Here is a 72089-nt window from a genome sequence, read left to right as displayed (position 1 = left end):
TCGCTTCGATCTTTACCTTTTACTTTGTGAACTAGCTTATTTACCCTCGTCCGTTCACGAAAATGCGAGAATCCTTGCTCATTTAACACTACATCTGGGCACCGATGCAGCGGCTCTTGCTTTGACATCGTACTCGAGCCATACGGCGCGTTGCTTCCGGGCAACGACCTAGCTTTAGCGCAATAATGTCTTTGATTCATGTCATGGGGGTTCGGCTAAATTGTTATGTTGATTGCCGAAGACCTAACACAACCTTCCTCTTTTATCCGGACTTGGGACCGGCTATGTACTGCAAGTGTAACATAGGCGGAGTTTCTGACAAATCTAAACAATAAATTAAATTTAAATATAATTAGATAAATTTAAATTTGTGCTTTCCAATAAATTTAAAAGGAATTCTTGAGTTTTTTTGTTATTCTCACTTAACCCAATAAATCTTATAAGTGCATGCCATAATTTTAGCACCATTATTTTTTAGACGAATTCTTAGTCTTTTTCATATTCAATATCAATATAGTATAATTCTTTTCGTATTCAGATGTTTAAACATGATACGATTATCATTTTATATCTTCGTTTTTAAAATAATGAAAATACTCTCTTAAACATGTATCAGTGAAATATATGAATTTGGATTAAAATGAGAAGTAGTAAATTTAATCTTTTAATCTATTAACAAATTATATATAACCAAGAATAAATGAGTAAAATAAAAATATATTAAATATATTTTAAATTATTCAAGTATTTTTTCTTTTTCATTTTACTTTGGGAAATTCATTTGTATATTATACTAGCATTGCTAACACAAAAATTTTATTTTGCTTAAGCTATTTATTATTTTTAAATATTGTATAAAAATTAAAATAACTTTTTATACTTTTTGAGTTAGTTCATTTTTGCATTGAAATTGAATTTATTTTACTTATTTATTTATTTAGTAACTAGTAGAAGCGCAAATATTTAGGAATGTATTCAGTTTCTTAGTTTAGAATGCTATATGCATTTGAACTGGATTTATTTATGTAATAACCGTTCTTACAAATCTGTATTATTTATTGGTTGACTTGATAGCGGCAACTTGATCATATCAGTTGTTAAGTCAGCCATGAGTCTATAACTTTTCGAGAAGCAGAGTTAAAATTTATTCAACTACTCTATTGTCATTCCATGTGTAGATCAAGCATTCTTGTAAAAGAAATATCATTCTTTCTCTTGTAATTTTTTTTAAAAAAATATGAATTGGATAATGATATGAACAAGTAAAAGTCGGTTACGAGTTATAACTCGGCAACGTACGGTCCACAATCGTAACTACATATTCCAGATAAGTCAGCATTTATGTTTTTTCTATAACGTCGGATACACAGTTAATGCTCGGGAGTTACATAAAAACGATCAGCTTCGACCAGCCAAATATAAGGAGAAGAGCAGAAGCCAAAAAGGTATTCCATGTTTTTCCAAAAAGCATATACACTTATATTATCTTACTAACTTGAGCGTCGGAGAACCTTTGCAGGTACCCACCACCTCGGTTTCAACCACCACCGTGTTTCGTGTCTACTTCAAGAGTTTGCCGACCTTTTCCGAGGGACGAGCTATATCTCGGTGTCAACATGTCAGAACATTTGGCGCTAGAAGGAGGGCCGATTTGAGATATCATTCGTTGTAAGCCCCAAATCCCTTATGGCCGATGTTCCTCCCCCTACCCCATCCGAGCTCCTGAGGATGGTGACCGAGCTTCAACAAGCAAACCAACGGATGGCGGAGGACAATCAGCGAATGCAAAATCAAATCACGCAACTGGTGAATGCTCGTTTGGAGCATAATAATAATGATCATGAACAACATGGGAATGATGAACGACAATCACTACCAACCCATGTCTCTGATACACCACAGAATAGGAATGACGAGGAACAGCAGAATGAAGAGGCCCAACCTGATGATGAGGGAGAAAACCTCGACAACTCTGTGGGACCGTTTACAGCTGACATAATGAACTTCCAGCTTCCTAGACAGTTCACTCTACCGACCACATTAACCCCATATGACGGACTGGGAGACCCAAAGCAATATGTTAAAAAATTCCGATCAATCATGATTGTTAACGGTGCCTCTGATCCTATTTTATGCCAATGCTTTCCTTCTTTTTTAGATGGTCTTGCACTTGACTGGTTTTGCTCTTTGCCTGCAGATTCTATATCCCGTTTTCAGGAGCTAGCAGTTCGAGGACCATTTTGCAGCCTCGGCGATATATCTCCATGACTCTGACTACTTAACGACCATCAAACAGGGTCCACAAGAGAGTCTAAAAGATTACATAACTCGGTTCACTAAGGTCACAATGAGTATTCCGGATCTCCATCCTGAGGTTCACCTTCATGCCATTAAAAGTGGTCTTCGTCCAGGAAAATTCCAGGAGACCATCACGGTGGCTAAGCCGAAAACTTTGGCTGAATTCCGCGAAAAAGCTAAGGGGCAGATAGATATTGAAGAACTTCGCCAAGCGCAGAAGTCAGATAAGCAGGCGACTAAAGACGACGAAAGAGCTCGAGATACCAAGAAGGGTTTCAAACCAGTCCCTCGTTACGAATCATACACCCAGTTCAATACCAAAAGGGATGATAACATTAAGGAAATTTTGAATTCAAAGCTGATTAGACCTCCCCGCAAGGCAAGCAGTTACCCTGAGCCCAAAAACGTCGACAAATCAAAGTACTGCACCTTTCACCAAAAGCATGGTCACACAACTGATGAGTGTGTAATTGCTAAAGATCTCCTGGAACGGTTAGCACGACAAGGCCATCTCGATAAATTCATTGCAGGTCATATGCAGAAGAGAACGGCATCCAGCTCCGAGCAACCCTCTACAGGTCAATCGTCAAAAGAAAAAGATAAAGCCCCGGCTCAACCACGGGGAGTAATCAATTGTATTTCAGGAGGCTATGCCGGGGGAGGAAGTACAAGCTCGGCCAGAAAATGAACTTACCGAGCTATGTTAGCGGTCGGAGACACTGACAATAATTCCGCACCAATCCCGGACATTCCCGAGCTGACTTTTCGTCCCACTGACTTCAATTGCAGACACACAAATTACGACGACACCGTGGTCGTCTCTATCCAACTAGGAGACCTTATTGTTCGGAAAGTGTTGCTTGATCTAGGGAGTAGTGCTGATGTACTTTTTTTTTGCTACATTTCAAAAAATGAAATTGAGCACTAACATTTTGCAGCCATATTCAGGAGACTTGGTCGGATTCTCAGGAGAGCGAGTGCCCGTCCTGGGGTCCGTATGGTTGCAAACTACACTAGGCGAACAACCGTTATCCAGAACACAGGACATTCAATATCTCATCGTAGACTGTTTTAGCCCTTATAATGTCATCTTAGGGAGACTTTTTTTAAACAGATTTGCTGCTATTGTTTCTACATATCACCTCTGTGTCAAGTTCCCTGTGCAGGATAATATCGTTGCAACCATACACGGCGATTTGCAACAAGCTCGGCAATGCTACAACGTAAGTTTGAAGCCCATCAGAAGAAACACTGAGGCTCGGGTCAACTCAATACAATCCGAACAACCAATCTTGGCAGAATTAGACCCAAGAACCGACTTTCAAGAACGTCCCATGCCTAACGAAGATCTTCACAAGGTCGCCTTAACCGAAGATCCAGTAAAATTCACATTCATCGGAACATCAATGGACGACGAAGTCAGAGTAAAGCTAATTAATTTGTTGTGTGCGAACGCCGACCTTTTTGCATGGACTTCTGGAGACATGCCTGGGATTAGTCCGTTGGTAATCACACACAAATTAGCTGTCAGTCTGGCAGCCCGACCAGTTTCCCAGAAAAAGAGAAACCTTGGTGCCAAGAAGCGATCAGCCTCCATGACAGAAGTTAACAAACTCCTCGAAGCAAAATTCATCCGCGAAATTAGATTTACCACGTGGTTGGCCAACGTCGTTATGGTAAAAAAGAATAACGGTAAATGGCGCATGTGCGTCGACTTTACTGATTTAAATAAAGCATGTCCAAAAGATGCTTATCCTCTACCTTGCATAGACACTTTAGTAGATAACTCCTGTGGTTATGACACTTTGAGTTTCATGGATGCATACTCTGGTTATAATCAGATCCTTATGCATCCATCAGACCAAGAAAAAACGGCTTTCATAACTGAATATGGTAATTACTACTATAATGTTATGCCTTTCGGTTTAAAGAATGCAGGGGCAACGTACCAAAGACTGATGAACAGGATTTTTGAGCAGCAAATAGGCAGAAATATAGAGGTATACGTCGACGACATGGTCGCCAAGACAAAGATCGGCCAATCCCACATACAGGACCTTGAAGAAATATTTGCTCAAATCAGAAAATATAATATGAGGCTGAACCTCGAGAAGTGTGCCTTTGGTGTAAAAGGCAGAAAGTTTCTTGGATTTATTCTGACAAGTCGGGGTATCGAGGCAAATCCAGAGAAATGTCAAGCAATACTTGATATACGTAGTCCAAAGACAACAAAAGATGTTCAAAGGTTAACAGGAAGATTAGCGGCATTGTCAAGGTTCTTGCCACGCTTGGCCTTCAAATCTTTCAACTTTTTCCAATGTTTAAAGAAAAGTGCGAAGAGCTTTTTCTGGGATGAGAAATGTGAAGAAGCATTTTTGAGCTTAAAACAGTTCCTCTCCAGACCACCTGTTCTGCAGAAACCTCAGCTCGGCGACCCATTATACCTATATTTGTCTGTCACTGAGATGACCATTAGTTCTGCTCTCGTTACAGAAAACAACAAGGACCAGCAACCAGTCTATTTCGTGAGCAAGACACTGCAAAATGCGGAACTTAGATATCCAAAGCTTGAAAAGCTCGTCCTGGCACTTATATTCTCTGCAAGACGACTCCGACCTTATTTTCAGAGTCATACAGTCATCGTCCGAACAGCACATCCACTTCGACAGATACTTTCTAAACCTGAATTAGTAGGACGACTGACTAAATGGTCTATAGAACTCTCCAAGTTCGACATACAATTCCAACCTAGAGGATCTGTTAAATCGCAATGCCTGGCTGATTTTGTGGCCGAGTTTACCAGCACTCCATCCGATGAAAGAAGCCGGCTCTGGACATTGTTTGTAGATGGAGCTTCAAACCCTCAAGTGACAGGAGCAGGCGTACTGCTAGAAAGCTCGGACGGTATAGTCCTCGAACACTCCCTCAAATTTTCATTCAAAGCCAGCAATAACCAGGCAGAATACGAAACCCTCATAGCTGGGCTCAGGTTAGCTACTGATTTACATATTGATAATTTAAAGGTTTACTGCGATTCATTATTGGTCGTCCAACAAGTAAATCAAAGTTTCCAAACAAAAGATCCAACTCTTTCAAAGTATTTGAATATTGTTCAGAGCTTGTTAAATAAGTTTACTAAGGTGGAAATTGTCCATATCCCTAGAGAACAGAACCATAGAGCCGATGTTTTATCTAAACTAGCAACAACGCAAGCACACACTACTACACTCTTACAGTCCACTTTAGACCAACCGAGCATCGAATCGGCCAAAATTTTAAACACCTTGTGTAAAGATAGTTGGCAAGAACCTTATATTCAATACCTCCGCAATGGTTCCATTCCGGAAGAAATTGAAGACAAGGGTAAATTCAGAAGACAAGCTTCTTTTTCACATTGTTAAATAACACTCTGTATAGGCGAGGTTATTCTCGACCATTGTTGAAATGCCTGGATAGGTCAGAAGCCGATCTTCTCTTAGCCGAGGCCCACGAAGGAATCTATGGCATACACTGTGGAGCTCGGAGCTTGGCACAGAAGGCTCTCCGAGCAGGTTTTTATTGGCCGACAATATGGGAGGACAGTAGGCGTAAAGTTAGAACCTGCGACAACTGTCAAAAACACTCGCCGATCGTTAATATGCCTGCTGAACATCTCCATCAATCAGTGGTAAGCTGGCCGTTTAACCGGTGGGGGATAGATATACTCGGTCCTTTCCCCACTACTCCGAGACAGGTAAAATTTTTAGTAGTTGCAGTAGATTACTTTTCTAAATGGATTGAGGCGCAGCTGCTCGCAAAAATCACATCATCACAAATGATAAGTTTTGTGTGGAAACATATAATTTGTAGATTTGGTATACCAGGCCATATCGTAACCGATAATGGTCAACAGTTCACTGATAGTACTTTCAAGGAATTTTTGCAGAACTTAAAAATAAAGCAACACTTCTCTTCTGTGGAACATCCGCAGTCCAACGGCCTGGCAGAAGCAGCAAATAAAGTCATCCTGCAAGCATTAAAGAAAAAGCTCGGCAACGCAAAAGGCTTATGGGCCGAACTTATTCCTGAAGTTTTATGGGCATACAACACTACAGTACACTCAGCAACCAAGGAAACTCCGTTCAGGTTGGTCTACGGATCTGAAGCAATGATCCCAATGGAGGTGTCTCAAAACTCTATGCGGACGTTAGCTGAAGATCATGAGCAAGCTCGACAAGCAGAACTTGACCTAATTGAAGAAATTAGGGAAACGACAGCTATTCGGCACAGAGCCTTGCAACAACAAGTGGGCCGACGACATTCTTGGAAGGTAGTTCCAAGATCGTTCAGCAACGGAGACTTGGTACTTCGAAAAACTGAGCAAGCTCGCCGACCTCCTTCTCATGGGAAGCTCGCCGCAGCCTGGGACGGCCCGTACCGAGTATCTGAGGTACTAGGCCGAGGAGCATATAAGTTGGAGCAGCTAGATGGCACGCAAATTCTCAATACATGGAACATCAACTCTTTGAAGCAATATTACAGTTAGCAATAAGCAGCATACCAGTACTCTTTTTCCTACCTTGAGAATTTTTTCCGAAAAGGGGTTTTTTGCTCATAGGAGGTTTTAATGAGGCTGGTTCACCTGAAATAAACTTGTACAGGTACTGCTATAAATAATATTCATTTTCTTTTGCATATTTTATGGCATATCTCCCACCAAAAAGGAGAACCACTCTAAATTTTCAGATATCACGTTTCTTCAAAAAGGAGCCACCGATAAAACGATAAGTCGCATTATCATAACACGGATGCGCAAAAATTACAGTTATCAAGCCTCAAAATGGCTACATCAAAAAACTGATTAGGAAACAGCAGAACCTAATCTATCAGATTATAAAAGTACTTAAGTACACAAATCAAAACATGGAAATATATCCAGCAAAATACACAGAAACGTTTTCCTTAACAGAACTAAAACGGTAAACATATGAAGAACTAGTCGGCAAGGTTATCATCTCCCTCTTCAGCAGCCTCCTCATCATCTATAAGCTTACCACCTCGGATTACTTTACCAGGATCCATGGCGCTGAATTCTCCATCAGGAACAAGGAACTTTGCCTGATTAACAGCTCGCTCGAAGCCTTCTGCAAAGGCATCTAGAATATCACCTTCCTTGTTACTCTCAAATTCCTTCATCTTCGCAGATAACTCGATCACTCGATCATTTAGGGTCGACAAGGCATTTTCCTTCTCTTTCAATAATGCAGAAATTCTCTCATGAGACTCCTTTTCATCCTTAAGCTCGGTCTCAGCCTCAGATAGCTTCTTCTTTAATTCCTTCATACTCGCCTCACTCAACACCAATTGCTCCTTTAACTCAGCAATCTGGGAAGCCTCACACAATTCCTTCTTGTGTTTTTTCTCTTGACTACGGCCAATACTGGCCAATCGAAATCTTAATACCTAAAATCATCAACGCAACATCATATTAGAAGAGACAGCAAAGAAAAAGCACACAAACCATCATATACTTCAGAAACGCATTACCTGTAGGTATTGATCAACGCCTACATCCCCGACTCCTTCTACCCGACTTCTATCTACCTTAGACTGCACAACTTCATCCGCCACAACACTAAAAGGGAATTTCTTGTTCCATACCGAAGAATTCTCCTCCTCTTCCTCAAATAAGTGTAATTTCTCTTGCCTTAATGTAAAGTTCGGCAATTCGTCGAGTTGCAACTTCTCATCTTCAACTCGTACCTCATCTTCGGTGACTGCATCCGTTTTTCTTTTTTTGAATACAATACTCTTCTTCTTCGGTGGGGGCTGATTCACCTCAGCCCCACCATCCGCTTTCTCGGCATTTGATGACGATCCCTCAAATTTTTTGGTTTTAAATCGGGATCTTAAACTTGACGCTGTCACTCCAGGGAAATTACCAGCTGAAACATTCAAAAGGAGAACAATCAGTAAAACTAACAGATACAAACAAAGTTTCAGAAAAGATAATCTCCAAATTTTCTCACCAAAATATTCTAATACAACTGCTTTATTTTCCTCCCAAGGAAGCAGGTCAGAAACAGATATCAATCCACCTTTGTCAACCATTTCAATCAAAAATGAGATTATACATTCATTCCGACTGTTGATAAGTTCGGGTCCCAGAATATGCTGCGGATGGCAACACCAATAAAGCGGGAATTTTTCTCCCAAATGCTCGTTAAGGTAAAACGGAAATTCTTCATCTACTGATTTCACTTTCAAAAACATTTCTTTGAAATCCTTGAAAGATGATTTGTAAAGTTTGAAGATAGAAAACCCAGGAGTACTGTTTAAATTAATCCACAACCCTTTCCATACACCTTTAGCTTGAAATAAAGAAAAAAAAACAGTTCTAAATCTGTTTTAATTTCAAGAAAATCCATCAAAGCTTTGAAACATCTGATAAAAGCCCACCCGTTTGGGTGTATTTGAGATGGAGCACAGTTCAGTTGTTTCATCACATCACATTCAAAACCAAAAAATGGGAGTTTAATTCGTAGTTCCTCAATCATGCAACTATAAACATAAAAATATTCAAAGTCCTTTTTTCTATGGAAAACACGATCCGCTCGGCTGCATGGCAACAGTTCTATGTGAAACCCAGCCCTCACTACTCTACCCACATTTACCCGCTTCACACTCTCAACATCGGAAAACAATGAAGCCCGTATATGGACATCATTGTCAACCCAATCATATTCCTCATCATCTTTAACTGGGGGAGGCAATTTTTTCTTCTTCTCACTCATTTTTAACAAGTATGGCAGAAAAAATCAATATGAACAGAAGAGGGTGAAGAAAAGTTTACTAACCTCTCTTGCTCATTGTCACTTAAAAGCTTCTGCCTTCAACTTAAACGCACTGGGAGTGAAAACTTGAAACTCAACCACTAATTTAATTAACTTTTCAGTTCCATAATTAAATCTCATCCGCACAAACCAAAGTCACTTTAACGGTCCAAGAGTGACATTGGAAGTTGAACCGGCCAAATATTAAATAACGCAGTGGCCAATAAAAGTAAATGATTCAAATTTATTTCACCCAACCCTTTCATATGGTAACGTTAGGATCTGGTAAGACACGTCGGCCTGGGGGCTAGATATACCGAGTTATAACTCGCTAAAAAGCTCAACCTGTCTCCTTCAGATCAGGCCAAGCTTGGGGGCTGTGATATGAACAAGTAAAAGTCGGTTACGAGTTATAACTCGGCAATGTATGGTCCACAATCGTAACTGCATATTCCAGATAAGTCAGCATTTATGTTTTTCCTATAACGTCGGATACACAGTTAATGCTCGGGCGTTACATAAAAACGGTCAGCTTCGACCAGCCCAATATAAGGAGAAGAGCAGAAGCCAAAAAGGTATTCCATCTTTTTCCAAAAAGCATATACACTTATATTATCTTACTAACTTGAGCGTCGGAGGACCTTTACAGGTACCCACCACCTCGGTTTCAACCACCACCGTGTTTCGTGTCTACCTTAAGAGTTTGCCAACATTTTCCGAGGGACGAACTATATCTCGGTGTCAACAGGTCAGAACAGATAACAAACTAAATATTTTTAGTAGTTTTTTTATTAGTTTTGTTTTGTTGTAAGGTGAACAATAAATAAATTTTGAGTTTTTAATCTCTCGTATACTTTTTCATTTCTAATATTTAATTATATCTTTATCTTTATAGGAATATTGATCTTTATTATAATAATAATAATAATAATAATAATAATAATAATACAAATAGAATTATGTCCTGTTAGGATTTTGTACGGGAGTATGTGTGTGAAACTGTGAATTCTAGTGCATAAAAAGTCAACTTTATGATTTAGAAAAAGAGTGAGTGAGTGATTAATTGATTATACAATGCCTACATGAAAAAGAAAGGAAGAGAGAGATCTAAATTCACCTATTAATGTGGAGTTGGTGATATTGGAGAAAGAGGATGTTAAGGAGGGTTTTGGGCTTTTGGCATTGAAATACTAGAAGGAGTGTTTACCGCAGTTTGAAATCATCATGGAAGGTTTTCGGAGGATCAAGCTACATGGTGGAACAAGGTTTTTCAGCTTTCTTCTTCTTCTTCTTTCTTTTTTTTTTCTTTTTTTTTTTTTGCAAAGAAACTTATCTCAAATAATTAATTTTAAAATTTATTACCTAAAAAATAATCTCAAATTATGAATCTAATTGTGTAAATTTTTTTATAATGCATTAAAATTAAACTCTTATATCCATTATTTTTAAAATTACTTATATTATGCATGTATAAAATAATTTTTAGTGACTTAATAATATATAATTAAATGCTTATGCAAATTAACTTTTGCAAACAGAGATTCAAAATTTAAAATTTTGTTTCATCAAAGGTGATTAAACCCATAAAATTAGAACAGGGATTATAAATTAAATTGAATTAATTTAAATTATATTTTAAATTATAATAGTTTAGAAAAAAATTTTGCAAACTAAGTAACTAGAGACAATAATTAAGCAACCAAATAAGATGTGAGCATTATAATTATAATGTGAATCTAAAACAATCAAACAGAAATTTGCTATTAATAAAAAAATATCAAATGAAATGATTTCCTAAAACTAATAAAACTTTAATTTTGAGTTATGCGGTGAGTAAATATTCTGCACTTTCACATTTTCTCCGATGATAATATCCTTCAGGGGAATAAGAGTAGGAACAAGACCAAATATTTGAATGTTTTGGAGTCCAAAAAATCGTAATTACTTTATTTTCACGATCACGAAAGGTAAAAAAATCATGGGACGTGGTTATGGAAAAATTAGTATTTCTGTCAGAACTTACGAGAATGGGAGTCTAAGATTCTCCAATTCCATATCTTTCCATCATCCACATTGTGACTGGCTCATCAAAATATATCAAGTAAAGAAAACCCTTGAATTCAAATATGCTGATTTTTAGACCCTGATACGGCAAAGAGAACGATTGGAACCTCTCTGTGTCGAAATTGAAAGCCCATATCGACTTGCCATCAACATCTTTACCAATCCAATGAAGTGCCCCATTTAAATAAATAGCATATCTCGACATATATATCAAATTCTTGGGATAATCTACCTCAATATTTATTGTTTTCGATATTCCAACTTTGAGCATTTCAACAACCATAGGATGACCATGTTTAAAGATATGCATTCTCATTACCTTATATTGGTTAGTTTTTTGGTGAAAACTAAAACCCCAAGATATTTGGCACTCGCAGGTTTCAGGATTGTAGGGTGTTTTGGAAGTCTTATGAACTCACCTGTTATTAGGTTGCAAACAAGTGAAATGTCTCTATCCTTTGACCAACTCAAGTAAAAAAGACCATTACAAATAAGCACATGCACATTAGCATAAACTTTTGTACCAAGGAGAGGAATTTCAAACTTAGGATCAAGTTTTATGCTGTTACTATTATTCGGTTTCAGGACCTCAAACACACCGCTGAAAAATGGATTGTTTCTCCTTTCATGCCATTCAATTTGGTGACATTCAACAAGGTGAAAGAATCTTGAATGCTTGCGTCGGATCATCACGACAGGAAGTGTATAAGTAAGGAGTAATTTGACAAAGTTTGGATTAGAAATCAACGTGTTCCAATGCTTGCAAACACATCTACAAATTAGATTTACAGAAAGTCTAACAAAAATATCGGTAATTATATCGACTGGAAGACCGGAAAAATAAAACCTTTGTATTTGGGATTTCCTGGCAATTAAGTACAAAATAAGTTAGAGGAAGAGAAATAAGAAATTGACGGTGTTATTTTGTCTTACTCCATGAAAAAACAAAATATGGCTTACCTCATCCTCCCCGCAAAGAAGAATTTGGAAGAGGAATTTGATCATTTTATCCATACTCTCAGGCGGCAATGATTGTTGGGAGAAGTCAGGCACCTAAGTGAAATTGATGCTTTTAAAGGGAAGTTTACTGATTTTTATAACCTAGGAGGTGAATGTGAAAATCAAGAAAATGGTCTTCTCAATTATGAAAAAAAATTAAGAGCGTAAAGCGTGATCTTTAATATTAATGATAGGAGATCACACTTTACTCTTTACTCCTTTAATTTTAAAAAAATTGAGAGGATCTATTTCCCAAAATCAGTTACTAAAAACTTAATCTGATTTTAGAGTTCACCAAAGATCAAGTTCTTGACCTTTCGGATTTAGAGTTCTGATACTATGTAATGAAACCATTCATCTCAAAAGCTTACGCTGATGTGAAAATGTAACACTAATAGTTATATCTCTAATACATCATAAACTTCCATTGTCCGTATTGTACAAATATTACATTGACTCCCTATACTTTTTTTTTTTTTACCAAAGATAGGAGACTCGAACCCGCATAAATTAAAAAATATCATTGGCATTTGAGCTATAACTCATTGGCATTGGCTCCCTATACTTTCCCTTTCAAAAATTAAAAAAAAATTAATCCATTTTTTCGCCAAAATGGATGCACTATTTTATCTTCTAAGTTTATTTTATAAAAATATCTTTATTATAATTAATATATAATTAATATTTAAGTAATAATACATAATTATACTAATTTAAATTTTTTTTATTATAATTATATAAAATTAATATTTAATGTATTATTAAACTACTTATCAATTATCGATCAAAAATATTTTTAATTATTTTAATAATAATAATAATAATAATAATAATAATAATAATAATTATATAATATGATAATGGCACTGGTTATTAATAACCAATTTATATTTCTCTAAATAAATTTATTTTAGAAAAATATATTTATTATAATTATATTATAATATTACAATTAATATTTAATGAATAATGCATAATTATACTAATTTAAGAAAATATTTTTATTATATATCTATTCTATCTATTTTATCGAGTTTTTGCACTTAATAATGAAATTGATCTGACATGCTCTTGAGGTGTTTCTTGATTTATTTCATTTAATTCATTAAAGCAAATCAATTATAATTAATTAATTATATCAATTAATTATTTTGATTAGACATTCAAATTTTACCATTTATTATAATTTATATGAATTAATTTATTATAATTAATTATATCAATTAATTAATTTGGTTAATTATATTAATTATGTAATTTGATTGGAATAAATATCAAATTATTTAATAAATAATAAATATGATAATAAAATTTATGAATTAATTTAATTAATTGATTTTTTTCAATACCGTCTATTTATACAATATCAAATATTTTTAACTTTCATTCGCTCTCTTTTCTCTCTCTCTTCCTCTCTCCCCCTCTCTCTCTCTCGTGTTTAGGATACAATTTCGTAATTTATTTATTTTTTATTTTTTATCTTTATTTATATATTTTATTTTTTTATAGTTTTTTAAAATTTTTGTTTATTTTAATTGCTTATTATTAGGCGCATACTTTTTTTCTTTTAGCTTCTGATTAACAAAAAAGATGTGTCATCTTTACGTTATTTTTAAATAATTTTATTATTATTTTATTTTATAATTTTTTATTTTGTCATGTGTACTTCAATTCATATATATATATATATATTGTCTTTTTTTGTGATTCACAATTAATATATACATTGTTCGTGTATATGATTTATATGTTAATGTTATTATTGATTCTCTTTGTTATTATTTTTTGTGTGTGTCTCTTTATTGCTCTTTATTTTAGTTATATTCATTGATTTATCTATATTGATGCTCCTTTTATTTCAAATATCATGACAATTTAAAGTGTATGTTGTGACCCATGTGATATTCGTTAATTTGGTGTATCTTTTTAGATGCTTTATGTTATAACGTGTTTAAGAAGTTGGCTTAAAATTATAATATGATATATAAATTTATAATATGATTTATAGTATGCTAAAATATTAGAACATTATCATATAGATATTTTTTATTTGGCAATTAGATTCAACTATATAGGATCTTGAAAATTATGTAATTATGTGATTAGTTGTTTTTTTTATATAATTATTATATTGATCATTTACATTAATGATTTAGTGAGACTATTTCTATTATTAATATTTATAAATATGCTATTATTTATATAATTGATTGAATCATCTTATTCTTTTAAATTTAATTTTATTGAATTAATTATTCAAGATGCTATCGCTATTTCTATTTTTAAATTTTTTTAAATATTATTTAACAAATCTAATAACATAATAACAATTAAAAAAGATAGAACAAAAATTTTTTTAATATAAAAATAGAAAAAAAGAATAAATTTATTTAATAACTTTTTCAGGATATATATATATATATATATATATATATATATATATATATATATATTATAGATAATTATTGTAAGGCATGAAAAATTATTAAATTCTAACAATAATTATTAAGGATAAATAATTATTATAATTAAAAATAATGTCAATTTAAATGATATACAATAAATTATGTCAAACATAACTTAAAAAGGTTACTTTTGAAAGAATATAGTTTATGATATTTAATTTTTTACTATTTATTAAAAAAAACATAATTACTTAACAATATTTACTTTTTAAATTCACTATATATGTAATTTTATTCTTTTTTTTTTTGACAAAATTTTACTCATGATGGTAATTCTTCTAATGGTGTAAATGCGAATAATTATATTTTTACTTTTTGATATAATTGATATATTATTAATAATGAATGGTAATTAACTCCTCATATTTTTAATCAAAATATTTTGACGATAGTTTCTATTTATAGATATTAATGGATGATTGTTTCTTTAAAAATAAAATGCATTATAATTTTAGGTTATTTCATAATTAACAATAATACTTGATTATTTTTTTAAAAATAAATTGCATTATGATTTTAGGTTATTTCACAATAATAATTAATGTTCATAATACTACATTACTTTAAATTTTTTTATTTTTTATCGTTAGTAGTTAATCCCAAATTATAAAGATTATGTTAAATTGTTGAATAGTTCAAGTATAACCAGAGTTAATTTAGTTTATTTGTTTATTAATATAATTAATTGAAAACATAAATGATAAACAAGACAAGCAAATAATTAGAAAAATAGAATGTTAGTAATTGCTTAAAATAGATAACAAAATAAGTTATAGGGTATTACTTTATTTAAATTATTAATAATTAAAAGATCAATAAAAGGTTAGTAATTATTTTTAAAATAGACATTAAATTTAGTTTTATAGTACTAATTTATTTGAGTTGTTAATAAAATTTTATAATTTTCAGATTTATATCTACTCAATTTATGTATTTTATTTTATTCTTCTTTAACAAAAATTGAGACGTGCATTTTTAATTATTTATTTAGATAGTATAGCAAAATGAGTTATATCAATTATAATTAATTATCGATAATTGATATCAATTAATTGATTGTATTAATTTATAAGATGAATAATGTATAATAAATTAATAATTAATAAATAAAAAACTAAAAGAGATTTTTTTTTATTGCTTTCTAATGGCTATACGTTTTTATAATTTCACTTTTTCTTTATCTCTTCCTTTTATATTTATTTTTTTTTAATTTATTGAACTAAATCAATTATACTAATTATTTGTATTAACTAATTAAGTACTTTTTAATGGGTTATTATAACTGTACTTTTAGACCATAGGTTAAAAATATTATAAAAAATATTTTATAAAAATTGTTAAAAAATAAATATTTTTAAAATGTGTCCTTAAGACACAAATTAACTAAATTAATTTTCAATTTAATGTGTTTGATTCATTCAATTGTATTAATTATAACTAATCAATTATGTAATTTGATTTGGTTAGGATAAATATTTCATCATTTAATATTTTATTTGATTCATTAAATTATATTAATCATAACTTTAAATATTTAATTTAATTAGAGTAAATACCAAATTATTTTAATTTTTTATTCATTAAATCAAATTAATTATAACTAATTTATTATTTAATTTGATCGAGATAAATATTAAATTATTTAATAAATAATATATAAAGAAATGAAATAAGTGAACTCAATTAATTCAATTTATTATCTTATTATTTTATATATTCCTTCTTTCTCTCTGTTTTGTACTTTAAGTAAAATATTTGTAATTTTTTATTTTTATTTTTTTATCTTAATTTTGCTAATATTTTTCTATGATTTTATTTTATATTAATTCTATTTTTATTTATTTTAATTAATAATTATTAAGGGTATTATTATTTTATTTAAAGATAATTTAAATTTTTTGTAATATTTTTATAAAAGTTGATTAATGGGTTTTTTTTTAAAATATTGTTTTTGAATTTTTTTAATAGGATCGCATTTTAATTTTTTTCTTTCATTCTTTGTATTAATTAATTATATTAATTTTTTATTGCAATATATTTTTTTAGGGTAAGTTACTTAAATAAATAGAATAGAGAAAACGTTTACCCAAATATGCAAAACTGATTCTTGTTACCTGCATGTGCAAAAAGTCATTTCTATGTAATCCGTGGCAATCCACCACGGTTTCAAAACGTGCATAAACCGTGGCAGGTCCTAGCGGATTATCGCCAAAAGATATAGAGTGTAAACCGTGGTAGGTCACCACGGTTTACTAAGGAGAGATGGCGTGCATAAACCGTGGAGAGTTACCACCGTTTATGAAAAAAATTGTTTGCACATAAAACCTTGTGGGTCACCACGGTTTATGTGTGGTAAATAATGGCAAAAAAACCTTGTTAATTTTATGTCCAATAGAAAATGAATTTATTAGCACAATAAATTTATTAGCAGAATCTTAAATTATGCCTTATCAACAACAGCTTTTTATAATAGAAAGAGTACAATAAAAAAATCAGATAATACTAAGAAAATGATTTTTATAGTGCTTAAAAAATTGATGTCTATTTACTAAAAAATAAAAAATTAATATTTAATTTAAAATGATGAAATTTAATAAATTTAAAATATTTAAAATTTGTTATGTAAAATAAATTAGAAAAAAATTAGACTCCAATAATAAACACCATGAAATTTTTGGATTTTTTTCTATTATAAAATAAAAAAATATTTTTAAAAATAAATTACACTAACATTAATGTTTGGAATCTGTGTTTTTATTTTTTATTTTGAGTTTTTATGAAGTTTTCAAAATCTTAGGCCAACTTATAAAAACTACTCAAAAGTTCGTTTAAGCTTAAGGTGACCTCTCTCATTATATTCATCTTTATTTTTTCATTTATAAAATAAAGATTTATTACACTATAACATATTAATGAGTACAATAAAATAATTACTTGTTAATATTGGTATATTAATATTCATTAACATGCTTATTGATTAAATCTTTTATATAGATTTAATAAATTCACATATAAGTGTATATTGATACATTAGTATTTGTTAAATTTAAAATAAAAAATATTTATTATATTATAAGAATATTAATGAGTACTCTAAAAAATATTAATAAGTAATTATTTTATTATGTTCATTAATATTTTTTATAGTATAATAAATATTTAAATATAGTGTAAAATGAAAAATAGGGATAAACATAATGAAAAACTAATTGATAATACATATAAAAATTTTATAGTATATATTAGTCAATAATACATAAAGAGAACGAAAAAATTTTATTATAAATATTCAATAGAAATAGATGATTTTTTTTTTTATAAAATGTACTATATAGTGTGTATTTATTAGGCTGCCTTTGTTTTCAACAATAAAATAGGATAAGACACTGAAAATAGGACAGGACAAGACACTGATGGATAGAGACACAAAATTTTGTGTTCTTGTAATTCTGCTTGGTGATAAACTAGAACAAATTATGAAAATCTAATTTATTCTCATTTTTTTCATTAAAAAAAATTGAGATGAAAAATATAATAATAAAAAATTAACAAGAATAATAAAAAAAATAAGTTGTGTCTCTTAGACATAAAATTAACAAGGTTTTCTGGCCATTATTTACCACACATAAACCGTGGTGACCCACAAGGTTTTATGTGCAAACAAGTTTCTTCATGAACCGTGATGACTCTCCACGGTTTATGCACGCCATCTCTCCTTAGTAAACCGTGGTGACCTACCATGGTTTACACTCTATATCTCTTGGCGATAATCCGCTAGGACCTGCCACGGTTTATGCACGTTTTGAAACCGTGGTGGGTTGCCACGGATTACATAGAAATAACTTTTTACACATGCAGGTAACAAGAATCAGTTTTGCACATTTGGGTAAACGTTTTCTCTCTTCTATTTATTTAAGTAACTTGCCCTATTTTTTATCTACTCCTCACATTATCTTTTTTATCTTCTTTTACTTTTTTTAATTGCTTTTTTTTTTTACTTTTTTTTAATGTTTATTTTACTTTTACTTGTCATATATAGATTTATTATAATTCATCAAGGTTCTTTTTGAATTTAAGTAATTTTTTAGGTTATATTGTATCATTGATGCTTTTATTTTATTTAGTGTATTTTTTTAAGTCTGTGTTTAATATAATAATCTGTAAATATTTATTCTATTATATAATAAATTAATTATATCAACTAATTAATTTGGTTAATTCTTTAAATATCATACAATTTATTATAATTTCTATCAATCAATTAATTGTAATTCAAATTGAATGATTATTTTGTTACGAAATTATTATTTTCTAATCTATTTATGAACAATACATATATTAATTATAATCGTAAATTAAGCTATTTTACATTAAATTACTTATATAATGGTCATCTCATTTATTATCATAAATGTTGAATTAAATAAGTCCTTATTATTTTTTATTTGAAATTAAATGAGAATAAAACTAGAGATACTATTTTGTTTGGTCTTTCGGGTTTAATGGGTATCATACTAAAATATAAATAGTGACTTCCGAATTTTGGTCTCCAACACATCAAAGCCACACCTCCGTAACTCTATTTCCATAAGAGGAATTGTGATTCAACTCTATCAGGAATACAGAAGAAGGCTTTTAAAGAACAAGAGAATGGTCTGAATTTATACGACTTCTAAATTTTCGAACTTACGATGTTGTTTTAGTTAGTTGTTGTTACGAGAATGACTCTAATCTATACGTATCTAAGGATTAGAATATATTAAATATTATTGAAGTAATTTATTTCTAATATTGGTATTTGATTAAATTAGTTTTAGAAAAATTTAAATTGTTGACTTAATTTATATATTATGATTATTCTTTTTGAATATATTATTTTTACATTTTTAATATAAAATTTTCTTTTTTTTCTGATTTTTATGTTTATTTTTTTTGGATATTGTTCCGAGGGTTACCTAAAACTGTAGGTCGATCTCAGACGAGATCCCCTGTGCTGGTCAGAACCGATGTGTCCGGCTGGTGAATGGTGACCGGAGCCGGCGCGTTCGACTTCTTTGGATTTGAACGTGCTGCTGATCCTTTACCGCCGAAGGGTGGGGGGTACCTGCAAGGGATTCCGGTGCTTAAGTTAGCAAGGGTATTAAGCAGGTATTTAGTAGAATCAGAGTATGAGTTATACCTGGGTGCTTCAGTGTATTTATAATGGTGTGGAGTGACCTTTTTGGATAAGATAAGTTAGTTATCTTATCTTATCTTATCTTTGAGTGAGGTCATCTTATCTTCAAGCGAACCGTCCTTCTTTTTGTAGGCTTGGGCTGCCTTAGGATTTGGGGCCTGTTCCTCTTATTTGGGCCTTTTTCTGGGCTTTCCGAGTGATTTGGCCGAGCTCTCTGGAAGAGGTCGGGTCATCCTGACCTGAAGAGGTCGGTCGTCTTGTTGCTAAACATCCCAGGTCGGTCAGCTCGACCCTGGGTATGAACAGTGCCCCTGTTTGAGCTTGGTTTTCTTTGTTTGAGGTCGAGTCTTTTGCCGTCGATCCTTCTTTTAGTGAAACCGAGTTCAAGCATTTTGTCGATTTCTTCTTTTGTAGATTTTTGAATGTAGAACGTTTTTATCAAAAAGCGCGCGCTTTTATACTAGCGCTTTGTTCTTGGAAACGTGGGGGGTTTAATACCTTCATTAATTGGCATTAATTGCCCCATTTTTTCTCTTGGCTTTTATTTCGAATTTCTCAATCAAAAAACGGTTTCTCTTCTTTGCTCTTTTTCGTAACTTCTCCCTTTACTTTCTCGTTTTCTGTTTCTCTCATCTGCACTTTGTCTTTCGTTTGTGCTTCTGCTTCCTCACGTTGTGGCGTTGCTTTGGTGATTTTCTGGGCGGCCTTTATTTATGCGCTTCCATTATCTTCCTCAAAGCTTCTTTCTTCTCCAGGTTAGTCCCATTTCGCTTTCCTTGTTATTTTTGACTTTTGCGATGGAGTTTTGATCTTCCTTTTGGAGAAAGTTTGGATCTTTCTGTTTTTTATCATGCTTTGCATGCTCTGGAATTTTTCCCTGTTTTTTGGTGCGAATCTTTTCTTTGTTTGCTTGAATCTTTTTCTTTTGCATGTTGCCGCCATTTCTGTCTGTGCCTTTGCTGATGATTTTTTGCTTGATTTCGAAAAAGTTTGCGCCTTTGCTATTTTTTTCTCTTGGCCTTTTTGGTGTTCTCATAATCTGTAGCAGTAGTGTTTTTCGCTGATAAACTAGAGAAGGGTGGTGTTTTGTGTTTTTTGCTTCTTTTGTTTCTTTCTTGATTTTATTTTCTTTTTGATGAGTGCCGGGATGTAGGCTGTAGAAACAACTTGAAAACCTTGCTTGTTTACTGCCTCCAAGGGATGCCCCCAGACTTTCTTGTCTTGAGTCTTGGGGTTTTCCCTTTCTGTTTATCCGCCCGTCGAGATGTTTTGCCCCATCGTCCGAGATGTTTTTAAGTAATCCATTCTTCTTTTCTTTTTGTAGGATTTAGTTGACTTCATGTCTTCCCGAAATAACGTTGTAGAGATGCCTTCTCAGGTTCCCGCGGGTATGGCTGATTGGGTGGACTCCATGGTTCTCATGTGTGTCTCGCTGGTTGATTCTGATTTTTGTGCTCAGCTTAGGCAGTTTCATAGTGTCTGTAGTAATTCTAGTGATGAGAAGAACTATGAACTTGTCCCTCCCTCTTCTGACAAGAGAGTCTGCTTTTCAACTCGGGTTGTAGATGGTCGCCCTTTCTTTTATGCTTATGATTTTTTCTTTGGTCAGCAGAGTATCACCCTTCCCTTTACCAAATTTGTAACCGACCTGTTATGGTCCTGTAATGTTGCCCCCTCTCAACTTCACCCCAATTCCTGGGTTTTTATAAAAATTTTCCAATTGTTGTGCAATGGTTTTGGTATTCCTGCTTCCCAATCTCTCTTTTTTTACTTGTTTGTCCTGACCAAGCCCGGACTGGTGAAAAAGAAGGCAGCTTGGGTCTCCTTTCGTTCTACCCAGGGAAAGAAGGTCTTTTCCATGTTTGATGAGTCATTCCGCGATTTTAAAAACTACTTTTTCAAGGTCCGAGCTGTTGAAGGAACTCGGCCCTTTTTTCTGGATGAAAATGATGAGCCTGCCTTTCCCTTGGAATGGCAGAAAGACGTGAGGGTCTCCAGGTATTCTCGAAAAATGTTGGATGAGGCTGAGCGAGCCTTCGTTACTATTTTGGAAGAACGCTGGGGTCAACCTCCCCATATTGATACAAAGAAATTTCTAACCAATCCTTCTCTTCTTCAAATTGAACTGGGTATCTTGTGTTTCCTTTATTATCTGTTTATGTTGTTTGTAGCTGCCTTTCCGACTTGTTCGACTTGTAGCTTAACTTTCTGTTTCATTTGCAGAGGCAATGAAGAATAACAAATCTATGAAAGCTTTTAAGAGGGCGCAGAAGGCGACTACTGCCAGAAATATTGCTGCCAAGGAGGCTGGGAGGGGTCCTCCCAAGTGCGCGAGAAGCCATCAGTGCAGAGTTCTGCCGGGGTGAAGAAGGTAATCCCTACACCCCGAGTTCGTTTGGTAGATCCTCACGTCACTTCTGCCGCTCTATCTACTGCTCCTAATAAAAAACAAAAGACTGCTGAGCCCTTTGATCTCAATGCTCCTAATTTTGACGCCATTGAATTTGTGGATAAGCAAATTGCTCCCTATGGTTCCCTTTCGATGGACAATGTGTCTATCATCCGTCATTTGGAATTTATGGCCCAAAATCATGTTCAAATGGCGTTTATGTCGGCTGCTATACCTCGGACTGCTCAGAATCTTTATGGAGGAGGCGAAGCAGGAGTTTGATCGGATGAAGGGGCTGAAGGAGGAGCTTGAATCAAAGGTGACCAATGTAACACCCTACCACACTAAGTATTACGCTTAAGTCGTAAAACAGAAGTGGTGTGGTATTACGACCTCTGAATAAAATAAGTACATATAATAGCAGAAGAATTATAATATGCTAGGATCCTTGAAGAATAGAGGAAACAAAAATCGCGAAATAAAAGCGCAACGCTCAAAGAACGAGTTAACCTGTGTGCTAAGAAAATCATAACTATTAAACACAAGATAACAGAAGTAGGAGTAGAATACCAAGGATACAAAATAACAAGCTCCTAACTTAGCCTGCGAAGTCAAGACTGGCCGGAGAATATTTACACATATATACATACATATCCAAACCCAAAAGTACATATACACAATCCTGCCTCTCCATAAACCTCTAAGAGGATCAAAAAGAATAAGTCATTCGGAGAGAAAGCTAAGTACATATATATACACCATAGCATAACAAAATATCCCAGTAACCACTCCGCTTCAAAAGTCCAGACGCCTAACGAGATGCCTCTCAACCTGCATCTGAAAAACAACAACATAGTATGGAATGAGAACCGGAGGTTCTCAGTATGGTAAAGGTGCCACACACATAATATATAAGGTCCTGGGAATGTCAGAGGCAATCCTAGAACACCGACACTCAGATTATAGAGCTTAAAGTATTAAACATAAGCCATAGAAGGTGGTTTTCTAAGAACATTTAAACCTAACTTAACTTAACCTTAAAATCTAAGTCTCATACTGCCATTCCTCCATACCTCCAATTCCATCATGCATTTTCACAGACAAATAAACAGATAAAAGCAAGCACAAGAAGGTTACAAATACTGCAGGTAACAAATACACATTTAACATGACAAGTACATTTAGACACACCCAATTAAAGCACAAGCAAGTAATTCAAGTAATAAGCATATGATGCATGCCTGTCCTATGGCTGATGAGGCTCATCTGTCGGTTATCCAGCCAACCCGACAAGTCTGAATTGTACTTAGACTGTCCCCCGACGTGCATCCCCAAGAGTCTATGCATAGCTTTTTCTCAAATAAACAATATTGCTCAATGGGGGTAACATTCCCGGGAATTTATATAGTGCCCGGTCACACTTACATCGTAGGGTCAACAGAGTATCGAGTTTTCAACCTGGTACACGTGGTGGCAAGCCACGGCACTTAACCCAGGGAATCTCGTATCTCAGATCATTCAAATTCATAAGCCATATAAATAATTTAATTATAATTCATCAACATCCACATCATTCTCAATTGCTTCTCATTCATCATTATACGTCAATCATATTCAATCCTTATCCTTCATTATCACACCTCCCACTCCGTCTATCAATAGTTCCAATTCAAAACATAATTCATTCTTTTCTAAATGAATCAAACTTAAAACATGCTCATTTTCTTATAACTCTAAATCAAATCATATAACCTTTGAATCTAAATCTTTTTAAATAATCATATAAACAAAATCTCTAATTTTTATAAAATTTCGACAGCATCTCCTCTAAAACTTGGACTTTGCCACCCTTTTCGGGTCCAAACCTGCTTTCTTTTCAATTCAACATACCATTCCTCATCATCATAACAGTCACCACAATAAATCTACTTCAGATTAACAATTATATTCATACAATATTCAAATCCAACAACCAAAATTCAACTAAGGATCATAGTTCACTAATCCTAGGCTTCTAACACAAAATATCTCAAATCAATAATTCACCAAATCATTAGCACTAAACCAACCATGTTCATCAACAATAACATTCACCATCCAAGATTAATAACTAATTATCCAATAAACTTCAACCAAATATATTCATCGACAAATTACTAAACATTAAACATACACCTGCATTCCAACTTATCCTATGGCCGTCTAGCCTAAGTTTTCACAGAACATTATATATTAAATGCAAGAAACCTAAACCATACCTTAGCCAATTTCCACGTAACGACCAAAGCTATTTATTCAAAACCAAGACAGCCCCTCAAAACTCAACTAATCCGCTTCCTCCAAGTTCCAGTATTCACAATTTCAAGCTCCAATTATTTATTCACAACCTAATACACATTCATAACACATATATATATAATTTAATACTCAAAGCTCAAATTCAATGAAAATAAAATAGAATTATCGTATCCTCACCTTACCCAAGCTTCACATAAGCAAGAGTGAACGTTTCTCTCAAGCTAATTGGATCCTAAAACATCAGAAATCAAAGAAATTCAATATTCCCACTTAAAATTCGAAAATTGGGGGAAGATGAAGCTGAGAGTGATTAAACAAGTTACCAGTAAAATTGTTCCGGTAGAAATGTAGAGCTCAACGCGGTGGACGCGTGGCCGCAAACGGTGCGGCAATCGGAGCTCGGACGGAGAAGTTATGGGGGTTGAAAGGTTACCGTAAAGGTTCGGGAGTGTTTTTCTCCTCCCTGGGCATTTTCACGCTGCAGCTGGTGAAATGGAGAAGAAGGGCTTTCGGGCTCATTAAAAGTGTGGGTCCGGTTGGACCGACAGCCCGGTTCGGGCCCGGTTCAACCGGTTCGGCCTATTCGGTCTAATTTTTGACCGTTTTCTTTGAAATTGGTGTCAAAATTCTCGTTTTGATGAGCTCTATCCTAATTTAATATAATATTCACATTTCTAATCCTCCTTATTAAAAACTAATTTATTAACTAATTTAACCGGGGTTTACAACCAAGTTAGAGAAGGATCTAGAGAATGAGAAGGCGAGTTTCCTTTCACTGGCGGCTTCTTTGAGGTTGGCCGAGGACACGGCCTTGATGCATAAGGAGAGTTACGTTACGACTTATCGGGAGGTGATGCGCCTGAGGGAGGAATTGAACAATGCCTGGGAAGATTATTCTGAGCTCCAAGGTCATCTTGTTGGCAGCGTGACTGCTGCTTTCGAGAACTTGAAGGAGCAAGTTTGGGTTATTGCTCCCGAGGCCGATCTCACCTCTTTCAGCCTGGACAATGTTGTCAGGGATGGCAAGATTGTCCCTGATGACGATGATGATGATGATGCTGATCCTCCTCCTGTGTCCTCTGCCAAAGTGTCGACTTCTTCTGCTCCTCCGGTTGCACCTGATTCGGATTGCCAGGTTTTGAACCGGGAGGATGGGACTATAGATGCCGTGCCTATTCAGACTCGTCCTCCTTCTCCTTGTCCTGATGATGCCAAGAAGGCTCCTGATGCTTGCTGATCTCTTTCTAGATATTTATGTAGTTGGCCCGGCTTGTGGGCTTCTTAAAACTTTTTATTTATTTGCTTTTTCTGGTTGTTTTGTCTGGCAACCTTTTGAAAAATAAAAGTAGCTCGTTATCCTTTTTTTGATGGCCTCCGAGGCTTTAAAACTTTGTAGATCATATCAAGGTTTTTGATATTTTCTTCTGTTTTCTGAGAATGTTGGACCTTTGAGGTTGTAACTGTGTGGTTCTGACTTGTTTTCTCGTTTTTGTAGGTATTTTTGGTGTTTCTCCAACCGATTTCTGTAATCCTCTTTCCTGGACCTTGGTCAGGTCTCTTTCAGGGATTATTTTTGTAGGAGTCCGACTTCGTTTAGGTCGGTCTCTTCCGAGTTATATCTGTAATCCTCTTTCTTGGATCTTTTATCAGATCTCTTTCAGGGATTACTTGTATAATTTTCCAGTAGCAGGAGTCCGACTTCGTTATGTCGGTCTCCTTTAAGTTATAGCGTAATCCTCTTTCTTGGATCTTTATCAGATCTCTTTCAGGGATTACTTGTATAACTTTTTTGTGGTAGGAGTCCGACTTCGTTATGTCGGTCTCCTTTAAGTTATAGCGTAATCCTCTTTCTTGGATCTTTATCAGATCTCTTTCAGGGATTACTTGTATAACTTTTTGTTTTGGGCTAACTTTGTTATGCCAGGCCCTTCTAAGTTAAAGTAATCCTCTTTAATAGGGTTGGCCAGACCTCTTTTCAGGGTTTACTTATAACTTGGGTTGACTTAGTTCGACTTCTTAACATTCGACCAGTCTTTAAGTTATTATTTTAGCGATCCGTAAGACCTCATCAGGTTCTTTTTTGGATTGCTTTCGATAACTTCTTACATTATTCTGTGTTCACCCTCGCCGATTTGTAGAAAGTGGTTGGCATTTTTAGATCGTCCTTTGGGTGAATCGCGTTTTCACCTTTATCGGATGATTTGTCTTTTATCGTGGTCGTGCAGTAAAATTGTTTTTCACTTTCTGCCGACCTGTCGCTTAATAATTGGACGATGAATACTTCAGATTAATGCATCTTGGATTCTTTGTAGAATATCCAAATAAACTCTATTTAAAGAAAAAATGCAAATATATACATGGGGAAATTTTCTTATCCCTTTAAGTCAGGCATGACTTAGATCTCAACATGGTGCCTCATTAAAAAATCTTTTCAGGAAAAAGAGCACATTCACTAGTGAGATCTGTTGTCTTTTCTAGCTGTAGTACCTTCTTAGGTTGCAGGCGTGCCATGATCTGGGAAGCTCTCGTCCATCGAGTTCGGACAGTCGGTAGTAGCCCTTCCCAAGTACTTCTATGACTCGGTAGGGTCCTTTCTAGTTTGCTGCCAGCTTCCCTTCTCCGGGCCGAGTTGTTCCAATGTTGTTTCAGATTAAGATGAGATCGTTCTCAGCAAAACTTCTTGGTACTACTTTTTGATTATATCTGGAAGCCATTCGACGTTTTAGAGCTTCTTCTCTGATCCGGGCTCTTTCCTGGATTTCAGGTAGTAGGTCGAGTTCTTCCCTCTGGAGTTGGGAGTTTGCTCTCTCATTATAATGGACTACTCTATGCAACCCTTCTTCAATTTTTACTGGAATCATTGCCTCTATTCCGTATGTTAATCGGAAAGGGGATTCTTTTGTGGTGGAATGTGGCGTCGTTCGATATGCCCATAGAACCTGTGGAAGCTCCTCTGCCCAGGCTCCCTTTGCGTCTTGCAGTCTTCGTTTTAACCCTGCCAATATGACTTTGTTAGCGGCTTCGGCCTATCCATTGGCTTGTGGATGTTCGACAGAGGTGTACTGGTGCTTTATATTCAAGTCGGCTACTAATTTTCTGAAGCATGCGTCTGTGAATTGGGTGCCATTGTCTGTGGTTATTGAATATGGGACTCCGAACCTTGTGACAATATTTCTATATAAGAATTTTTGGCTTCTTTGGGCGGTGGCATTGGCTAGGGGTTCTGCCTCGATCTATTTTGTAAAGTAATCTACTCCTACTATGAGGAATTTAACTTGTCCTGATCCCTGGGGAAAGGGACCGGCCAAGGCGAAGTCACGCTAATGAGTTCTTCTGGCAGGGCGATGTGGAAGTTGGCATGTTTCTAACATGGTGGACATGTCTTTACAAATTCTGTAGATTTTTTCTGTAAGGTTGGCGAATAAAACCCTGTCCGAAGTATCTTTTTGGCCAGAGCCCGTGCTCCGAGATGATTGCCACAAATGCCGCCGTGTACCTCTTCTAACACTTCCCTGGTGTGGGAGGTCGGCACGCATTTTAGTAATGGTACTGAGATCCCTCTTTTGTACAGGATATTGTTTATGATGGTGTAGTATTGTGCCTCCCTTTTTAGCCTCTTTGCTTCCTTTTCTTCTGTGGGGAGCGTTCCTGTTTTGAGGTAATTGATTATGGGGATCATCCATCATTGGTCCTGGCCTGTTATGGTTAGGACTTTTTCTGCTTTTGAGATTTACGGGTTCTGTAACATTTCCTGGATGAGGCTTTTATTGTTGTCCCCTGGTTTGGTGCTGGCTAGTTTTGAGAGTGCGTCAACTCGGGCATTTTGCTCACGGGGTATGTGGCAGATCTTGTATTCCCCGATTTGTCCGAGTTGTTCCTTGGTCTTATCCAAGTACTTTTTCATGGTGGGATCTTTGGCTTGGTAGCTCCCTGTTATTTGTGATGTGACCACTTGCGAGTTGCCGTAAATGTTAAGTTTTCGAGCTCCCACCTCTTCAACCAGTTTCAAACCAGCTAGCAATGCTTTGTATTCCGCCTGGTTATTTAAAGCCGGGAATCCGAACTTGAGGGAGAGCTCAACTTGGGTTTCCTGGTTGCTTTCTATTATCACTCCTGCGCCGCTTCCTGTTTTATTTGAAGAACCGTCCACATAGAGATTCCACTCTATGGGGGTTTCTAGGGTATCTGTGAATTCTGCGATAAAGTCGGCCAGGTATTGTGATTTGATGGCTGTCCGAGCTTCATATTGGAGGTCGAACTCGGACAGCTCGACTGCCCATTGTAGAATTCTGCCTGCTAAATCTGTTTTCTGCAATATTCCTTTTAAAGGCTGGTTAGTTCGAACTTTAATGGTGTGAGCCTGGAAGTAAGGGCGGAGTCGTCGAGATGTTAGAACGAGGGTATAGGCAAATTTTTCTATTCTCTGATAGTTCAACTCAGATCCCTGTAGTGCTTTGCTAATGAAGTAGACGGGTTGTTGTCCATTTTCGTCTTCTCTGACTAGTGCCGACGCTATTGCCCTGCTTCCTACTACGAGATATAATATGAGTGGTTCTCCTTCTCGTGGTCGGGATAGGATAGGTGGCTATCCTAAGAACTTCTTAAAGTCTTGGAAGGCTTGTTTGCATTCTGTCGTCCATTCGAACTGTTTTCCCTTTCTTAAAGTAGCATAGAAGGGGAGGGATCTTATCGCAGCTCCTGCTAAGAATCGGGATAGGGCCGCCAATCTCCCATTGAGTTGCTGTACTTCTTTGACGCAGGTTGGGCTCTTCATGTTGAGTATGGCCTGGCATTTATCTGGATTTGCTTCAATTCCTCTTTGCGTGAGCATAAAACCTAAGAATTTACCTGCTTCTACCGCAAAAGTGCATTTTGCTGGATTGAGTCGCATATCATGCTTCCTGATGGTGTCGAACACTTGGGCCAGGTCGGACAATAGTGTCTCTGCACTTTGTGTTTTAATTAGCATGTCGTCTACGTAGACTTCCATGATCTTTCCGATGTGATCTGAGAAGAGTTTATTCATTAGCCTTTGGTAAGTGGCTCCTGCGTTCTTGAGACCGAAAGGCATCACGATGTAGCAGTAGTTTGCTTTTGGTGTTAGGAACGAGGTCTTTTCTTGATCTGGTGGATACATGGGGATTTGATTGTACCCCGAGTATGCATCTATAAACGAGAGATATTTGTATCCGGAGGAAGCATCTACTAGAGCGTCAATACTTGGGAGTGGGTATGGATCTTTTGGACAAGCTTTGTTGAGATCGGTATAATTGGTGCACATTCGTCACTTCCCACTTGATTTTTTCACCAAGACAACGTTGGCTAGCCATAACGGGTATTTGACTTCTCTTATGAATCCGGCTTCCAGTAGTGCCTGTACTTGTTCGTTCACAGCTTGGGATCGCTCTGGCCCAAGTTTTCTTCATCTCTGTTGCACCGGTCGAGATCCTGGATAAACTGCCAACTTATGACTCATTAGCTTAGGGTCTATGCCTGGCATGTCTGTGGCTTTCCAGGCGAAGAGATCGACGTTATCTCGCAAGAATTGTATTAATGACTCTTTTAGATCTCCTTTTAGGATTGTGCCAATATTTGTTGTTTTTTTCTGAGGTGTCCCCGATCTGAATCTTTTCTATCTCGTCTTCTGGCTGGGGACAAAGTTCTTCTCGTCGGTGAACTCCGCCCAGCTCGATTGTGTGGAAATCTTCTCCTTTGCCTCTGAGATTTAGGCTTTCGTTATAACAGCGACGTGCCATCTTCTGGTCTGCTTTTATCGTGGCTATCCCTTTTGGGGTCGGGAACTTCATACATAGGTGTGGGGTCGAGACTATTGCGCCGAGTTGGTTGAGTGTTGTCCGTCCTATGAGAGCGTTGTAAGCTAAACCTACGTCGACTACGATGTAGTCTATTTTGAGGGTCCTGGATTAGTCCCCTTTTCCGAAGGTTGTATGTAGTGGTATGTATCCGAGTGGTCGAACCGGGGTATCTCCTAGTCCAAACAGGCTGTTTGGATATGCTTTGAGTTCTTTTTCTTCCAAGCCGAGTTTATCAAAGGCTGTTTTGAATAAGATGTCGGCAGAACTCCCTTGGTCTATTAAAGTGCGGTGTTGGTTGGCGTTTGCCAATATGATGGTGATTACCATGGGATCATCGTGTCCTGTGATGATGCCGGATGCGTCCTCTTTAGTGAATGTAATTGCCGGCATGTTGAGTGCTTTCTACTCTCCTTCGACGTGATATACTTCTTTGAGATATCTTTTGCGAGAAGATTTGGAGATCCCACCTGCTGTGAATTCGCCGTGTATCATGTGGAAATGTCTTTCTGGTGTCCGAGGTGATCGTTCTGTTCGTTCGGTATCTTCATCCCTTCGTCTCTTTCTTTGATCGTCCTCTCGGGTGGCCAGAAATCGATCTAATTTTCCTTCTCTCACCAATTTTTCTATGATGTTTTTTAGGTCGAAGCATTCGTTTGTGGAGTGTCCTCGGACTCAATGGTATTCACAATATTCTTTTCGGTTTCCTCCTCCCCTTTTGCCTTTGAGTGGCCTTGCTGGGGGTTTTTTCTGTGTGGCAAACTTCTTTGTATATCTCGACCAGGGATGCCCTGAGAGTGGTATAGTTATGGTATTTTTTTATTTTCTCCCCTTGTCGATCTTCTTTTCTTTTGGATTCGTTGTCTTTGTCCGGTAGGAGGCCCCCGATTTTGAGGTTTCTCCTAACCGAGCGTTCTCCTCCATGTTGATATACTTTTCTGCCCGCTCCTGTACTTCGTCTAAGGAGGTCGGATACTTTTTTGATATAGATTGGCTGAAAGGTCCCTCTTGTAGGCCATTGATGAGTCCCATGATAGCGGCCTCTGTTGGTAAGCTTTGTATATCTATGCATGTTTTGTTGAATCTCTCCATGTAGTTGCGGAGGCTCTCCCGATCTCCTTGTTTGATCCCTAGTAAACTGGGGGCGTGCTTGGCCTTATCTTTCTGGATGGAGAATCTGGCTAAAAATTTTCTGGCCAGGTCGTCGAAGTTTGAGATGGACTTGGGAGGTAAGTTGTCGAACCATCTGATCGCCGTCTTCGTGAGGGTTGTTGGAAAAGCTTTGCAGCGAACGGCATCTGAGGCGTCGATAAGGTACATTCTGCTTCTGAAATTGCTGAGGTGATGGTTGGGATCAGTGGTGCCGTCGTACAAAATCATATCCGGGAGTTTGAAGTCTTTTGGAATTTTGGTTTTCATGATCTCCCTGGTGAACGGATCCTGTTCTTTGCGCGAGCTTTCCTCAGGGATGATCCGAGGGGCTTTTAGCTTGAGATCGGCCTCTAATTGATGTAATTTGTCTTTCAATTCTCGACGTCGCCGTACTTCTCTTTGCAGTCCTTTCTGATTTCCCGTTGTTGTTGGGTTTCTTTTTTCAGTTGTTTTAGGCGATCTAGGAGCGCTTCTATTGCCCCTGAATTTGGTGGGTCTTTGTCTTTGTTGGTTTTCAGAATGTTTTGTAGCGTGACATCCGTGTTTTTGTGCGGTGTCCGATCCTCCAGATCTGAATCGTGGTCGTTGTCATGGTCGTCCGCCATGGTGATGGGATGACTTCCAGGTTCCCCGGCAACAACGCCAATGTTCCGAGGGTTACCTGAAACTGTAGGTCGATCTCGGACGAGATCCCCTGTGCTGGTCGGAACCGATGTGTCCGGCTGGTGAATGGTGACCGGAGCCGGCGCGTTCGACTTCTTTGGATTTGAACGTGCTGTTGATCCTTTACCGCCGAAGGGTGGGGGTACCTGCAAGGGACTCCAATGCTTAAGTTAGCAAGGGTATTAAGCAGGTATTTAGTAGAATCAGAGTATGAGTTATACCTGGGTGCTCCAGTGTATTTATAATGGTGTGGAGTGACCTTTTTGGATAAGATAAGATAAGTTAGTTATCTTATCTTATCTTATCTTTGAGTGATGTCATCTTCTCTTCAAGCGAACCGCCCTTTTTTCTGTAGGCTTGGGCTGCCTTAGGATTTGGGGCGCGTTCCTCTTATTTGGACCCTTTTCTGGGCTTTCCGGGTGATTTGGCCGAGCTCTCTGGAAGAGGTCGGGTCATCCTGACCTGAAGAAGTCGGTCGTCTTGTCACTAAACATCCCGGGTCGGTCAGCTCGACCCTAGGTATGAACAGATATATGTATCACTTTTTTTTTATTTTATATTCAGATTAGTAATGTAATTATTAAGAAAAATATATTTAAAAAAATAAATATTAAAACATCACTATTTTAAAAAAAAAGAAAGATAAGTAAAAAAAGGAAAACGAAAAATTAAAACACCACTATTTAAAAAAATGTTAATATGCGTATGAATGGGGCCAGAATTGAGGAATATATATGGATATAAAAAATAAAAAATTCTTACACGATTGTAGAATAAAAAATAATCATATATATATAACGAAATAATTATAACAAAAAATTAATATATATAATTTAAATATTTTTAATAACCGGTAACATAGAGTTTAACAAAATATAATTTATATATTTTTTATTTATGTATATGTATAGAATTATTTATGTATATACATATATATTAAGAAAAACTACCATAATATATATAATTATTTAACAAAATTAATATATAAGGTTATGGAAAGTCCTATCCAAATTTGACAAGAACAAGACGACTTACATAAAAATAGTTTTCATGGATAATAAGGTAAGTTGATTATTTTTCATGATTCTTTTAAGTGATGCTAGGTCCATTTTATAAATATTTTTGGTTCATATTTTAAGTTTATTTGATAAGTAAACCCTTGCACGAATCAAAGACGGTGCGATTTTATAGATTTATAAGTGCTAATTGCCTTTATATTTAATTTGTTTTATAGTATGATAATAGCCAATATATTTGTTGGTGGATTTAACTATTACTATATTATTTATTATCACATTCAGTATATATATCTGATTTATTGAAGAAAGTAGATTATTAAAATCGATTAATAACTATTTTAGAATTAATCCAATTAACACTAGATTTAAAAAAAAAACAAACAATGCATAACATGCTACTTTTTTATTAATCAAATTATTATAATTCAAAATAATTTTAAAAAATAATTTAAAATTATAATTTCAATCTTATCACGTGCATGGCACGGATAATTACACTTGTTCATTCACACTACATATGATCCTTACACCCAACCTTAGCAGAGCCATCACCCTCCATCTGCTACCTACACCCACTTTGCGCCTCATAGTCCCCTCTCTCCTCGTAGTTGGCGACAACCATCTAGCGACCATGTAACCCAAACCTCAGCACCACCGTTCTCTTCCCGAAGCAGCGCCATCGTCTTTTCGCGGTCAGCGACGTCCCACCCTCTCGGAGCAGTGCCGTGCCGCGCTGTTCCTGCCGTCGGAGCCTCACCGTGAATATAACCCTTTTCCTTCCCCTCACGTAACCGTGCCGCCGATGCTGCCGTAGACTCCAGCCGATATCGCCACGGGTTCCCGCATACGCTGCCAAAAGCTCAACGACGCCGCTGTTTAAATTAACCGTGTGAGTATGGTAGATGTAATGTACGCGGGTTTGAAGACAATATCAAATCAAACATTCAATTGCTTATTTTTTATTCTCACTCATGTCTCTTCATCTGTTCATTTTTTTTATTTTTTGTTTCTCTACTTTTATGGTTACATCAAATCATAAGACTCATGTGTCAAATTATACATTTTTTAGTAAAAATTAAATTGTTGGATGATCATAGTTGTTTGTTCTGTTTATTCATCTTTTTCTTCTATTTTAACAATTAATTTAAGATGGTCATTTTAGTAGGTATGCGGATAGTTATTTTAATTTTTATGTAGATGATTATTTTGATTGGATTGAATTTTTATATATAATTAAAATATGTTAGATGTTCAATTCATTAGGTATGTGGATGATTATTTTTATAAGGGTGAGTGCAACAGTGAAATGGGATGATTATTGATGAAGGTGGGGTGGCTGCCAGTTGAAAAAAAAAAGTATTGGAGTGAAATGTTTTAGTAAATTAGGATTTCAGATGGTTATTTTTTAAATAAGTAACTGAATTTTTAAAAAATTTAAAATTTGAAAAATTGGGGATTTGAAATTTGAAATTTAACGTGAAATAACTGAATGAGAGTTTTAAATTTAGGTAATCTGTGAAATGATTTTTATTATTTATTTCTATTGGACTAAATAACCAAACCATTATACACAAGGTCAAGATTTTTTATTGACTCCCTAGCAGAATAAATATAAAATATATATTAAAAATAATTAAATTATATATATAAATATATAATAACTTGATTTTTTATATACAAATAATATTTTTTATTCTATAATATTATATACAGTTATTCTATTTTTATATTATTACGAATTAAAAAAATAAAACACATCAAAAATTGCAATATGAGAAAAAAACAGATTCTACCGAATAGGGGTGAGCATTGGTCGGTCTGGTTCGGGTTTATAGTAAAATTAGAATCGAACCGATCAAAATATAATTGGTTCGGTTTGGTTTGGATTTATATTTTTTTTGTACATGTATTTGAATCAAACCAAACCGATTAAGAGCAGATTGGTTCGGTTCGGTTCGGGTAATTAAGTACCCAATGACTTTGAAATTCATAAAAAAAACCAAATTTTTATCTTAAAAATTCAACAAGTACAATAAACATGTAACATCAATAGAAACAATCCAAACATGTTAAACACCAAATACATTAAAAACTAAACTCATTAAAATCCAAACATATTAATAATGAATAATCATTGTCTAATGAAAAAGTTATATATATTTTTTATTTTTTTATTTAATTATATATGATCGGATTCGCAGGTTGGTTTGGGTTCCGCACCCCCAAAACCAATACTCGAACTAATCACTAACAAAAGTCATCGGTTTGGTTCGGATTGAACCTGATTACCCGTTAATTTCAGAACCAATTTAATTAGTTCGGTTCAGTTCAGATTCGGACGGGTAATTGGATACCCACTATCCATGCTCACCCCTATTACCCGAACAAAAATATCTGAATGTGATTTATATAATTTGTAAATAAACTTTTTAAAAAAAACAAACAATAGCATCCACGACATTATTTTCTATTTTTAATAATTAAATCTCATCTTGAGAATAAAATTGAACTAACCTTAAGTCTAGAATATATACAATTCAAAATAACAATATATAAAAAAATTAAATAAAGATAAAAATAAAATAAATTCAGATAAAAAAATCACTTTACCTCATTAAAAAATGACTCATTTAATTTCATTTATGCATTTTATACGTTGTCACAAATACTATAATAGTTTAATAAATAGTATTTATAGATTTCATTTTAGGTCGAAAAAAAAATTTAATCATAAACTCATAATATAAAATCTAATCCTTTAACAAAACTAAAAATATATTAAATTAAGTTAAATATCATAACAAGTAAAATCATAAACTAACCTAAACTAAAATTAAATATTATAACAGGGTTGTTAGGCTTGTTTCGATTTTCAAGAAAGTATCACTCCAATTTAAACTTCAAATTACTTGATTTTAATTTGTTTGATTTTATTTTTAAATTTAATTTAAATTATATAAACCTTTTAAATTTTCAATTTTTCCTTAAAAAATTTGTAAAACTAACCTAAGTTAATACAAGACTAAATAAAAATAAAAGAATCAAGTTTACTTATTTTATGTTTATATATATATATATATATATATATATATAATGTTTAAGTGAATTTAAAAAAAAAGATATTTTTTGAGTTTTTTTTAAAGATCTTTTAAAAACATAAAAATAGTTTTATATTTGAATATATCATATAAAATTTTTTTATTTATTAATTATATTTGAGTATAATCATATAAAAGTTTTTGTTTATTTATTACATAAAAATATATTTTTTAATTTTTTTAAATAAAATATAAATTATAATTTCTTAAAAGATTTTTTAAATATTTTTATTTTTATTATTAAAAAATTATTAAATACGTTAAAAAATAAAAAAATATTTTTATTAAATTTTTTTATTAACTTAATAACACTCAAACAAACATGTATTACATGAAATAAATGAAACAAGATAACGACGACAACTTAAATCTATTATAAAGTGATAAGGGTATAATAAGTACTGCAATAATAGAATATTGTATATATGGTATATAGGGACACTAGTCCTACGGGGGATGGGAGCTCTTCCCCTCGGATTCTTTCCTTCGGCTTAACTTTCAATAGTGACACAGCTGAGCCTATATTGATAGTTTTTCATTTACAGTTTTTTCGAGTTTTTGTTTTATTTTAATATTTAACAACAATGAAAATGATTTTTAGTAATTCTTTTTCATCTCCTCGGGCAAGACCCTGTATAAGTCCTACGGACCGTGAACGGATTCGCCTCTAGCCTCTGGACACGTCGGAATCGCATGAGTTCAAACAAGCATGTATTACATGAAATAAATGAAACAAGATAACGACAACAACTTAAATCTATTATAAAGTGATAAGGGTACAATAGGTACTGCAATAATAGAAAAAGATGAAGTGTGGCGTCGATTGTTACCAGGCAGTTATGAAGCTAGGGAGAGTTTCCTTATATTGCTGCATAGTTGGTTAATTATGCTCGATCTCGGCCATATTAGGGAGAGTTTCCTTATATTGCTGCATAGTTCCTTATATTGATTTAATTAACCAATATATAAAAAATATATTTACGGTGTTTCTTTTTTTATATTTTTGTTTTTTTTTTTATTTTCATGATTTTTGAAATCAAATTTTGAAATGGTTTTAAAAATAATAAAACTTCAGAAATATACCTAAATGATTATAAAAATACACCAAAAAAATTATAGAAATACACTTAAATAATTACAAAAATATACACCCAAACGATTATAGAAATACACAAAAAAATTATAGAAATATACTCAAAATTTATTAAAGTACACCTTATCACAATATCAGGAGAGAGATAATATATTTCTTCTTAAAATCTTTTAATGTTTTGTTGGTTAAGAATGTGGTATATAGCAGACACAATCTAAAAAAAATATAAAAGAACAGAAAAATAATACTTTGAATAATGTTTCTTCGTTTTTTCTAGTGATTTTTGATGGAGATTTGTATCTTTTCTTCTTGATTTCTTCTATTTTTTCGCAAGGAGTTAGAACGTTTCTTCATAATCGTAGTTTGTTTCAAATGTTGTTTGAATATTGACTGTTTGTATTTTGATTGAAGAAGAAGAGGAAGTAGTGTTCGTATTTTTTTTTAATTTGAACCAACTTATATAGCTTGTAAGTCAAAAAGGATTGTATGTGTAACCGGCCTCATATCTTAATATCTAATTATCTACTATATGTATCATCAAGTCTAATAACCATTGACGCAGTTCAGTTTATGATTGTTTTCAGTGGCAGAGCTTTGTGTGGGCAAAGGGGCCATGGCCCCCAAAATTTTTGTAAAAATATTAGTAATTCTACTTTAAAGAAAATAAAATTAGTTTGTTTGATTAAATTGATATACTTTTAACTTATGTATCTGAGTTTTATGTTCATTTTCGCCGTTCTTTCAAACTTTTTATTCTATCCTCTTTGACATAACAAATAACATATCTTTAAATCAACAACAAGTGACATATCTTTTTCAACGTTACAAATTAAATATCATTATAGAATTAACACTAAATTATATTTAGCTTCTCATGTAGTTTCATGCATTATTTTATTTTTAGAATAATAAAAATTATAATATAACTAGTAGTAATATCAGTTATTAATAAAAAGTTATTATTTTATTTTTAAATCAACTTACAAATTTAATTCCATTATAGTATAACACTTATTTACAATAATAAATTTTGATATTTTTATTTTATTAAAAATTTAAAACTTTGTTTTATTGTATAAAATAATTAATCTTGAGACTTTTGAGAGATAAATATTATCAAAAGTAAAATTAATATTTTAAAATGTTAAAAAATAATTTATAAGTTATAATTGATTTTATATAATTTAAATAAAAAATTAATTTCTTAAAAAGAAAAATCAGTTTTTAGATAAAAAAAATTAGTTTTCTAAATAAAAATAGATTTTTATGTGCAAAAACTAATTTTTTATGTAAAAACTGATTTTTTTAAATTAGTTTTTTATTTAAAATCTAATTGACATATTAACTTAAATAAAATTTTTTATTAATCAAAATCAAAATTATTTTTTTTTAATTTTAACTATATATAATCTTACATATTAAAAATAAAATAATTATATTTAAAAATTTTATTTTAATATAAATACTATTATATAATTTTTTATTAAAATTTTTGGTCCCTCCAAAAATTTTTTTCAAGCTCCGCCACTAATTGCTTTCACAATATTATAACAAAATATATAGAATTATACTATTTAAATTAGATTAGATCATAGTTTTACGCTTTTTGGAAGACAAAAAAATAACAAGAGACTGTTCAAGAAGGATGTTTAGGAGGAAATTTACTTTATACCGTTGTATCCATGGAAAATAAGATTACGGTGATAAAATTATGCACATTCTAAAAAAATACTAAAAGTTTTCAAATGATCCAAATCTTCAAAAAACACTCATAAAATAAAATTTGGTTAAATTTGTTCATTTGCAAAGTCAACTATAATATTGATGAAAGACGAGATAAGTGAATATAAAGATTTTTCTTTTCTATGTCGAGTAATAATGAAAAAAAAATCATATTGGTAGTATATATATATATATATATATATAAGGTCATACAAGAAATTCATTTAATTCAACTTATTTTATCATGCATATCGCGATACATAAATGACAAATATATGAAATATTTATAATATAAATACTGTGAACTAACACATATTATAAAAATATTAATTTAAATCTTGTAAAAAACAAAAAAAAATCTCAAAATATGAATTGGATAACAAATTAAATATTTTAATTAACTTTTATTTTGTTATAAAATGTACAATAAATACATTTCAAGTTCTTTAATCTCTCTTGTACTTTTTAATTCCTAATATTTAATTATATCTTTATCTTTATAATAACAGTAATAGTAATACAAACACAAATAGAATTGTGTCCAATTTGAATTTTGTATTTGAGTGTGTGTGTGAATCCTAGTGCATAAAAAGTCAACTTTGTGATCTAGAAAAACAGCGAGTGACTACACAACGTCTACGAAAGAAAACGAGGAAGAGAGAGATCTGAATCCACCTGTTAACGTGGAAGAAGACTTGGTGATATTGGAGAAAGAGGATGTTAAGAAGGGTTTGGAAGACTGCTCAAAAAGTTTGATAGGGCGAATTGTTACGAATAGAGGTTTGGGCATTGGAGCATTGGAAGGAGTCTTTACTGTAATTTGGAACCATCTTGAAGGTTTTCTGATCAAGCCACATGAGGTGGAGGAGTGATCTGAAGACAACAAGTATGGACCGGAGAGTAGAAGAAGCCAAGGAGAACAACAATCCAAACTCTGAAAGAAGTAAGGGAAGAGCTTATCAATTTGGTAAGAGACCAGCCCCAGTGAGTCTTTTACATAATTTTGGTAAACTATCAATCTCAGATAGGAATAAGATTCAGAGTTCGATACAAATGTAGAGAGTATTGCTCTTCAAAATATTATTGACCGAAGCCAGCAAAGAAATAAGACTACACTGACTTCCACAGTAAACAGAAACAATGTCATGTCCACCCTTAAATGAGATGCAAAAAGAAAGATGGTAGAGTTTGATGGTTTCCAAATGGGTGTAACACAAAAAAAACTTTGGAAATAAAAAGAAGAACAATAGTGTCATTGGAGTGAAAAGGAGGACTGAGGAGTGCGAGGGAGGAGGTTTTCTGGGTGAACAAAAAGGGGATGATGTGGTGAACGCTAATTGGGGACAGGGTGCCATTCCATCAAAGACACCCACAGAGCCATGAGAATGTTACTGTGGAACTACTGGAGTTGGAAAAATTTCTAGTAGTTCACAACATAAAAGAGATCCTCATTCTTCTGAGGTAATGTTCTTGTGTGAAACCAAACATCAAACCTCGTTTTTGGAGGAAAGATTGAGAAGGTGAAGGTTTAATGAGTATGATTGTATTGATCCTATTGGGTTATCCAAGGGTTTGGCGTTGGCATGGAAGCAAAGATGCAGGTGGAGGTCAAAAGTAAAGCAGATTTCAACATTTACTTTACAATAGAAGAGTAGGAGAATCAAACAGTCTGAAAAGTGCTAGGTGTTCATTTTCATAGCTCAGATAGGATTTGATCCAGTCAATATGAAGAGATTTTTCTGCTGATTTCACAACTAGGAAAAAGATACTTGGCTATTGGGGATTATAACGCTATCATGGTAGCACATGAGAAATAAAGGAGAGGGAGGGAGAGAGAAAAACCAGATTAGTCAATTGAGAATTTCATCAATTTCTATAGTGAAAAAAACTTGATGACATGGGTTACATATGGGTTACATATATATACACTAAGCTGGGCTAGGAAGTTACATTGTGCGATGCATGCTACAATACTAGCATATAAAATAAAAATGAATACTCTAATCAAAACTCTAAAATTATCTTTATATAAAAGTGTTTTGTTTTAAGAAAATTATATGGTACAGATCAAAAACCTATACAGATTTAAAGATATACTTACGTGACAAAACCTAAACCACACATTTTAAAGCCACACTTTTCACTTAAAACTGTAATTCTTCACAAAGAAAAGCGTCACCTAATGAAAAAAAGTAAATTAGAAGATTTAAGAGAAGAAATAATTAAGTTATCAAAATTAATAGACCAAAAATTAATGATTTTAACTAATGTTAACTGTAATGACACCGAATTCTTAAAATCAATATAAAATGATTTTTCTCAAAATCTTTATTTTACTATAAGTTTTATTGAAGGACTTCGAAAACCTGAAAAAACTTATTTTTCACACGGAATTTCTAAAAAATGTTACCATAGAAATAATTCCCCACATCTTTATCATACTTTTAACCCACAATTAAATTCTGTAGTAGATATGCTTGAAGAAATATTAGTATCCATAAAATTTCAAAGAAATAAGGAAAAAGAAAATCTCAAAGAAGAAAAATTTCAAAATATAATCAACATAACAGATTTAAAAGTAAAACCACCACTAAAATTATGAATATTGAAGAAAAATTAGAAGAAGTTACAATGCTTTTTAAACAATTAAAAATGGCTCAAGAAAATAATATTATGGAACAGGGTTTTCAAATAGAAGAAAAATTAGTAAATTCTGAAAATATAGAAAATGAAGAACACATCCTAGATTACTCAAGTGACGAAGAACCAGCAATTCCAATACAAGTAAAAAATGAAGCTGGAACATCTAAGGATAATCAATCTCAATTTAAATGGGAAACAGGTTTTGATAATTATGCTTTTAAAAAAGGGTTTATAAATAAAGATTCAAAATATACAAAAATACCATCAAAATACGTTTCTAAAATCCAGGAAATGGAAGGAGAAAGAATGCTCGACTTAGACTGTAAAAAGAATGAAAAATAAATTTTTGAAAATTGGTTGAATTCCTTTTTATTAGAAGCCTTTACTAATCCAAAACTTAGTGATTTGTCTGGAAGAGATATTTGGAATTACATAGGGTTTCATACTAAAGGAACTATAAGAGATTATATGACATCAATAGAAAACCAAATAACAGAAGAATTAGCAACAAAAATGACAGCTTATGATAAGATATTATATATAATGATGATTCTATATAAAGAATTTTTTGGAAAAAATATTATAGATCATAGACAAGAAGTCTATAATAAAGAATATTAAGAAGTAAAAAACCATTTAGCTAATATTCAGATATATGATCTATGTAATGTGGAGTCTTATATATGTGAATATAGAATACATTATTACAAATTAAAAGAAGAAGATAAAAATCATTATCTTAGTATGTATATAACAAAACTTCCATATCCTGCTAATGAATTTATAATGAGAAGATTTATAAGAGAAATAAATAGAGGGACAATTGAAAATAATTTTGGTGGAGCAACCTCTGCAATAAGAGAGGAAATAAAAGAACGTTGTATGCAAGAAGCAACTCAAAAAAGATTTGCAAATATAATTAGAATTTGCTGTCAGGATAATGAAGAAATACCCCAAAAATATGGTCTTAATAAAAATTTTCAAAGAAAAAGAAAATATCAATTTAGAAAAAGAAAATACTATCCAAACTGGAGAAAAAAGAGGTATTTTAGAAAAAGAGATAACAATAAAAACAAAAGACAAAAAAATGACTATTGCCCGAATAAAAAAGAAAATTGTAAGTGTTGGTATTGCCAAGAAGAAGGACACTATGCAAATGAATGTCCGAAAAAGAAGGATAAAAAGGATCTTACTAAACAAATAGAAATTGCTAAGTCTTGTTTCATGGAACCATTAGAGGAATCTGATGATAACTTAGACTATATTTTTGAATATGTCTTAGAAACAGACTCAGAGACTGAGTAATAATGCCACATTTATTACTATAAAAATAACAGAAAAGTTTATAAATGCTTTCATAGATTCTGGAGCAACACAATGCTTTGCTAGTTCAAATATAAAACTTGATTGGAAAAAATTAAAGAAACCATTAAGAGTTAGAATAGCTGACAAATCAATACATAAAATTGACCAAAAAGCAGAGATGGCTGAAATTTTTATTCAAAATTATAGGTTCATTGTTCCATCTATATATATGTTAGATTCTGGAATGGATTTTATCATAGGAAATAACTTTTTAAAGCTATATCATCCATTCATTCAAGAATTAACATATATAGTTTTAAAAGGTCCACGCGATTCTTCAATAAACCAAAAATCAAAACGTATAAAAATACCAACTACTACTATAGATGAGATCTTAAAATTTAAAATATTTTCTATATTAGAGACATGTTATTTAAATTTATACTTTCAGATAAATATTCCAAAAAATAATCTTGAAATAAAGATAGAAGAACTTGTGGATGAAATTTGTGCTGAAAATCCTTTAGATATTAAAAATACAAATAACGAATTAGTAAGTATTAAATTAAAAGATCCTACAAAAGAGATAAATGTTCCAAATAAAATTCCTTCTTCCGCAAGAGATAAAGAAGAGTTTTCATTAGAATGTAGAGATCTTTTGGAAAAAGGAATTATAAGATTAAGTAAAAGTCCTCATGCAGCTCCAGCCTTTTATGTCGAAAACAATAATGAAATTAAAAGGGGAAAACGAAGAATGGTTATTAACTATAAGAAGATGAATGAAGCAACTATTGGTGATGCTCATAAACTTCCAAGAAAAGATTCTATTTTAAAAAAAATCAAAGGAGCAACTTGGTTTTCATCTCTTGATGCAAAATCAGGATATTGGCAACTTCGTTTAGACGAAGAAACAAAGAAATTAATTGTTTTTACTTGCCCAACAAAAGAATCAACAAGTGTGTTGCTCTATGAATGGAATGTATTACCATTCGGATTAAAATAAGCCCCGGGTATTTATCAAAGATTTATGGAAGAAAATCTAAAAGAGTTAAATAAATTTGTTTTAGTGTACATTGATGATATACTAATTTTTACAAAACAAGATAAAGAAGATCATCTTCAAAAATTATTAATAGTTTTAGAAAGATGTAAAGAAAAAGGATTAGTTCTTAGCAAAAAGAAAGCAAGAATAGCAAAACAAGAAATAGATTTCTTGGATTAATTCTATCTACTCAAGGAAAGCTAAAACTTCAACCAAATGTTATAGAAAAAGTAAATTTATTTTCTAATAAAATAGAAGATAGAAAATAATTACAACGATTTTTAGGGTGTATAAATTATATTTCTGATCAAGAATTTTTAAAGAATATAACAGAATACACTAAAAGCTTATTTCCAAAAATAAGTACTAAAAAAGAATGGAAATGGGATGAAAAAGATAGTATGCAAATTCAAAGAATTAAAGAATTATGTGAAAAACTTCCAGAACTTTATATTCCAGAAGAAAATGACTACTTAATAGTAGAAACAGATGCCTCAGACATAACCTGGTCAGGATGTCTAAAAGCTAAGAAAGCTATAAAAAGCTTGGAACAAGAAAAAGAATCACTAGATTCTAAATATTCCCCAAAGGAATTACTTTGCAGGTATATTTCAGGGACTTTTACTCCAACAGAACAGAGATATACCATTCATGAAAAGGAAACTCTAGCAGCAATTAAATCTCTTAAGAAATGGAAAATTGATTTACTACCCAGAGAATTTACATTAAGGACAGATTCAAGTTACCTAACAGGTTTTATACGATATAATTTAAAAGTTGATTATAATCATGGACGATTGGTAAGATGACAATTATTTTTGTTACAATATCCAATAAAAATTGAATATATTAAAGGTGACAAAAATGTTATTGCAGATACATTAACGAGAGAATGGAGTTCGTCTACAACGCATTAGATCAAGAAATTCAAAAATATGAACAAGAACTCAAAAAATGCAAGCATTGTCAGCAAATAAGAACACAGATCCAATCCCTCAAGAAGGCCATTGAAGCAATGAAATCAACACAACAAGCAAAACCATCAGAGTTTAGCCAGCTAAGCATGGTGGACAAATCAGGTGAAGAAAAAATTTCAGAAAATAAACAATTGCTGAAATCATTAAAAAATTCACCCAAGATAAAAAATATTATGTAATTTATAATGGCCCCATGAAAGGAGTATATGATGCATGGGAAAAAGCAGCATCATTCACACATCAATCAAGGATAATTCATAAAGGAGGATTTCTAACACTGGAAGAGGCAAAGGAATCCTTCAGGGAATATGAAGATCTCCATCCAGAGCAAACCCTAAAAAGAGCAGATAAAGCTCCAATTCAAACCCAGAGAACAGGGATAATAAGAAACATTCCTACAAAGGCTGAAATCAAGGAAAAGAAAAGGGTCTGTAGATCAAATCTCAGAGAAACCCTTAACATAGTCCTGAATTGGACTGAAGAAAAAAGGGCAATTTTGGGATATTATCCTATTGCCAAAGAACAGCTAACAAAACTGGTTATATTTCCAGATGCTTCCCCATCGGACACCTATCAGTTTTTCCAGTATGGATTAATTGATACAATTTTAACTTTTAATGATCTAAAAATTATTAGTGAGTTTTCTGCAGGATTCGTTGATGCAGTAAAGAGATTTAAAAATATGATTGACAATGTAAATCCAAGGGATATATCCCTAAAATTTACAAACAGTCAACCTATTTTTAATGAAGAAGAAGAATGCTTGGTTCCAGCACACCAAGTAATATTCATGTCTGTCTTTCCAGAAAATTTTCAACCAATTGATCAGATTCAAGACTTAACAATTTACAGTCATGAAGGAAGGCTAGCCAGCACACTAGCAAGGGTCTTTGAAAGAACTCAAAAGATAACAAGGGAATCTCACACAAGAATCAATTATAAAAGCAGAAATACTCTGCTTGTGTCCAGTAAAAGAAATGAAATTGAAGAAAGAGAGATGAGACTCTTGGTAGAGTTTGAATCTGCATTCTACAATCTATCCGGACTCTTAGAAAAACTCCCTGAAGGGATAAAAAGGAATCTCTGCTATTTGATAAAAAACAGAGAAGACCACAAGTGCCAGCTGTGTGTTTCAGAAATATCTGAAGAAAGCAATAATGAAATAGGATCCACCCACATGATAAAAGAAGAAGACAACTCATCCACCCACATAAAAGAAGAGGACAGCGCATCTGAAGCATCTCTCGACATTATTGCATAATGACGTAAGTGCTTAGGTCATAGAGCACCAACAATGTAGCTGGTGCAAGATAATAAACAATGACGTAAGCAATGACGTCATAAGAAGGGTAAGGATGGGAATTGTCCATCAGACCCAACCATTATAAATAGATTGTTTAGGCAATTGTAGAAGGCATCAGACAATAGAAAGCAGGAGGCTAAGAGTACTCATATGCTAGGAGAGCAAGGAGGAAGCTGCCGAGGCGATTCTGTAGTCTGACAAAAGAATTTCCTTACAAAAAATAGTTTTAAACTCCCCTCTGGAGTTAATATCTACCATCTCCCCTCTGGAGATAAAAACATCTTATATAAAATATACTAAATAAAGGAAATTTTTCTCCAGAAAGGTACGCCTTTATCCTAATCTCTTAGTTATGAATTATTTAGAAAGTTTAGAATTAACGGAAGAATATGATTATTATAGATTATCTGCCTTATTAGATAATGAAAAACAGGCTGTTCTAAAAATAGAATTAAATCTCAAATCAAATGAAAATTTTTATAAACAAAATCTTTTAAAAGAAGTTTTTAATAGAAAAAATATAATATACTATGAAAAAATTCAACTTGAAGCCCCTATAAAGATAAAATCCGCCAATGGAGAACTTGAAATAGCTTTGATAAATGATGAAGAATTGAGTAAACAGATTGAGAAAATTAAGGATCAACAAAAAAGATCTAAAATTGGATGGATTCATATTAGTACTATACAAGTCTTAATCAAATATACATATATGAAAGGAATTAATTCACCAATAAGTTTAGCAATCTGTGATAAAAGAATTACTGATGACCCAATAGATCAAATAATTGGAATTGTTCATGGAAACTTGGCAAACGTAAATGTTAAATTCAATGCCCATCTTGGATACGCTATACCTTTATCAACTGAAAATCTTGGAAGATCTATAAGCTTAGCTTATAAATTTCACAGAAAGAATCTAATGAAACAAGATGATGAACCATTTTCAATTACATATGCAATAAATTATGCTTTAACAAATAGCCATTGATGAGCGGATAATTTGTATGCTTTTTGGCATTGTTTTTAGTAGGTTTTTGGTATCTTTTAGTTAGTTTTTAGTATATTTTTATTAGTTTTTAATTAAAATTCACTTTTTTGGACTTTACTATGAGTTTGTGTATTTTTCTGTGATTTCAGGTATTTTCTGACTGAAATTGAGGGTCCTGAGCAAAAATCTGATCCAGAGACCAAAATGGACTGCAGATGCTGTTGGATTCTGACCTCCCTGCACTCGAAGCGGATTTTCTGGAGCCACAGAAGCCCAAATGGCGCGCTCTCAACGGCATTGGAAAGTAGACATCCTGGGATTTCCAGCAATATATAATAGTCCATACTTTGCCCAAGATTTGATGGCCCAAACCGGCGCTCAAAGTCACCTACAGAAATTCCAGCGTTAAACGCCGGAACTGGCATAAAAATTGGAGTTAAACGCCCAAACTGGCATGAAAGCTGGCGTTTAACTCCAGAAAACGTCTCTACACATAAAAGCTTCAATGCTCAGCCCAAGCACACACCAAGTGGGCCCGGAAGTGGATTTTTCTGTCATTTACTCATTTCTGTAAACCTTAGGATACTAGTTTACTACATATAGGACCTTTTGACTTTGTAACCAGTACCTTATGCAACCTTATGACATTTTACACGTTTTCTTCCACAGTATGAGTCTCTAAACCCCATGGTTGGGGGTGAGGAGCTCTGCTGTGTCTTGATGGATTAATGCAATTACTACTGTTTCTTATTCAATCATACTTGCTTCCATTCCAAGATAATACTTGTTCTTAACCCGGATGAATGTGATGATCCGTGACAATCATCATCATTCTCAACTATGAACATGTGCCTGACAACCACCTCTGTTCTATCTTAGATTGAGTAGTTATCTCTTGGGTTCTTTAATCGGAATCTTCGTGGTATAGGTAGGACCTGATGGCAGCATTCAAGAGAATCCGGAAAGTCTAAACCTTGTCTGTGGTATTCTGAGTAGGATTCAATGATTGAATGACTGTGACGTGCTTCAAACCTGTAATCTACTGGGCGTTAGTGACAGACGCAAAAGAGTGATTCTATTCCGGTAGAGGAGGGAACCAAACCGGTGATTGGCAGCCCTGTGACAGAGTGCGTGCATTAGCTTTCACTGCGCGGATGGGAGGTAGCTGCTGACAACAGTGAAACCCTATACGAGCTTGCCATGGAAGGAGACTTGCGTGTTTGATGAAGAAGACAGTAAGAAAGCAGAGATTCAGAAGATGGAGCATCTCCAAACCTCAACCCATTCTCCATTACTGCAATACAAGTAACCATTACATGTTCTTTTGCTTTTCACAATCAATCCTGATAATTTCTGATCTCCTGACTAAGATTTACAAGATAACCATAGCTTGCTTCAAGCCGACAATCTCCGTGGGATCGACCCTTGCTCACGCAAGGTATTACTTGGACGACCCAGTGCACTTGCTGGTTAGTTGTGCGGGATTGCAAAAAGTGTTATTGCAATTTCGTGCACCAAGTTTTTGGCGCCGTTGCCGGGGATTGTTCGAGTTTGGACAACTGACGGCTTGTCTTGTTGCTTAGATTAGGACTGTTTTATTTTTGTTGATTTAGAGTCTTTTAGTTGAGTCTAGTTTCATATTTTAAGTTTGGTGTCATTTGCATGCTTTTGTTTTTCTTTTTTGATTTTCGATTTTTGCATGTTCTTAGTCCCTTTTTGATTCATAAAAATTCTAAGTTTGGTGTCCTCTTTGTGTTTTTCTCTTTAAAATTTTCGAAAAAAATAGTGTTTGATTTTCTAAAATTTTAAGTTTGGTGTCTTTTTGTGTTTTTCTCTTTCCTCTTTTTACAAATCAAATCTTTTTCATAAAAATTTTTCAATCATATCTTCTTAATTGCTGTTTTCAAAATCTTTTTCTTTACTAATTGATTCAGTTCTCAATTTACTTTGATCTTATTTTATTTCTAATTTTCGAAATCTTATTTTATTTTCCTTTTGATTTTCGAATTTTTTTTTTAAATTTCCTTTTTGTTTTTACTTTTAATTTTCGGTTATTTCAAAAAAAAAAAATAAACAAAATTTATCTCTTTGCAATTGTTATCATTTTCCTTTTGTCCATTATGGACTTAAGTGGAATTAACCAGTCCAGAAGGACTCTGGGGTCCTATGCCAACCCCAGTACAGCTGCATATGGGAGTAGCATCTGTGTACCTCCCATCAAAGCAAGCAGCTTTGAGCTAAACCCTCAACTCATTATCATAGTGCAGCAAAATTGCCAGTATTCCGGTCTTCCAGAGGAAGAACCTACTGAGTTTCTGGCACAGTTCTTACAAATTGCTGACACAATACATGATAAAGAGGTAGATCAGGATGTCTACAGACTGTTACTGTTTCCATTTGCTGTAAAAGATCAAGCAAAAAGATGGTTGAATAACCAACCTACAGCAAGCATAAAGACATGGAAACAGTTATCAGAAAAATTCCTGAATCATTTTTACCCTCCAAAAAGGATGACACAGCTAAGGCTGGACATCCAAGGCTTTAAACAAGAGGATAATGAATCTCTTTATGATGCCTGGGGGAGGTATAGAGGTATGCTCAGAAAATGCCCCTCTGAAATGTTTTCAGAGTGGGTACAGTTAGACATCTTCTACTATGGGCTTACAGAAAAAGCTCAGATGTCTTTAGACCACTCAGCTGGTGGATCCATACATATGAGGAAGACAATTGAAGAAGCTCAAGAGCTTATAGACACTGTTGCTAGAAACCAATACTTATATTCTAGCAATGAGTTCGTTCCAAAGGAGAAGGTCATGGCATTAGTCACTGATCCTAATCCTCAGGAACAGATGAATGAGCTTAATCAACAACTGCTCCTGATGACAGAACAGTTAGCAGAATTTAAAGAGATGCTCCATGAAACTAAAGCTGCTAATAAGAGCATAGAACTACAGTTGAATCAAGCAAAACAGCAAATATCTAAACAGATAACAGAGGAGTGTCAAGCAGTTCAATTGAGGAGTGGGAAGACCTTGAATAACACTGTTCAAAAGAGTAAAAAGCCAAACAAAGAACAAGTGAAAGAGGACAACCAACCCACTGTTCAAAATCCCTCTAAGGACATTGAGAGCCCAGAGAGGAATATTGGCGTTCAAACGCCAGAAAGGGAAGGAAAGCTGGCGTTAAACGCCCATTCCTTGCCCAGTTCTGGCGTTCAAACGCCAGAAAAGGAAGGGAAGTTGGCGTTTAACGCCCAAACTTCACCCATTCCTGGCGTCCAAACGCCCAAGGAGGATCAGACACCTGAGAGTGCTGATAATTATCCCTCTAACAAAGCTTCTTCAACCACTTCTGTAAGGAATAAACCTGCAGCATCTAAGGTTGAAGAATATCAAGCCAAGATGCCTTATCCTCAGAAACTCCGCAAAGCGGAACAGGATAAGCAATTTGCCCGCTTTGCAGACTATTTAAGGACTCTTGAAATAAAGATTCCGTTTGCAGAGGCACTTGAGCAAATACCTTCTTATGCTAAATTCATGAAAGAAATTTTAAGCCATAAGAAGGATTGGAGAGAAACTGAAAAAGTGTTTCTCACTGAAGAATGCAGTGCAGTCATTCTAAAAAGCTTACCAGAGAAGCTTCAAGATCCTGGAAGCTTTCTGATACCATGCACATTGGAAGGCACTTGCACCAAGATAGCTTTATGTGATCTTGAAGCAAGCATCAATCTAATACCTGCATCCACTGTCAGAAAGCTTGGGTTGATTGGAGAAGTCAAACCAACCAGGATATGCCTCCAACTTGCTGATGGCTCCATTAAACACCCATCAGGCATAATAGAGGACATGATTGTCAAGGTTGGGCCATTTGCCTTTCCAACTGACTTTGTGGTGCTGGAAATGGAGGAGCACAAGAGTGCAACTCTCATTCTAGGAAGACCTTTCCTAGCAACTGGACGAACTCTCATTGATGTACAAAAGGGGGAAGTAACCTTGAGAGTCAATGAGGAGGAGTTCAAGTTGAATGCTGTAAAAGCTATGCAGCATCCAGACACACAAGAGGACTGCATGGACGTTGACATTATTGATTCTCTGGTAGAAGAGATCAATATGGCTGAAAGCCTAGAATCAGAGCTTGAGGACATCTTCAAAGATGCTCAACCTGATCAAGAAGAACAAGAGGAAGTAAAGGAATTTTCGAAAATTCCTCAGGAAGGGGATAAACCTCCCAAACCTGAACTCAAACCTCTGCCGCCATCTCTGAAATATGCATTTCTAGGAGAGGGTGACACTTTTCCAGTGATTATAAGCTCTGCTTTAAATTCACAGGAAGAGGAAGCACTGATTAAAGTGCTAAGGACACACAAGACAGCTCTTGGGTGGTCCATAAGTGATCTCAAGGGTATTAGCCCAGCTAGATGCATGCACAAGATCCTGTTGGAGGATAATGCCAAACCAGTGGTTCAACCACAGAGGAGGCTAAATCCTGCCATGAAGGAGGTGGTGCAGAAAGAGGTCACTAAATTACTAGAGGCTGGGATTATTTATCCTATTTCTGATAGCCCCTGGGTGAGCCCTGTCCAAGTTGTTCCCAAAAAGGGAGGCATGACAGTGGTTCATAATGAAAAAAATGAACTGGTTCCCACAAGGACAGTCACAGGGTGGCGCATGTGTATTGACTACAGAAGGCTCAATACAGCCACCAGAAAGGATCATTTTCCTTTACCATTCATAGACCAAATGCTAGAAAGACTAGCTGGTCATGATTTCTACTGCTTTTTGGATGGCTATTCAGGCTACAACCAAATTGCAGTAGACCCTCAGGACCAAGAGAAAACAGCATTCACCTGCCCTTCAGGCGTGTTTGCCTATAGAAGAATGCCTTTTGGTCTGTGCAATGCACCTGCAACCTTTCAGAGGTGCATGCTCTCTATCTTCTCAGATATGGTAGAGAAATTTCTGGAAGTCTTCATGGATGACTTTTCAGTATATGGAGACTCATTTAGCTCCTGTCTTGACCACCTATCACTTGTCCTGAAAAGATGCCAAGAGACTAACCTGGTTTTAAACTGGGAGAAATGTCACTTTATGGTGACTGAAGGAATTGTCCTTGGGCACAAAATTTCAAGCAGGGGAATAGAGGTGGATAAGGCAAAGGTAGAGGTAATTGAAAAATTACCACCACCTGCCAATGTTAAGGCAATCAGAAGCTTTCTTGGGCATGCAGGATTCTACAGAAGGTTTATTAAGGATTTTTCGAAAATTGCCAAACCTCTGAGTAACCTGCTAGCTGCTGACACTCCATTTATCTTTGATAATGAGTGTCTGCAGGCATTTGAGACCCTGAAAGCTAAGCTGGTCACAGCACCAGTTATCTCTGCACCAGATTGGGCATTACCATTTGAATTAATGTGTGATGCCAGTGATCATGCCATTGGTGCAGTGTTGGGACAGAGGCATAACAAACTTCTGCATGTCATTTACTATGCTAGCCGTGTTCTAAATGATGCACAGAAGAATTACACAACCACAGAGAAAGAATTACTTGCAGTGGTCTATGCCATTGACAAGTTTAGATCCTACTTAGTGGGATCAAAGGTGATTGTGTACACTGACCATGCTGCTCTTAAATACTTACTCACAAAGCAGGATTCAAAGCCCAGGCTTATCAGATGGGTGTTGCTTCTGCAAGAGTTTGATATAGAAATAAGAGACAGAAAAGGGACAGAAAATCAGGTAGCTGATCATCTGTCCAGAATAGAGCCAGTAGTTGGGGCGTCCCTCCCTTCTACTGAGATTTCTGAGACTTTCCCAGATGAGCAATTATTTGCCATTCAGGAAGCTCCATGGTTTGCAGACATTGCAAACTATAAAGCTGTGAGGTTCATACCCAAAGAGTACAGTTACATGCAGAGAAAGAAATTAATTTCAGATGCCAAGTACTACCTTTGGGATGAACCATATCTCTTTAAGAGATGTGCTGACGGAGTGATCCGCAGGTGTGTACCCAGAGAAGAAGCACAGAGGATCCTATGGCACTGCCATGGATCACAGTATGGAGGACATTTTGGAAGTGAGCGAACAGCCACTAAAGTCCTCCAGTGTGGCTTCTACTGGCCTACTCTCTATAAAGATTCCCGAGAGTTTGTGCGTAACTGTGACAGTTGCCAAAGAGCTGGTAATCTGCCTCACGGATATGCCATGCCTCAACAAGGGATATTAGAGATAGAGTTGTTTGATGTATGGGGAATTGACTTCATGGGGCCATTCCCACCATCATACTCAAACACTTACATTCTGGTGGCAGTGGACTATGTATCTAAGTGGGTAGAGGCAATTGCTACACCCACTAATGATACCAAGACCGTGCTGAAATTCCTCCAGAAAAACATTTTCAGCAGGTTTGGCGTCCCCAGAGTGCTAATCAGTGATGGGGGCACTCATTTCTGCAATAAACAGCTATACTCTGCTATGGTTAGATATGGAATCAGCCATAAAGTGGCAACTCCGTATCATCCACAGACAAATGGGCAAGCAGAGGTCTCTAACAGAGAACTAAAAAGAATCCTGGAACGGACTGTGATGGCCCGAAGAAAGGATTGGGCAAAAAGCTTGGATGATGCTCTGTGGGCATACAGAACAGCATTCAAGACTCCTATAGGCACCTCTCCATACCAATTGGTGTATGGGAAGGCCTGCCATTTGCCTGTGGAACTGGAACACAAAGCCTACTGGGCTACCAGATTCCTAAACATGGATGCACAGTTAGCTGGTGAGAAAAGATTGCTCCAGCTAAATGAGCTAGAAGAGTTCAGACTCAATGCCTTTGAGAATGCAAAAATTTATAAGGAAAAGGCAAAGAAGTGGCATGACAAGAGATTGTCAACCAGAGTCTTTGAGCCAGGACAAAAAGTTATGCTCTTCAACTCCAGGCTCAAACTGTTTCCAGGAAAACTCAAATCCCGGTGGAGGGGTCCGTATGTGATTACAGGAGTCTCCCCATATGGGTATGTTGAGCTTCAGGATACTGATTCTGACAAAAAGTTCATTGTTAATGGACAGAGAATCAAGCACTATCTTGAAGGAAATTTTGAGCAGGAGTGCTCAAAACTAAGGCTTGAGTGATTCTCAGTGAAAGTCCAGCTAAGGACAGTAAAGAAGCGCTTGCTGGGAGGCAACCCAGTCATTAGAAAGTTGTATGATTAGTTCTTACAGAGGCAAGTATCAAAAATGAAGGTATTCACAGAGTTACAGAAGGATTCAGCTCAAAAAGCAGAGAAAATGAGCTTACTGGCGAAAAAACGCCAGTAAGGGGCATTTTGGGCGTTAAACGCCAGAATGGGCACCATTCTGGGCGTTTAACGCCAGTAATGGTACCATTCTGGGCGTTAAACGCCAGAATGGGCACCATTCTGGGCGTTTAACGCCAGGTGTGCAGCGTCCTGGGCGTTTTGAAAAAACGCCCAGTGACAAAGGTTTTCTGGCGTTTAACGCCAGCCAGGGCACCTGGCTGGGCGTTAAACGCCCAAAAAGGGTAGCAATTGGGCGTTAAACGCCAGAATGGGTGCCATTCTGGGCGTTTAACGCCAGAAAGGTGGGGGAACCACATTTTTGTTTTCAACTCAATTTTTTTCAAACTTTCCTCTTTTTAACCATACTCTTCTACATAAATGCACTTCAATCTTTCATCAATCACTTTCAAATCTTCACAAATCAAAACCATTCTTCAAATTTATTTCAAATTAATCACAAATCTTCTTCAAAAACTCACCCTTTTCTCAATTTCTTTTCATATCTGCTCAAATCTTCTTTCAAACTCCTTTTTTTTCGAAAACTCCCCTCCCCACCTTATAAATACACGATTGTTACCCTCTTCCAACCACACCATTCAAATTTTCTCTTCCTCCCCCTCTCTTCTCTCTTTCCTTTTGCTTGAGGACAAGCAAACCTCTAAGTTTGGTGTGCTTTTCCGTGATCACTAAGCCAAGATTCATCAATATCATGGCTCCTAAGGGAAAACAAACCAATTTAAGAGGCAAGAAAGAGAATAATCCAAAGAATCTTTGGAATGAAGAAAAGTTCTTAACCAAAGAACATGAAGACCATTATCATAAAATAATGGGCCTGAGGTCAGTGATCCCGAAAGTTAAATTTAATCTGAAAGAAGATGAATATCCGGGGATCCAAGAGCAAATTCGAAACAGAGGATGGGAAGTTCTAACCAATCCTGAGACAAAGGTTGGAAGGAACATGGTTCAGGAATTCTACTCAAATCTGTGGCTGACAGATAAGCAGAGAATGACTGGAACCGCTTACCATACCCACAGAACCATGGTCAGAGGAAAAGTTATATACTTCCATCTAGACAAAATAAGAGAAATCTTCAAGTTGCCTCAACTACAAGATGATCCTGATTCCTTCAATAGAAGGATGGTGAGAGTAGATAAAGGGTTGGATCAAATTCTAGAGGACATATGCCTCCCTGGAACTAAGTGGATAACCAATTCTAAGGGTGTCCCAAACCAACTCAAGAGGGGAGACCTCAAGCCAATTGCTAGAGGTTGGCTAGACTTCATTGGGCGTTCCATATTGCCCACTAGCAACCGTTCTGAGGTCACCATCAAGAGAGCAGTGATGATTCATTGCATTATGCTTGGAAAAGAGGTGGAGGTTCATCATGTGATTGCTTGTGAGATCTACACAATTGCAAATAAGAATTTCACTGAAGCCAAATTGGCTTATCCAAGCTTGATTTCCTTGCTCTGTAAAGAGGCTGGGGTGAAGATGGGAGTAGATGAGTTCATACCCATTGAGCATCCAATCACCAAGAAGTCAATGGAAGGACAAGTACAAGACAACTCTATCAAAAAGAGGGCGCATGAATTCCTCCCTGAATTCCCAAGAATTGACTACTGGTCCAGCCTAGAAGCATCTATTAATAAGTTGCAAGAGACTATGGAGCAACTGAAGGAAGAACAGCAGAATCAGAACTTCATGCTCTGCAAATTGCTGAAGGAACAAGAGAAGCAGGGGCATGAAATCCAAGAGATGAAACGCCAAAAGCTCTCCTCTCAAGCTGAGGGAGCATCCACTTCTCAAAATCAAGGTTGTTGAGTCCTAACTCTGTGAACACCTCTATCATTAGGAGCCTAATTTTTTTTTTTTCGTTTTTCTTGTCTTGTTTTCCATTCCTATCTTTATTTTTATCTATATTTGAGTCTTGTTCTTAGTTAATAATTAATAAAATTTGAGTTTATGCCTTAAAGCTATGAATGTCCTATGAATCCATCACCTCTCTTGAAAGAAAAATGCTTTAATCACAAAAGAACAAGAAGTACAGGATTTCGAAATTTATCTCTGAAACTAGTTGAATTAGTTTGATGTGGTGACAATACTTTTTGTTTTCTGAATGAATGCTTGAACAGTGCATATGTCTTTTGAATTTGTTGTTTTAAGAATGTTAAATTTGTTGGCTCTTGAAAGAATGAGGAGAAAGAGAACTGTTATTGAGGATCTGAAAAATCATCAATTTGATTCTTGAAGCAAGAAAAAGCAGTGGAAAAAAAAAATATTTCGAAAAAAAAAAGAAAGAAAGAAAAAGAAAAAGAAAAGGAATAAAGTGGTGATCCAAAGCAATAAGAGTGTGCTTAAGAACCCTGGACACCTCTAATTGGGGACTTTAGCAAAGCTGAGTCACAATCCAAAAAGGTTCACCCAATTATGTGTCTGTGGCATGTATGTATCCGGTGGTAATACTGGAAGACAGAGTGCTTTGGGCCACAGCCAAGACTCATACACTGGCTATGTTCAAGAATCAATATACTTAACTAGGAGAATCAATAACATTATCTGAGTTCTGAGTTCTTATAGATGCTAATCATTCTGAACTTCAAAGGATAGAGTGAGATGCCAAAACTGTTCGGAGGCAAAAAGCTACTAGTCCCGCTCATCTAATTGGAGCTATGTTTCTTTGATATTTTGGAGTCTATAGTATATTCTCTTCTTTTTATCCTATTTTGATTTTCAGTTGCTTGGGGACAAGCAACAATTTAAGTTTGGTGTTGTGATGAGCGGATAATTTGTATGCTTTTTGGCATTGTTTTTAGTAGGTTTTTGGTATCTTTTAGTTAGTTTTTAGTATATTTTTATTAGTTTTTAATTAAAATTCACTTTTTTGGACTTTACTATGAGTTTGTGTGTTTTTCTGTGATTTCAGGTATTTTCTGACTGAAATTGAGGGTCCTGAGCAAAAATCTGATCCAGAGACCAAAATGGACTGCAGATGCTGTTGGATTCTGACCTTCCTGCACTCGAAGCGGATTTTCTGGAGCCACAGAAGCCCAAATGGCGCGCTCTCAACGGCATTGGAAAGTAGACATCCTGGGCTTTCCAGCAATATATAATAGTCCATACTTTGCCCAAGATTTGATGGCCCAAACCGGCGCTCAAAGTCACCTACAGAAATTCCAGCGTTAAACGCCGGAACTGGCATAAAAATTGGAGTTAAACGCCCAAACTGGCATGAAAGCTGGCGTTTAACTCCAGAAAACGTCTCTACACATAAAAGCTTCAATGCTCAGCCCAAGCACACACCAAGTGGGCCCGGAAGTGGATTTTTCTGTCATTTACTCATTTCTGTAAACCTTAGGATACTAGTTTACTACATATAGGACCTTTTGACTTTGTAACCAGTACCTTATGCAACCTTATGACATTTTACACGTTTTCTTCCACAGTATGAGTCTCTAAACCCCATGGTTGGGGGTGAGGAGCTCTGCTGTGTCTTGATGGATTAATGCAATTACTACTGTTTCTTATTCAATCATACTTGCTTCCATTCCAAGATAATACTTGTTCTTAACCCGGATGAATGTGATGATCCGTGACAATCATCATCATTCTCAACTATGAACATGTGCCTGACAACCACCTCTGTTCTATCTTAGATTGAGTAGTTATCTCTTGGGTTCTTTAATCGGAATCTTCGTGGTATAGGCAGGACCTGATGGCAGCATTCAAGAGAATCCGGAAGGTCTAAACCTTGTCTGTGGTATTCTGAGTAGGATTCAATGATTGAATGACTGTGACGTGCTTCAAACCTGTAATCTACTGGGCGTTAGTGACAGACGCAAAAGAGTGATTCTATTCCGGTAGAGGAGGGAACCAAACCGGTGATTGGCAGCCCTGTGACAGAGTGCGTGCATTAGCTTTCACTGCGCGGATGGGAGGTAGCTGCTGACAACAGTGAAACCCTATACGAGCTTGCCATGGAAGGAGACTTGCGTGTTTGATGAAGAAGACAGTAAGAAAGCAGAGATTCAGAAGATGGAGCATCTCCAAACCTCAACCCATTCTCCATTACTGCAATACAAGTAACCATTACATGTTCTTTTGCTTTTCACAATCAATCCTGATCTTTTCTGATCTCCTGACTAAGATTTACAAGATAACCATAGCTTGCTTCAAGCCGACAATCTCCGTGGGATCGACCATTGCTCACGCAAGGTATTACTTGGACGACCCAGTGCACTTGCTGGTTAGTTGTGCGGGATTGCAAAAAGTGTTATTGCAATTTCGTGCACCAGCCATCATAGTATAATATTTAAAAACAGAGAAAGAATTTATGTTGATGAATTATTTCAGAAAATTGTAAAAACAGAAATACCAAAATATAAAGCTATTGAAAACCCAGTTCTATTATTAAAAGAACCATCAGAAAAATTAGTTTCATCGAATTTTCAAATAAGAGAATCTAAAATTAATAGCCCTTTAAGTTTATCTAAGTTAAAAATTAAAGAAGAAAATTCTGAAATAAAAGAACTAACAAAAAAGGTCGAAAAATTAAATGAAACCCTAAACACTAAATTATGACAATAAATAAAGAAGAAATATATGTAACTTATCAAGACAAGAAACAAGAGCTATTTGAAAGAAAAAATCATTTGAATTATTTACAGTTTTCTGAAATAAATCAAAGAGCATTTGAAGCCCTAAAAATAATCTATGACAAGTTGAAAAGAGAAGTTGAAAAGCTAGAGAAATTAATAGAATCTCTAGAAAATAGTGATGAATCAATGATAGAGTTTGCAGAAATTTTAAAATAAATAATGAAGCATAAAAAGATTGAAAAATCAGAAAATAAAATAAAAAGAAATAGGACGAAAAAATTAAAAGGTAAAATAAAGGAGTATAAAAGGAAATTAAACAATCTTCAGATTGAAATTGATGATCTTATAATAAAAATGATAGAAATAAGAATAAATATAAACAAGTTGGAATTAAACTTAAAAAATTTATAAATGACTGAAAAACCATATTATGACTTAAAAGAATTAAAGCTGTTGAAAGAAAAAAATGGAGAATGAAATTGAAAAATTAAACAGATATTTAGAAACAGGAGAAAGTGTAGAAATAAAAGAAGTTATTGAGGATTTGAGAAATTATATTAAAGAAAAAGACAAACAGATAAAAGATTTCATATATAATAATCCATGCAAAAAAGAATATTATAAATTAAAACAAGATTGAAAAGTTATAAATCAAAACATCAAAGACTAGTAATAACTGCAAGAGAAATAGTAGAAATGGTCAATACTTTTTATCAAAATCCTTTAAATAAAGCACCTATATAAATTATAAACTTATTCAAAGTAAAATATAAAGAGTTAATAGAAATTTCGAAAAAGAAATTGAAAGAAAAGCCGAAGTTAAAAAATTGAGAGTTAATAGAAATTTCGAAAAAGAAATTGAAAGAAAAGCCGAAGTTAAAAAATTGCCGAAGTAAAAAAAATTGGAAGTTAAAAAATTGAGAGTTAATAGAAATTTCGAAAAAGAAATTGAAAGAAAAGCCGAAGTTAAAAAATTGCCAAAGTAAAAAAAATTGGTATCAGAGCCAAGTTAACGATTAAGGGTAACACTTTCTCTTTAAGCAACACTTTTTAGTGATACGTTTTTTAAATCTATAAATCTGTACAAAGATGCATCTGTACAGTAGATGGACCCTTTGTTTTATTATTAAATAATAAATTATAAAATTTGATTTTGACGTATTATAAAAACTTTATTTTTATCTAATAATTAAATAATATGATTTCTTTTAATTAAATTGTTATTTTTTGTATATATAAGTCATATTTTTAAAGTGAGACTAAATAAATATTATTATAAAAAAATATTTTTGATATTTTCGTCAGAGTAGATCTCATAACATAAACCTTAAATTAATTAAACACCAATTAATCAATCTGTTTATGCCAACAAACAACTCGTTTTTCTTTCTTTCTAGGTCAAGATTATTAAAAAAAATGATTGACTTTACGCCATCTCTTATTAGCACCGACCAGCACTATTACTCTGGTACTCAATTATCAAGATACATCTTCCTTAATTTCTTTTAATTATTTTGACTCGGTATAATGCAATTATTACAATAATATGTATCTAGCTATATAAATCAGATTATTATGGAGTATGTACTTAATATGGAAGGATAGTAGATTGATGCCTAGTTCTTGATTTAGTAATGAATCGCTTACTCTTAATTTCTTGTACCTCATTCTTTATGAATTCGATGATTGAATTTTAATGTGCAGGTAGTAAACGACAGTAGTTAATATATAATTATTTAATTATGTTATAAATATATTAAAAATTAGTCTCTAATTAACTATTTTATATACAAATACATATTTTGCCTTTTATAAAACATTCTTTTATATTACTGTAAACAAATTTAATTATTCTAGTAACTTAATTATTTAGTTCTTTATTTTTTAAAATTTAAAATTTAAAATTTTATTTCGTTAAAGATAATTAAACTAATAAAATTAAAATAGAAATTACAAGTTACATTGAATTAATTTAAATTATAATATATTAGAAAAAGGAATTTTGTTAACAGTTTTGCAAACACTATTGAGTAGCTAAAAACAATAATTAAGCAATCAAAATAAGACATAAGCATTATAGTGTGAATCTAAAACAATTAAACATTATAGTTGTAGAAAGACTAACAAAAAACTCAACTTAAATTATCCAATAAGTAAATATTTTGCACCTTCACATTATCTCCGATGATAATATTTTTCAATGGGATAAGGGTAGGAACATGGCAAAGCACTTGAAACTTGCCATGAACCTTGCAATCATACCACGGAGTGGAAAAAATCATAAACTCTTGATTTTCACGATCAAGATAGGCCATGCAACCAGGTAACTGAGACGTAGTTACGGAATACAGAAAAATGGGAGTCCAAGATTCTCCAACTCCATATTCTTTCATCATCCACATTGAGATAAGCAGCTCATTAAAATCCACGAAGCAAAGAGAACCCCTGAATTTTAATATGGTGCCTTTACTTTGACCCTTGGGCGTGTTAGAGAAGAATTGGAACTGTTCTGTGTCAAAATCGAAAGCCCATATAGAGGCATTTCTATCAACATCTATACCAATCCAATGAAGTGCCCCATTAAAATAAGTAGGATGTTTGAACAAATATGTCAAATGCTTGGGATAATCTACCTCAATATTTATCCATGTCGATGTTCCAACTGTGTGCATTTCAACAACCATACGATGATCTTGTTTAAAGATATGGATTCTCATGACCTTGTATTGGTTTGTTTTTGGGTGAAAACCAAAATACCAAGATATTTGCTCGCAGGGTGTCAAGATTGGAGGTTGTTTTGGAAGTCTTATGAACTCACCTGTTATTGGGTTGCAAACAAATGAATAGTCACTTTCCTTTGAAGAACTCATGAAAAAAAGACCATTACAAGAACGCACATGAAGAGGAGGAACTCTTTTACTCTGAATTGATTTGGGATTAGGGAGAAAAATCTCAAATTTAGGATCAAGTTTTATGCTGCTACTATTATTGGGTTCCAGGACTTCAAACAAACTGAGGCAGAATAGATTGTTTCTCCTTTCATGCCATTCAATTCGGTCATATTCAACAAGATGAAAGATTCTTGAATAACAGCGTCGTCGGATCATGATAGCAGGAGGTGTATAAGTAAAGAGTAACTTGGCAAAATTTGGATCAGAAATAAATGTGTTCCAATACTTGCAAACACATCTACAAATGAGAACAGATTTGATGGGAAGTCTGACAAAGATGTCAGTAATTATATCAACAGGAAGACTGGCAAAACAAGACCTTCGTATTTGAGATTTCCTGACAATTAAGTATAAAATAATTTAGAGAAAGAGAAAGGAAAAATTCTCGGTGTTGTTTTGTGTTACTTCATGGAAAAACAAAATATAACTTACCTCACTCGTGGTGCAAAGAAGCATTGAAAGAGAGATTTAATCAATTTTTCCATCACTCTCACGTGGCAATGATTGTTGGGAGAAGACAAGCACCTGATGATTGAAGTTAATGCTTTCAAGGAGAGTTTATTGATTTTTATAACAACCATGTTAGTTGAATGTGAAAATCAGTTACAAAATACAAATATAATTTGTAAAAAAACTTTTAAATAAACTTTTTAAAAAACCACAAACAATAGGGTTCTTAGGCTGCTTCGATTTTTTAGGAAGAAATTCAAACTTCAAATCAAATTACTTGATTTTGATTTTATTTTTAAATTTAATTATTATATAAACCTTTTAAATTTTAAATTTTTTCTTTAAAAGAATATAAAACTAACATGAGTTAATACAAGACTAAATAAAAGTAAAAAAAAAATCAAGTTTACTCATTATATATATATATATATATATATATATATATATATATATATATAATGCATGAAATAAATGAAACAGCTTAACGATAATAACTTAAATCTACTATAATGTGATAAGGGTATAATAGATACTGTATGCAATAATAAAAAAAGGTTAAGAGTAATATCGGTTGTTATAGTTCTCTTATGCTCCATCTCGACCTATATATATCATCATCATCAAGTCTAATATAAAATCCAATCTTTTAATTAAATTAAAAATATATTAAATTAAATTAAATATCATAACGAGTCAAAAGTATAAACAAACCTAAACTAAAATTAAATACCATAGCAAGTAAAAAAATATATAGACTAAACTGAGATTCACCAGAAAACATGTTAAATAGGGTTGTTATGCTTGCTTGGATTTTCAAGGAAGTACCGGTTATGCCAATGGGTAGTAATTTGGATGAAGGAATGTGCGCCAACAAATAAAATTGAGGGCGGGTTACTGGAGCTAAAGAACAGGGAACATGCGTGAAGGTGGGTGTAAAATAATAAGAGAAGTTGTTGAGGAATGTGTATGGATTTATTGCAAATTGGTTTTTGTTTATGGATAAATTATTATTTTTGTTTACAAATATTCAAAATGCCAGTAAAGATATTCATAATAAAAATGAAATTTATCTTATACCATTATATATATCCATGAAAAATAAGATTATTTTGATAAAATTATGTATACTCCAGAAAAATATTAAAATTTTTTAAAAGATCCAAATCCTAAAACAGCTTAATAAAATAAAATTTGATTAAATTCTTTATTTGCCGAGGCAACTATAATGTTGGTGAGAATGTGAAGATTTTTTTATTTGATGCAATGTTGAGTAATAATAATGAAAAAAAAAATTTATATTGGTAAATATATATAATATGAGGTCATACAAAATGTTTATTTAATTCGACCTATTTTTACTATAAAAAATGCGTTGAATATTGTCGGATTTAGAGTCGCACATTAACTCCAATTTTTAAGAATGAAGTCTATATAACAACCATACTAGGATTGCTAATTTAATGTAAAAATTAGTTATGAATATAATTTGTAAATAAACTTCTAAATAAAAATCACAACCAATAGCATTGGTCACATTATTTTCTGTTTTCAATAAGACAATAATCAAGACACATCTTGAGAATAAGAGCGAACTAACCTTAAGTCTTTTTGGCTTACAAGTTATACAAGTTGCTCTAAGTCCAAGAAAAAAACATGCGCTCCTTCAACAACACGTTCATTCTTCGTCTTCTTCCTCAATCAAAATACAAACCATCAAGGAAAAAACACGCGCCCCTTCCACAACACGTTCACTCTTCCTCTTCTTCCTCAATCAAAACGCAAACCATCAACATTCAAGGGACATTCAAAATAAACTACTACGATTCTGCAGAAACGTTCCAACTCCTCGCGAAGAGTAGAAGAAATCAAGAAAAAAAATACAAATCTCCATCAAAAATCACCAGAAAAAAGAAAGAAACATTATTCAAGGTATTGTTTTACTGTTCTTCTAGGTTTTTCTTCTAGATTGTCTCTGTCATGTGTCTCATCCTTAACAAGCAAAACATTAAAAGATTTCAAGAAGAAATATACTGTCTTCCCTGTTTTGGGTGTATTTCTTAAATCCTTTGGGTGTATTTCTGTAATTCTTTGGGTGTATTTCTGTAATCTTTTCTATAACCGTTTGTGTGTATTTCTGTAAGGTATATTTTTGAAGTTCCATTATTTTCAAAACGATTTCAAAGCTTGATTTTAGAAACTATGAAAATAAAAAAAAACGAAGCACAAAGAGAATGCATGAGAGAGATCCAACAAATTTGGCAAGAAATTTGAAAAAAGAAACGAAATCTTTTGAAAAATGGAAGTTATATATTTGTGCGTTAATTGATTTAAAATTCTGTTAAAAAGGCACGTAACAAACAACGCGTTTAATGGGTGAGTTTCGTTCAGACTTGTAAAACTTGTAAATACAAAACACTTATATGTAGAAATTAATCCCTTATTTATTGGTATAACATTAATTAATTAAGTTTCTAAATTTAATGTAGCACTACATAGGAACGACTTATATCTATTTCTATTTTATTATATAAAAATCAAACTCTATACATAAAAAATTATAATATGAGAAAGAACGGATTCTACCAAACAAAAACATTTGAATCTGATTTATATAATTTGTAAATAAATTTAAAAAAAAAACAAACAATAGCATCCACGATATTATTTTCTATTTCCAATAATTAAATCTCATGCATCTTGAGAATAAAATTAGACTAACCTTAAGTCTAGAATATATACAATTTAAAATACTAAAATAAAAAAATAAATTAAATCAAAATAAAAATAAGATAAATTCGATTAAAAAAATTACTTTACCTCATTAAAAAATGACTCATTTAATTTTATTTGTATATTTTATACTTTATCACAAATGTTACAATAGTTTAATAAGTAGTATTTGTAGATTTCATTTTAAGTCGAAAAAAAAATCTAATCATAAACTCATAATATAAAATCTAATCCTTTAACAAAACTAAAAATATATTAAATTAAATTAAATATCATAACAATAACAAGTAAAACTATAAACTAACCTAAACAAAAATTAAATATTATAACAGGTAAAAATATAAACTAACCTAAAGTGAGGCTGGCCGAAAAACATGTTGGATAAATTTGTTAGGCTTGTTTCGATTTTCAAGGAAGGACCACTTCAATTCAAACTTCAAATTACTTGATTTTGATTTATTTGTTTGTTTTATTTTTAAATTTAATTTAAATTATATAAACTTTTTATATTTTTAATTTTTCCTTAAAAAATTTATAAAACCAACATAAGTTAATACAAGAACATAAGAAGCATTTTGTATTATGAGTGAAATTGTGCCCTGTTAGGGTTTTACGTGCTCTGCTAGGGTTTCTTAACATCGCCCATAGGGTTTTACCAACACAATTGGTAATTACAATCACAATACACTAAACGTTTTTTCAACCTTTATTCTACCAGCATGGATACATTAGGAGGCAATCAGCAATATACAGCAGAGGAAGACAAGGAGAATACAGAGGAGGTGGTGGTGCTTGAGGAGGAAGACATCTCTGAAGGTTTGCACGCATGCCTAAGGAGTTTGAATGGGAGAATATTTGCTGATCGCACCTTTTCCACAGGTACAATGGAAGGGGCTATGACTGCAATATGGGGTAGACCGGAAGGGTTGAGAGTCGTAGACAAAAGCAAGAATCAATTTCAGTTCTTCTTTGATAAGGATACGGACGTTGCATGAGTTGAACGAGGTTTCCCTTGGCTATTTAAGAACTTTACCCTCCATGTTGTGAGATGGAAGGAAGATCCGATGGAAGGCAAAAATGCTATATCTACCTTTCCAATTTGGGTCCAAATATGGGGCTTGCCAGAACAGTTTAAAACAATTGAAGTTGGACGAAAACTTGGTATGAAGATTGGAAATGTTATTGATGTTGGATTATATGAGGTGCGAGGGAAAGAAACTCGAATCATTAAAGCCAATGTGGAGGTGGAAGGGGATAGGAGGTTGAGGGATTCGATGAAGATCACTGGACCAAATCAAAAATTGATCGAAATAGGGCTCTGATATAAAAGGTTGGGAACATTCTGCACCTACTGCGCGCTTCTAGGATATGATTCCAAACATTGTCAACAGCTGTTAGATGACTCTGCGAGTGACAGTGTTAGAGAAGAAGCTATTGGAGAATGGGTGAAGGCAGATCAAGTAGGAAGGAGAATTGAGAGTAAATCGAATTCAAACCCGCCTTATGCCAGAGCTCCTGTCTCTTCCACCCCTAAACCAAGGAAGAAACCAGCACCCTCTTGGCTATTGGAGAACATTGCTGAATTAAATATAAAAGGGGACAAGGATCAGGTGAGGAAGACCATCAATCCTAATTTAATGACTGCGGAGGAAGGAAATGGTTTCTTAGCAGACGCCTTGAAGGCTCTAGCGGGTACCGTTACAAGTGATGTTCTGCATGAAAGAGCCATCCCAATGAATACTGAAGAGAATATGATTACTATGAGTGAGGCTAAGGAGGACAGAGGAGGAAAGCAAGGTATCAAACAACTTGCTAGGCAAATGGGGAGCCATGGGGAGGCCTACACTGGATATAAAAAGGGGTATATTGGTAAGGAAAATAGTGGCAGCTCCAAGAAGCCCTGTTTAGAGGAAGCCTCAGGTGGTAATAAGAAGGTGGAGGGTGCCAGCCGTCAATTGGCACCCAAAACCTCATGAAGATCTTAAGCTGGAACTGTCGGGGTTTGGGGAGACCCCTGACAGTCCAAAACCTTAAAGGGATCTGTCGATCCCACTCCCCCGAGGTGGTATTCATTTGTGAAACTAAGAATCAACCTCGAATGGTGGAAAGGACGCTACAGGCATGCAGGTTTGAGTCTTGGAGAATTGTGAGCCCGATTGGGGTAGCGGGAGGTTTAGTCTTGGCTTGGAAGGAAGGGGTCGAAGTGCAAATCGTCTCGGAGAAAGAGTACTACATTGCGGCCACGGTCAAAGACTTGTCTAATGGACTGAATTGGGGCTTAATTGGTGTTTATCTTAACACAAACGAACAAGTTAGGACTGGTCAATTCCAGGAGCTGTCAGCTACTATACAGCAAATGCAAAATGAAATGATTGTGATGGGAGATTTCAATGCCATTGCTAGTCAGGAGGAGAAAAGGGGTGGAGGGTTGAAATCTTGGTCCTCTATTTCAGATTTTAATAACTTTATTGATGGAAGTAGCTTGATGGATCTTGGTATGGTGGGTAGGAATTTTACTTGGTCCAATAAAAGGAGAGGAGAAGAGCAGATTTTGGAAAGACTAGATGGTGCACGAAATTGCAATCACACTTTTGCAATTCCGCACAACTAACTAGCAAGTGCACTGGGTCGTCCAAGTAATACCTTACGTGAGTAAGGGTCGATCCCACGGAGATTGTCGGCTTGAAGCAAGCTATGGTTATCTTGTAAATCTTAGTCAGGATATCAGAAATTATCAGGATTGGTTGCGAAAAGTAAAAGAACATGAAATAAGTACTTGTTTTGCAGTAATGGGGAACAGGTTGGGGTTTTGGAGATGCTTCATCTTCTGAATCTCTGCTTTCCTACTGTCTTCTTCTTCAAGCACGCAAGGCTCCTTCCATGGCAAGCTGTATGCAAGGGTTTCACCGTTGTCAGTGGCTACCTCCCATCCTCTCAGTGGAAATGTTCAACGCACCCTGTCACGGCACGGCTATCCATCTGTCGGTTCTCAATCAGGCCGGAATAGAATCCAGTGATTCTTTTGCGTCTGTCACTAACGCCCCGCCTTCAGGAGTTTGAAGCTCGTCATAGTCATTCAATCATTGAATCCTACTCAGAATACCACAGACAAGGTTTAGACCTTCCGGATTCTCTTGAATGCCGCCATCAGTTCTAGCTTATACCACGAAGATTCTGATTAAAGAATCCAAGAGATATCTACTTAATTTAAGGTAGAACGGAGGTGGTTGTCAGGCACACGTTCATAGTTGAGAATGATGATGAGTGTCACGGATCATCACATTCATCCGGGTTAAGAACAAGTAATATCTTAGAATGGAAGCAAGCATGATTGAATGAAAAATAGTAGTAATTGCATTAATCCATCAAGACACAGCAGAGCTCCTCACCCCCAACCATAGGGTTTAGAGACTCATGCCGTGGAAGGTACACAAAGAAACGTGTAAAGTGTCATGAGGTACAGATACAATGTCAAAAGATCCTATTAATAGTGAACTAGTAACCTAGGGTATACAGAAATGAGTAAATGACATAAAAATCCACTTCCGGGCCCACTTGGTGTGTGCTTGGGCTGAGCATTGAAGCATTTTCGTGTAGAGACTCTTTCTGGAGTTAAGCGCCAGCTTTGGTGCCAGTTTGGGCGTTTAACTCCAATTTTTATGCCAGTTCCGGCGTTTAACGCTGGAAATTCTGATGGTGACTTTGAACGCCGGTTTGGGCCATCAAATCTTGAGCAAAGTATGGACTATCATATATTGCTGGAAAGCCCAGGATGTCTACTTTCCAACGCCGTTGAGAGCACGCAAATTGGGCTTCTGTAGCTCCAGAAAATCCACTTCGAGTGCAGGGAGGTCAGAATCCAACAGCATCTGCAGTCCTTTTCAGTCTCTGAATCAGATTTTTGCTCAGGTCCCTCAATTTCAGCCAGAAAATACCTGAAATCACAGAAAAACACACAAAATCATAGTAAAGTCCAGAAAAGTGAATTTTAACTAAAAACTAACAAAAATATACTAAAAACCAACTAGATCATACTAAAAACAGTGCCAAAAAGCGTACAAATTATCCGCTCATCACAACACCAAACTTAAATTGTTGCTTGTCCCCAAGCAACTGAAAATCAATTAGGATAAAAAGAAGAGAATATACTATAGACTCCAAAATATCAAGGAAATTCAGCTCCAATTAGATGAGCGGGACTAGTAGCTTTTTGCTTCCGAACAGTTTTGGCACCTCACTCTATCCTTTGAAGTTCAGAATGATTGGCATCTATAGGAACTCAGAACTCAGATAGTGTTATTGATTCTCCTAGTTAAGTATAATGATTCTTGAACATAGCTATGTCATGAGTCTTGGCTGTGGCCCAAAGCACTCTGTCATCCAGTATTACCACCGGATACATACATGCCACAGACACATACTTGGGTGAACCTTTTCAGATTATGACCCAGCTTTGCTAGAGTCCCCAATTAGAGGTGTCCAGGGTTCTTAAGCACACTCTTTTTGCCTTGGATCACAACTTTATTTCCTTCTTTTTCTTCTATTTCTTCTCCTTTTTTTTCGTTTTTTTTTGTATTCACTGCTTTTTCTTGCTTCAAGAATCACTTTGATGATTTTTCAGATCCTCAATAACAGTTCTCTTTTTCCATCATTCTTTCAAGAGCCAACAATTTTAACATTCTCAAAACAACAAATTCAAAAGACATATGCACTGTTCAAGCATTCATTCGGAAAACAAAAAGTATTGTCACCACATCAAACTAATTCAACTGGTTTCAAGGATAAATTCGAAATCCTGTACTTCTTGTTCTTTTGTGATTAAAGCATTTTTCATTTAAGAGAGGTGATGGATTCATAAGACATTCATAGCTTTAAGGCATAGACACTAAGATACTAATGATCATGTAATAAGACACAAACATGGATAAACATAAGCATAAAGATTCGAAAAATAGAAAATAAAGAACAAGGAGATTAAAGAACGGGTCCACCTTAGTGATGGCGGCTTGTTCTTCCTCTTGAAGATCTTATGGAGTGCTTGAGCTCCTCAATGTCTCTTCCTTGCCTTTGTTGCTCCTCTCTCATGATTCTATGATCTTCTTTAATTTCATGGAGGAGGACGGAATGTTCTTGGTGCTCCACCCTTAGTTGTCCCATGTTGGAACTCAATTCTCCTAGGGAGGTGTTGATTTGCTCCCAATAGTTTTGTGGAGGAAAGTGCATCCCTTGAGATGAATCTCTCCATCTCCCATGGCTCGGAGGTGGAAGCTTTTGCCTTCCCCTTCCTCCTTCTAGAGGTTTCTCCGGCCTTAGGTGCCATAAATGGTTATGGAGAAACAAAAAGCAACGCTTTTACCACACCAAACTTAGAAGGTTTGCTCGTCCTCGAGCAAAAGAAGAAAGAAGAGAGAGTGGTGGGGTATGTGGGGATCCTGTGGGGTCCACAGATCCTGAGGTGTCAAGGATAATTCATCCCTGCACCAAGTGGCAAGCAAAAATGCTCCTCCTGCCAATCCTGGCGTTAAACGCCGGGCTGGTGCCCATTTCTGGCGTTTAACGCCAGCTTGGTGCCTATTCCTGGCGTTTAACGCCAGTCTGGTGCCCCCTTTCTGGCGTTAAACGCCCAGAATGGTGCCAGACTGGGCGTTAAACGCCCATTTGCTGCCCTTACTGGCGTTTAAACGCCAGCAAGGTTTTCCTCCAGGGTGTGCTATTTTTCTTCCTATTTTTCATTCTGTTTCTGCTTTTTCAATTGAATTTGTGACTTCCCATGATCATCGACCTATAGAAAACATAAACTAACAAAGGAAAATAATAAATATAACATTGGGTTGCCTCCCAACAAGCGCTTCTTTAATGTCAGTAGCTTGACAGTGGGCTCTCATGGAGCCTCACAAATGTTCAGAGCAATGTTGGAACCTCCCAACACCAAACTTAGAGTTTGAATGTGGGGGTTCAACACCAAACTTAGAAGTTGGTGGTGGCCTCCTAACACCAAATTTAGAGTTTGACTATGGGGGCTCTGTTTGACTCTGTTTTGAGAGAAGCTCTTCATGCTTCCTCTCCATGGTTACAAAAGGAGAACCTTGACTCTTATAGTTTGCACTGTCTGCAAGCCACGGAGCTTCCTGAATAGCAAACAATTGCTCATCCGGAAAGGTTTCAGAGATCTCAGTAGGAAGGAGGGATGCTCCTGCTACTGGTTCTATCCAGGACAGGTGATCAGCCACTTGATTCTCTGTTCCTTTTCTGTCTCTTATTTCTATATCAAACTCTTGCAGAAGCAACACCCATCTTATGAGCCTGGGTTTTGAATCCTGCTTTGTGAGTAGATATTTAAGAGCAGCATGGTCAGTGTACACAATCACTTTTGATCCTACTAAATAAGATCTGAACTTGTCAATGGCATAAACCACTGCAAGTAACTCCTTTTCTGTGGTTGTGTAGTTCTTCTGTGCATCATTTAGAATACGGCTGCCATAATAAATGACGTGCAGAGGCTTATTATGCCTCTGTCCCAACACTGCACCAATGGCATGGTCACTGGCATCACACATTAGTTCGAATGGCAATGTCCAGTCTGGTGCAGAGATGACTGGTGCTGTGACTAGCTTGGCTTTCAGGGTCTCAAATGCCCGCAGACACTGTGTGTCAAACACAAATGGTGTGTCAGCAGCTAGCAGATTACTCAGAGGTTTGGCAATTTTTGAAAAATCCTTTATAAACCTTCTGTAGAATCCTGCATGCCC

At 34.7% G+C, this 72089-nt stretch overlaps 1 protein-coding gene and 1 long non-coding RNA gene across 2 annotated transcripts; both read right to left on the bottom strand.

Moving 5' to 3' along the window:
- Positions 1 to 22828: 22828 nt before the first annotated feature.
- Positions 22829 to 24981, bottom strand: LOC130932518 (uncharacterized). Its single transcript, XR_009067475.1, has 4 exons — positions 24825 to 24981; positions 24679 to 24733; positions 24462 to 24590; positions 22829 to 23040 (listed from the first exon to the last, which is right to left on the bottom strand). It is a non-coding gene; the product is annotated as an uncharacterized LOC130932518 (long non-coding RNA).
- Positions 24982 to 33732: 8751 nt separating this feature from the next.
- On the bottom strand, positions 33733 to 62645 carry LOC130933687 (putative F-box protein At1g46984). The gene is made up of 4 exons (XM_057863309.1): positions 62593 to 62645; positions 61378 to 62497; positions 61220 to 61296; positions 33733 to 33997 (listed from the first exon to the last, which is right to left on the bottom strand). The coding sequence occupies exons 1-4, from the start codon at positions 62643 to 62645 to the stop codon at positions 33733 to 33735; spliced, it is 1515 nt and encodes a 504-aa protein (XP_057719292.1).
- Positions 62646 to 72089: the final 9444 nt, after the last annotated feature.

This window comes from Arachis stenosperma, chromosome 6, assembly GCF_014773155.1.
Source record: "Arachis stenosperma cultivar V10309 chromosome 6, arast.V10309.gnm1.PFL2, whole genome shotgun sequence".
Taxonomy (NCBI): domain Eukaryota; kingdom Viridiplantae; phylum Streptophyta; class Magnoliopsida; order Fabales; family Fabaceae; genus Arachis; species Arachis stenosperma.
This window is presented reverse-complemented; position numbering and strand designations above follow the sequence as displayed.

Coding starts and splice junctions, on each gene's coding strand:
- LOC130933687 (XM_057863309.1), bottom strand. CDS start 62,645: ATGGAAAAATTGATTAAATCTCTCTTTCAATGCTTCTTTGCACCACGA. Junction 61,297..61,377: donor TCATCGGAGATAATGTGAAG/GTGCAAAATATT, acceptor TAATTGTTTTAG/ATTCACACTATAATGCTTAT. Junction 33,998..61,219: donor TCAATAGTGTTTGCAAAACT/GTTAACAAAATT, acceptor AGCTTTTGGCAG/CGTATGCGGGAACCCGTGGC.